General features: G+C 34.6%; 2 protein-coding genes across 3 annotated transcripts in view; one reads left to right on the top strand and one right to left on the bottom strand.

Annotated features, from left to right (window-relative positions):
* Positions 1-619: 619 nt before the first annotated feature.
* LOC127945928 (potassium voltage-gated channel subfamily C member 1-like) lies at positions 620-52,942 on the top strand. Of its 2 annotated transcripts, none has more exons than XM_052542124.1 (5): positions 620-754; positions 12,957-13,625; positions 30,367-31,348; positions 32,977-33,165; positions 49,710-52,942. In XM_052542124.1, the coding sequence occupies exons 2-5, from the start codon at positions 13,008-13,010 to the stop codon at positions 49,721-49,723; spliced, it is 1,803 nt and encodes a 600-aa protein (XP_052398084.1). In that variant the 5' UTR covers positions 620-754; positions 12,957-13,007; the 3' UTR covers positions 49,724-52,942. The 2 variants fall into 2 exon arrangements, with proteins under 2 accessions (XP_052398084.1, XP_052398086.1); XM_052542126.1 differs by lacking the exons at positions 620-754; positions 49,710-52,942 and adding exons at positions 35,568-35,588; positions 45,392-46,130 and having other exon boundaries at positions 12,960-13,625.
* A 1,678-nt stretch (positions 52,943-54,620) lies between these two features.
* LOC127945925 (conserved oligomeric Golgi complex subunit 7) overlaps positions 54,621-61,271 on the bottom strand; it is a 10,495-nt gene continuing 3,844 nt past the window's right edge. The window contains exons 6-18 of the mRNA XM_052542118.1: positions 61,049-61,131; positions 60,513-60,635; positions 60,227-60,425; positions 59,008-59,135; positions 58,441-58,595; positions 58,214-58,330; positions 58,048-58,113; positions 57,160-57,340; positions 56,941-57,081; positions 56,775-56,858; positions 56,486-56,600; positions 56,239-56,382; positions 54,621-55,281 (exon numbers count right to left, since the gene is read on the bottom strand). Of these exons, the coding sequence (XP_052398078.1) occupies positions 55,115-55,281; positions 56,239-56,382; positions 56,486-56,600; positions 56,775-56,858; positions 56,941-57,081; positions 57,160-57,340; positions 58,048-58,113; positions 58,214-58,330; positions 58,441-58,595; positions 59,008-59,135; positions 60,227-60,425; positions 60,513-60,635; positions 61,049-61,131 (1,703 nt within the window). The 3' untranslated portion in view covers positions 54,621-55,114. The remainder of the gene's footprint in view (positions 55,282-56,238; positions 56,383-56,485; positions 56,601-56,774; positions 56,859-56,940; positions 57,082-57,159; positions 57,341-58,047; positions 58,114-58,213; positions 58,331-58,440; positions 58,596-59,007; positions 59,136-60,226; positions 60,426-60,512; positions 60,636-61,048; positions 61,132-61,271) is intronic.

The raw sequence follows: 61,271 nt of genomic DNA, 5'->3' as shown, positions 1-61,271 counted from the left end.
TTCATGATAACTTTAAAAACATGGTTGCTTCAAAATTCAGACCTGACTTAAGTTTGATGTAGATATTATTGTTAGGCTATTTTTAAGTAGGCCTTGATAAATTATTAATATGTATATAAACAAAATGCAGAAGAGTAAAAAAAAAAAAAAAAAAAAAAAAAAAAAACGATTTTTATACACCTGAAAATATTTTATATTATTACAGTCTGTTACCGTCAGTTGCTTTCTTTGCACCTTTTTGTTTGAAGCGCCGACCGCGCCACGTCACATTCACCTACCGCACTCGCGTGAGTCCTCCCACCGCCCACGCGTGACATCTGAAAGAAAAAAAATGAAATAATTATATAAATAAGCAAGGTGCAGTTCCGCCAGAAGCCGCGAGTGTATGTGTGTGTGGCGTCTGTCTGAAGCATGAACCGCTTGCGTTAGACATCAGGAGGGCGATTCAAAACGGGGGAAATATCAGCACCAATCACCATCCTCATCATCTTCATCATCCTTCTGAAAACCTGCGCGCGCGCCAGCCAAATTAAATCAGGGTGGTGAAATTATATGTGCGACCTGCCAATGAAGGGGAAGAAGCAGTGACACACACCACAGAGTGTGTGTTGTGGTTTGCATCAGTGTTAATGTTCTTATTTACTACTCTCTTAATTATCAGCCTCGGAAAACTGGAGCATACATGTCATGATCTGAGAAAAGCATCGGGTTATTCTTATGGATTAACATATGATCTGAATTCAACCCAGGTCAAGTGAGTACCCTGCTTAGTATAGATGTGTCTGTGGTGCACTGGATGTCTGTATATTGTGTGATGTTTGTTGCATGCAATTTTCTGTTATTGGAAATAAATAAACTCTATTTCTGTCTATGTATCATATGTTTCCCGTGTTTAATGGTTGAGTTCTGGTAAACTAGAACAAGCATTTATTTCACAACATTCAACAAGTATTGCTTTGTGCTGCTTTAATGCTGGTGCGTTCACGGTGACATGCATTGCTTCTTACACCAGCGGTCATGTGGAATAACACGAGCAGCGTTCGTGCAGGATGTCAGGTGTGACATGTGAGATGCAGAACACATTACACACGTGTCCACATGTTTTGCACGGTCTGTTTGAGTGTACATCCACACACTGCCAGATTTATGCGGATTCAAAGGTGGAATATGATTGCTCGGGATAATTTTCACCTATTGGCCCTAGTGTAAGGCAGTCACCATAACTAGTGTCATCTCTTTCCTGCAGGGATGAGTAATCAGGAAGAGATGGAGAGAAACAGACAACAGAGCAGAGCTTGTGTGAACTTGTGAAATAAAAGCATGAAAGAAGGCTGAAATGGGAGACAGGTTTTATTTATATACGGTGTAAATAATTAAGAAGCCGTCCATGGATGTTGAACTCGGTGAGCAGTGATCTGGTATGATTGCTGTAGAAACCGAAAAGCCGGTCAATAATTGAAAGATCTGACACTTGCTACTGATTTCAATTCATAGATATGCAAAATACATCCTTGTAACTCAAAGTTAGACCCAAGCAGCACTTACTCTCAAATAAAATTACACACTAGCTAATAGGAAGATGTTATTAGAATGTCTGCTATTTTTTATTAATACAATACAAAAGAATAATACAAGATGATGTGCTTGTTTAAGGATTGGTACGGTTACAGATGTTAGGAATACCCTTGACTGAATTAAATTGTGGTTGATGTAGCTTAAGTATTTTAATATTACTCCCTATTTTCTCTGACTTTTATATGTTCTTCTGTAAACAAACAGTCAAAAGGACACAAAATGATTAGGCTTTCAGGTGGTAGTCTGTTTTGAATGTCACAAGTGAGATTGAATTGCTATGATGGTTGGCTTAATTTAATCAATTATACAAAGAAATTGGGTAATATTATTACAATTTCAGATAACTGTTTTCTATTTGAATTTATAGAAAAAAATATTTAATTCAGTTATGCGTAGCTGAATTAATCTTCAGTGTCACATGATCCATCATAAATCATTCTAATATGCTGATTTGCTGCTCCATGTTTTTCAAGAATCTTTGATGAACAAAGAAAAAATTTAGCCAAAAAAGTCAGCATTTATTTGAAACACGAATGTCTTAACTGACCTTTTGATCAATTTAGTGCATCCTTGCTCATTTATTATGATGTTATTTTATTTTTTTATTTTTATCTTACTGACACCTAACTTTTATATTATGAGACACAGTTCAGTCCTTATCTTTTTTCTCCGTTTTTTCTTCTCATATTACCACAAGACTCTTTTTCTGTTTCGTTTCCCCTCAGTCTTTTTCTGTAGTTATATTTTGAATGTTTTTATATCAGATCTATATACCTTTTGAAGTATTAGCTCCATATTTCTCACTTGTATCTGTAAAATATTGCTGATATTATCCTGATTTTAAGGCAGATTGATCCCTAGACAGTGTGAAGTTTATGTACTGTAGATGGCAGTGAAATACTTGTTGTAATGCTTAAATTAACTAGTAAGGGTATTTTTTTTAGCTTTTATTATTATTATTATTATTATTTAGAAGCATTTAATCCACATTAAAACTTTATTGAATGTTTTTTATTATCTCCTCAGTTTCTATTATAGCATGTTTCCAGTAGTTAAAGAGTTAAACAGCTGTAGCTGCAATATTTCAGTCAGGACCGTCCGTGTGAAGTTGTTAAGGGTCTGTTGACAGTCACGTGATGATGTCATTGTGCTCATCTCTGTGCTCTAACCGCTAATAGTTTCTCTGTCTCTCTCTTCGCTGTAATTGCTGTTAAACTTGAGAAAGAGCTGAGCTCTCAGATGCAGAGGTGAGGAAAGGGTTACGCTCGCTGTAAGATGAAACACTTCCCTCATTTAGCAGCTTTGACCTCTCACTCGATTCATATTTCTCGTCATTTCTCAGTCTCTGGTTATGCAGGCTTAGATTTCTGTTTTGTACAGAGCATCAGTTTGACAGAGGTATGACACTTCAAATACTCCAGTTGAAGTTGCACCAACTTTTGTAAATTATTTTTCAACTAGGATTTAGTTTTTTAATTTAAAACATTTTACATTTAAATTTGGTTGCAGAAATTTTAACTCTAAATTATTTTTGTTATTATTTATTTATTATTTTCCTAATCACATAAAAGATTTAATTACATGTTTGTAATTATAATAGCATAAAAAAATTAGCATAATTAGATCTTTTTTATTATTTTCTATTTTATTTTTTGTTACTTTGTATTCTTATGATTATTTATATATATATATATATATATATATATATATATATATATATATATATATATATATACAAAATTTTTGCTACTATGTGTTTATTTAGGATTATTATTTCTCTTTTATAAATACCAAAGCATTTTTTTCCTTTTTTAAATTATTTTAAATAATTTGTATTATTATTTATTTATTTGTTTGTTTTTTTGTTTTTTTAAGGATTTCTATTCTTTCAACCACACAAAAATTAAATTAAGTTTTTATGCTTATTATATTTAGATTTTCCCCTTTTTTATTATTTTAAAATGTATTATTTTATAATTTTATAAAGTTTGAATCTTTCAAATAATTCTGTCATTTCAGAATAGAATTGTTTTGGTTTGCTTTTAATTAAACATGTAATACAGTTCCTTCTTTTATTTTCCATTATTATTCCATTTTATATTTTTCCCTGCATTCTTTTGTTGTTTTCCATTTGACCCTTTTCTGACCAGAGGCTTTCTAATTTGTTAGTCCTGTATTGTGAAAGCATTACTACTAGTCCAGTCTCTCTAATATCTCATACACCGGTTAGTGTGCAGCACACGTTTCCAAAAAAGAAGGAAGGCTCTCAGCTGGCAGCCAATGGCAGAGTAGCGCACTCTTTTGTTTGGAGTATAATGGGCTGCTATTTGTGCTCACAGGTAACTCAGAATGATAGTTTGCCCTTAAGGAAGGAAACACTTTTCTACACAGCTGCTGAAGCAGACAATGTGGAGTCTTTCCACTGCAGTCTGTAGTGCTGAATGAAAATGTGAGACACACACACACACACACACACACACACACAATCAGAGTCTGAGATGTGTTCACAGCTGCAGAAATAGACACAGCACCAGTGCATCACGTGACTGACGCTTCTGTCTATCTGAGAGGATTTCTGTGATGTGTGAATGTGTTTCTTTTTTGGTTTTATCTCTGAAGTAAGATGAAGTTTCAATAAATACCCCATGCATGTAAGAGATAAGACCTCTAGCTGGGAGGAAAAAAACCCTTTTATTTCTCTCTCTCTTTCTCTAGCTGCCCATTCATGCTATATTTCTTTCTGCATCAGTGGATCTGATGTTTTGACCTTTGAAGGAGGGAGAGAGCGAGAGGGAGATGTGGGAGGGTGTGTGTTTTTGATGAATGTCTCGAAAGAATGGTTGAAATTGTTGGCATACAGATCAGATGTGTTTGGAGAGGGACGCGTGCAGTGTGAGGTGCTGGACAGTGTGTGTGTGTGTGTGTGTGGCTGCAAATGGGAGGCGACTGCAGCACTCTGCATCTCTGCGCTTCCCATTATGTCCTGATGGGGCTCCACTGCACCAAACAGAGATATGACAAGTGCTGCCAGGCCTTTTTAGAGATGGGAAAGAGATCAGGAACTACTGTGGTGATGGGATACATATCATGCAATATATATATATATATATATATATATATATATATATATATATATATATATATATATATATATATATAATATATATATATATATATATATATATACTGTATATATATAGTCTTAAGTTATTGGGGTATATTTTAGCAACAGCTAAAAAAGACATTGTGTGGGTCAATATTACCGATTTTTCTTGTTTACTCAGCAATTTCGAAAAATTGACCCTTATGACTGGTTTTGTGGTCCATGTATGATATATATATTATACATACCAAAACTGTTAAGTTACAAAAATATGTTCTATCATGTCCCACATATGAAAGAAAGTCATAAAGTTTTTTTTTTTTTTTTTACAAAATTAATGTTCATTTTTGGGTGTACTATCCATTCATGCAATTCATTTTTCAGCCCGGGTGATTTTAAATCTTTGCCCTCTGAATTTTGCCTTTTTTGTGTTTCTAAAGGCTGGTTTTAATTTCACTTCACTTTCACATTTTCATTTTCTGTTTTAAATTGAATAACTCTGACGTTATATTTTGATTGGATGACCTGTGATTAAAACAATACAGACCCTACACATATCATGTATATATCCCTGGATGTGCAGAGATTTTCCATGTAGCAAAATCCATGGTCGCCCACCACGCAAGACCACGTTCAGTAGCATGCTGAAAAATGCAAAACACTAAAACGCAACAGGAAGATGCACCAAGCCCTGTACTTTGCAAAATATAGTACCAAGTACCAAGTACAAAATATAGTACCAAGGTAGATGCATCCCGAGTAATCAAACCCTTCCATTTTATAGTATCAATCCCAACACCGATAGGTTCATAGGATTTAAACCATGTTAACCAATCACTATACCTTACCCTGCTACATTCACTTTTTTTTTTTTTTTTACTAAAAATATTGTAGACAGGGTGTTTTGATGTGGACTAGTTATGGCTGTCCAAACTCGGTCCTGGAGGGCAGGGGTCCTGCAGAGTTTAGCTCCGACCCTAATCAAACACACTTGAACCAGCTAATCAAGGTCTTTTTGGGCATACTGGACACTTCCAAGCAGGTGTGTTGAGGAGAAGTTGGAGTTTAACTCGGCAGGACACAGACCCCCAGGACCGAGTTTGGATACCCATAACTAGTCCAAACTAAAACACCCTTTCTGAAATATTTTTAAGTGATGCTAATTCACATAATATTTTCTAAAAAAAAAAAAAAAATTCAATTTCAAACAACATCTGACACGCCCTCTCTCTGCCATTGGTCAGAATCCAGTAACTCCGCCCTCAAATAAACACAGCACTAATTCACAATGTTTTTAATTTTTTTTGATTAAGGAAAATTAACCTAAATATGACTCCTTAGTTGTTTTTGCATATTAGGCTGGAGAGAAAGATGTTTTAACATTAACATTACCTGTAAGAACACCTATTTCTTATGATGAAATCACTGTAACGCATGACTTCTGGCTTGATCTCCTCCTTTACTCATTTCATTTGCTTGTGTTCCTCTTTTCCAGCATTCTTTACCATCTCTCGCGCTCTTTAATGAATAGGCTTTTCTTTTCTTTTTTTGACAAGTACAGGAACGTAAGTCACTCATTCTCACCTGTCTTTTAAATTCTCTCTTTCTCCTTCTCTCTCTCTCTCTCTCTCTGTTTCTCTCTCTCTCTCTCCCTCTCTCTCTCTCTCTCATCCCTCCCCCCTCTCTTCTGCTGGTCTCTTCTGATCGGTTATGCTCTCCCTCCTCCTCTTGCTGCAGTGTTACTGCTAATGTATATTAGCATCACTGCAGTCCTCCATTGCTCATCTCTCTCGTTCTCTCCTTCAGTTTCCACTTCCTGTTCAGTGCTAATAGCATTTTGACTTCTCAGTGTGTTGTCTTATGTTGTGCAGGTTTTGTGTGACATGCCTTCACACACACACACACACACACACACATATACGCACATGCACGGGTAATTATACCTTGTCTCCCTCATGCTGTGAGTCAGGATTTCTCATGCTGTTCACATGATCTCTGAACCCTGTTTTTTCTTGCCTTTCTGCTCTTTTACTGGTTGTCTTTCTCACCTTCTCTTTGTGAGCCCCCTTACTAAAATAGAAATAAATAAATGCAGTAAAACGTCACCACTGCTGCAGAGAAATTCTGGTGCCTGCTCCACACACACGCACACATACACACACACACACACACACACACACAGCGTCTTTCTTCAGCGCCTTATCTTTTAACTTGTGCATTTTTATTTTAAATATAGTCATGTACATTTATATTCCTTATCATTTAATCAATATTTTCTTTATTTTTAATATTTTCCTCACATTATTCTTTAAAACGTCAAAATGCAAAGTTGATGTAGAAACAATTTTCGCTCTAAATTACACAACAAATTACAAACAATCAGCAAGTACCACATTGAATTAAACATGGGATGTTTAAGTAGAAAGACTTAAATAGTGTAAAACATACTTCAATGATCTTTTGTTGCATTTACAACTTTGAAAAATATATTTTTTGCTGTGCATAATTCTGTAAAATCAGATTCAGATCAAAGCCAGATTTTTTTATGCATAGTTTGAAAATACTTTACTGTGCCCAATTGTTGTTTTCTCTACCCTTAATTTAACATCATATTTTCTTTTTGTTTGCCAAGTTTCAGTAACCCTTTCTCCTCTGAGCGCTGCAGTACTGCTGCTGATATCAGCTCACTTCAAACTTCTGAGTCTGCACTTATTTTTTCTTCAAAATTTTGCATGAATATCTTTCCCCTCGACCTCTGTGGCATCTTTTCTCACATTTCCTCCATCATGCACATTCGCTATTATCTAGTTATCTCACTATTTTAATTGTTTTATTTCATAATCCCTCCTCTGGGATTAGTGAAGTATCAAATTATTTCATTAACATGCACTCATATTTATGCACCTGGAGAGCCTTAAACTCATTATTTTTATAGTGCATTACATGCATTAATCTGAAAGCTCTATGCAACAAAATCACTTTTATTCTGTTTCATTCTCCCTAGTTTTTATATGGACAAGTACAATATTTTAACTTCAGACTCTCTGAAGCATTTTGGAGCACAGAAAGTTTTAAGCATGAAAACAATATAACTAGTCAGAGGTTCAAACAGATCTTCTGTCTAAAAGTTTAAAAACAAGTTAACCACGCAAAGTTGTACATAAAACAAAGATTATATATTTTTCTTCTGATACTTTAAAGTTGTTTGTAATTGTGAAAGTTACTATCAAATTCTAAGTTTCTATACCAATTTATTTTCAGTGTAGTGTGCATAACTTCATTCTTATACTACTTTACTATATTGAGCATGCTATTCCAAAAAAGTGTATTGAAAATATCAACACCACAGCTAGACTGAGAGAGTTTTTCCATTGCATTAATTGTATACATTTGCTATAAGTGAATAAAGTCTTACCTTTAAAATGTCCATCCTCTTTCTTGACTTTCTTTCTATCTCCCTCTTGCTCAAGCCGTCTAAATGCAGTTTTGTGAGAGTTGACTAACTCATTCTCCAGACTGCCTAGAAAAAAATAGAATAGAATAGAAATTAAAGTGGCAGAAAATGGAGGAAATTAGCTTCTAGCTGGCAAAAATAATAAAACAGGAAAAAAAGACTGATGGAAGAGGAATAAAGTGCTTGTGAAATGAAATGAAGAGGGAATAGGCTTAAAGGAGGTGATGTACAGTAGTGGAAAAGAGAAAAGTAAGTGATACTGGTGCTGGACTCTAGAGTCGTTCTCAGTGAGTTGCGATTCCTTAATGCGGAATTGGAGAGCAAGGGATGGGGGGGTTGTTGCTGGAAGAGAGACGGAGAAAAGGTAAGGGAGGGGGGCAAACAGAGATGGGATAGGATCAGAAAGAGAGAAAAATGGAATGAAATAGCCTAATACTTTAAAAGCAACTAAATCAGAAGCATTTCAAACATGTCTCTTTTCTACAGTAACACAGAGGAAAGGGAGAGAAGAAGTGAGCGGATGCACAAAATCAGGTTTTTACTGCAGCAAACTGCACTGTTCTCTCCAAACCTCTCTCGCCCTCTCTTTCTCTCTCTCTCTCTCTCTCTTCCTTCACCCCTCCTGCTCAGTGACGCCGGGCTACAGTGCTGTACTGCTGTGTGTGCATAATGAGCACCTTTCTATCTCTCTCTGTCTCTCTTTCTCTCGCCTCTGTCCACCATGCTACGAAGCTGCAGTGAAGCTCTTGACTTATTAGCTGCTTCATTTAAAGAGATAGAGAGATGGAGGGAAAGAGACACGGATAGAATTTTAATCACTTGCAATAGTCTCTCACATTTAGTTGCATCTTGCAGTGGCATTGCTTCATGATTTGCGACTCAAAGGACTGAGATTGATAGATAGTATCTGTAGTTAACTTGCACGGGCTAGTGATGCTGTAACATCCAAATATATATTAAATACATTTAATTTTCATGCATTGACTTTCAAAATGTTAAAATCATTTTTTTGTGGTTTAAATGATGCTTTGTGATTTTTGACGTGCTGAGACGAAATAATGCATAATTGTTTGATTGCCCATTATAAAATGCTCAAATGCTTGCATTCTTTTTTTTTGTAGTAGCTCTACTTTTGCTCACATCCTTGAATTATTGTCGTTTACAAGCTGCATTAGATAAAAGCATCGTCTAGACGAATAAATGTAAATCTCATTTCGGAGAACTTGTGTTAAGGGACTATTGATCTTATGATCCTGTTGTTTGCTTTATCTTGTGAGTTCAAAATTATTTCAAAACCCTATTTTAACAACCAAACGGTTCCATAACAGTGATTTGTGATACACTTTGATCATAGAGATGACTAGCTGACAAAAAATACTCTTGGGAGGTCCTGCAGTTTTAGATGCCACCTCTAAAACTATTTTAAGCAGTTGTATTTTATAAGTATTATTCATATGCAGTCGGTATATCCTCATATTAATTCAGGGACTGCATGAAATAGTCATATTTAAAGGGAAAAAGTGATTAAATACTGTAAAAATTAAGCTTCTTTACTGGCATTGATGGTTCAGTGAAGAACCTTCATCTAAGATTCTTTATAGTGAAAGAAGGTTCTTTAAATGTTTAAAATGTTCTCCACATTAGGAAAAAAAAAATAGTTTTAAGAACTGTTCACTGAAAGATTATTTCTGGGAACCTAAAATGATTCTTCTCTAGCATAACTGCAAAAAAATTAATAATAATAATAATAAATAAATAAATCTCCTTTTGGAAGATTTGTCTTGAAGAGTGTATGACACATGCATGCACTGAAATCTTTAATGCTGATGTCAAACTGATGTTTAACCTGCGTCAATCACCCTCACACATGAAGAAACTTTTAACTACACTGTTAAAAATCGCTGTAAAAAAACGGCCAAATTTCGACAGTAAAACACTGTTTTTCATTAAAACAGTGCATTCTGGGTAATATTCATCGTTTTCGAGAAGTAGCCTGCTGCTATATATCGTAAATTAACAACGTTCAAAGTCGACACTCAGCGGCTGTGTTTCAAATCACACCCTACTCCCTCATTCACTATTCCTTACATGAGTTTACTAATATAGTCCACCTGACAGAGAGAATGAAAATTAATGAGTGAATTCAGACACTGATCAACAGCTGCTGTTAATGAGTAGAATCACTGAAGAAAAAAAAAACATAACAAGACAAACACATGAAATACAACTGACTTCAGCCACAGCCTTAGATGAAATCAACTGAAGATTTAAACAATCAACAAACAGCTTCACCAACTTCACTCATTACTAACCAGACTGACTTTATTTCTGTCAGATCAGAGAACAGAGATCAAAAGATCTTATTGAGAATTAAAGAGATTTAGATGATAATGTTACTGTTTTGTTTAGCGTCACCATTGTGGAGATCAGTGTTTGCTTTAGTTGGGCTCCTGACCCTTGACTTTTGCACTTTAAATTTTGTTTTATTGCTGTATTTGTATCTTTATGATGCATCTGTTACAGCAGTATTAATTTTGATAGTCAAGAGATTATGGTTGTTTCTAACAGACATGATCTACTAGACTGACTTAAAGTGTTGCTATAATAATCAAATATTAATTTGGTGTTGAAATATTTGAGTGAATGACACTTAAATTTTGTAAGATTGAAAAGTAGTGTGAGAACCAGTATTTATGGATTTAACGACTAGTTTTAGTTAAAAAGTATTTCGGGCAGCCGTCCCCACAACACTCAAAGAGAGAAATCAACAATCAGCATATGAATCTCAACAATGGTGACAATCAAAAGGTTCATGATGCAATGCATGCTGGGTACCAGCACAGGATAAAACTCATCCATGATTCCCAGCATGCATTGCGGCATGAATAAATTATGCCCCTGAATTGTTCACTTATTTTCTTGAATTCTTATGTGCTTATAATTTTGCATTTGTTTTAAGTTTTAGTAGCATGTGTTGTGATGTTCATAACTGATCTGTTCATTTATTTTGTGGATTGTCACCATTGTTGTGATTCATACGCTGATTCTTGATATTTCTGTCTAAATTTCAGCAAAGGTTTTTTTTTTTTTATTATGAGTGAAATTTTCTTAACAGTCTTTCATAACTTATGGCTCAGCAGTGTTCCTTCTCATGCTGTAGTATCAATATTCAATAAGAGAAGAGACACGAGATTAGATCAGAAATAATAGTATTTGTTCTTGTCAATCTATAAACAACAATATCAGATTTTTTTCTTCTGTGTACTTTTGTTTTGCTATAACAAGTTCCAAAGACGCATTGTTACAGCATGAAAAAAAAAAAAAACCTTAGTTGTTGAAAAGTCACGTTCAAGAGCCCAACTAAAGTAAACACTGATCTCCATCATGGTAGTGAAAAAAAAACCCACCTAAACCTATTTAACTCTCCATAAATTCTTCTGTAAACATTTGACAGAAATAAAGTCAGTCTGGTTAGTAATGTGAATCTGGTGAAGCTGTTTTAATAGTTGTTTAATCAGATCTTGAGAGATTTGATGTATTCTTTTATTCAGTTGATTTCATCTAAGGCTGTGGCTGAAGTCATTTGTAGATCTTGTATTTCTCTTTCCTTCAGTGATTCCGCAGGTGTTTATCACTAATGCTCAATCATCAATTAATCACCGAATTATCTCATTAACTTCACTGATTCAGTGTTACTCTAACACTCTGTAGTGTGCACACATTATAAGTGTTCATTTAAAACTGAGGATTTTCTTGTGGGGTTTAAAGGGTTAAAGATTTAAGATGAAGAAAAAACAGCATGAAACATAATTTAACAGTAATAAACTGTAATTAATTTACAGGAAACAAACTGTAGAAAAACAGTTATTTACTGGCACCCCTGCTGCCAGTAAATAACTGTTTTTCTACTGTTTCTTGCCGTAAATTAATGGTTGCCAGCAAAAAAAAGTGTTTTTCTACAGTTTTTTGCCGTCAAGTCAAGGAAAAACAGTAATATACTGTAAAATGTAAACGTCAGATTTACCAAATGAAAAAAAAAGTTAATTTAACTAAAATATTTGTGAACATTCATAGAAAAAAAATTAGGCAAAGTCATACACTGATAATGAGAGTAAATACTGAACTTGACTGTATTAATTTGTGTTTGCACATGAGAGATCGTTTAGTTTAATGTAGTTTTGTTGTTCACCATTGTGCTGTAGAGTAGAGCTGGTGCTTCAGTCAATGATGAGCTACAAATTCTGATCTTCTACTGTTTTATATAAAGGCAGTGAATGTGGAGTCGCTGATACAGTGATGATCTCTGTGTTAATTACTTCAGCACATACATGTGTGCTATAGCTGACAATGAGCTGCAGTGATTTGAGTAAAAGTCATGTATTTAGTTACTTTATTACTGCACATTAAGTGTAAGAAATATTCCTTCTCAGTGGACTCAAATGAAATAAGTTCCTAGTACTAACATCGTAGGAATGCTAGTTTTAAAAACTCGAACTGTTTGAAGCAGTGGGAGTGGAGTTAATTTCCATGGTAGAATTTACGGTAAAATACTGTTAAAAAATAAGAGTGGTAAATTAATGGTTAAGAGCTGTAAATTAACAGTACTTTACTGGCACCCCTGCTGCCAGAAAATTACTGTTATTTAACGGCAAATTTTTTTACAGTGTAAAAACACACAAGGTCACATGGCAAGCTTCATGTCATTTGAAGTATTTTTGGCATACCAGTAGTGGGACCCCTGTATGATGTGCAAGATCCCCTCCATTTTTACCTTTACTAAACATCTCCCCTCTTTCTCTCCCCCCTCCCTCCTACCTCCTGCAGACTGCTCCTCTCTCCTCCCCTCTCCGTTTTTTCTCCTCCCCTCCCTCCCCTATGCTCAGTTCGGTGTGTGTCTCCTCATACAAAGGGCGCAAGGGTGGGAACCAGTCGTCCAACAAAGCATGTTACAGCGCCGACATGACTTGTCCGTCGGAAAGCGAGAAAATCGTCATCAACTGCGGCGGCGTGAGGCACGAGACGTACCGGAGCACCCTGAAGACGCTGCCCGGGACGCGTCTGTCGTGGCTCACTGAGCCGGACGCCTTCAACAACTTCGACTACGACCCGAAGTCCGACGAGTTCTTCTTTGACAGGCACCCGTCCGTCTTCTCGTTCATCCTCAACTACTACCGGACGGGCAAGTTGCACTGCCCCAACGACGTGTGCGGCCCGCTGTTCGAGGAAGAGCTCGCCTTCTGGGGCATCGACGAGTCCGACGTGGAGGCGTGCTGCTGGATGAACTACCGGCAGCACCGGGACGCGGAGGAGGCGCTGGACAGCTTCGAGACGCCCGAGCCGGAGGTTCCGGACGACGACCCGGCGCTCGCGGGGGACGGAGACCTGAAGCGGCTCTGTCTGCAGGAGGAGGGCAGGAAAGTGGGCTGGTGGCGCGTGTGGCAACCCCGGATCTGGGCGCTCTTAGAGGACCCCTATTCGTCCAAATACGCGCGGGTGAGTGTTCAGCACCTCTTTACGCATGGACAGCTCCTCAGTCTAGAGCTTCGGTAACTTACTTGAACCTGTGGTGGTGGGCTGTTATGTCGCTGAAACCATTAACTTAGAACCTTATTCTTTAAAGTACTGTATGCATTGACTAGTTTGGCTGAAAGGTTTTAGGTTCAAACCCCACATGCCCTTGAGTTTGAGCTTATGTGGCACTTTTTCGAATGGACAATCCATAGTCTATATATATATATATATATATATATATATATATATTTTTTTTTTTTTTTTTTTTGTTACGCACTTTACTAACGGAACGTTCTCATCAAGGTTCTCTCAAATTATGAACGTTCGATATACGATTAAAGGTTCAGTATAATTCTCAAAACATCAAAATATCACTCAACTTTTTTTCTTAAAAGTACTTGGATGTTCATAATTTACGTTACTACTTACGACTTGTTTCAAAACATACAAAGAATAATCAAAAGTAGCATTCTTTGCAAAACGATTATGAAACTTACGTTTGCATAAAAAAAGAGAAAAAAAGTTTTAAAAAGCGTTTTAAAACCTGGACATTTTGAATGTCCAAAAATCTTAAAAACAACAACAACAACAACAACAAAAAAGCTAATGTGAACGTTATAAAAACAGAAAATACTTTTATCGGGGTGAACATGAGGTGATGTAGCCTCCTAGTAAAATATCTTGGAATCTGAAAGGTTTGGGGTTTAAATCCCAGATTGTGCTCTTGAGTTTGAAAGTACTGATTTAGAAAACCTAGACTTTTTCAAATGTACAAATCTGTAGTATGTACTACTGTTAACCCACTGAACTAACTTACATTTCCCAGTTTCCCAGCTAACAGCGAACGTTCCTATAACGTTCTTTTAAAGTTATGAATGACCATTCTTTCAGTAATGTTAACATACAATGTTCATTCAAAGTAATCTGTTTTTTATGACTTTCTCAAAACATTAGCACAAAAATGTATGCATCATTCAAAGAAAAAAAAAATTCTGAAATTGCTTTTTTTTTTTTTTTGGATGTTCATCTAACATTCTTTTTAAACATTACTTGTTTCAGAACATTCAGAGAACATTCAAAAGTAACTTTCCCATAATGTTTGCACTATGATACAAAGTATCATTTGCTTAATGTTTTTGCTTAAGAAAAAAACTTAAAAGGGAACTTTTGAATGTTCAAAGGACATTCATAAATGTCTTATTTGGAAAAGCTGAAACTGAAATATCAGTTGCAAACTTTACAAACATTGATCAAAAATAATTTTGTCCTTAAAACATCTGACCTCAGGCAATTAGTGTACTGCAAGTAACTTTGGATGGGAGCATCAACTAAATGAGTAATAAGTAAATCTGTACAGTCTTGTTCCTTTACAAGGTGTGGTGAAAATATTCCTGATTGGTTTATACCTCAGTTATCTCAAATTGCTCCTAGTTAATATTATAGACAATGAAAGTTAGTTGGTTGAAACCTTAGAAGGGTTGTTCTGTTATGCATTTTTTACTTAATTAGTAAATCCAGATGCTCTATTCATCAGAATATGCATTGGTGAGTGTGTAACTTCGTAGTTTAACCCACTGTAACGTGATTCATCCTAATGGTTAAAACCTGGGTTGGTAATTGAAAGTGTGTAGGTTCAAATGCCATGAGCGTCGAACCATTATTGCCTCCCTTGAGAAAAGATGTTTCATTTAACAGATGCACAGTAAATGGCTTTGGATGAAAGTGTCAGATAAATGACTAATGAGTAAGTAATTGTGTTTGGGAGTACTTAAAAATCTGAGCTAATAATTGAAAAGTGAGATTGTGAACTGTCCTTGATCAAGACATTTAACCTGAGGTTACAGGTCACATTAGATGAGTAATTAGTGGAGTAACGGATGTTTGCTTGTCATGTTCATCCTTCATCCTCAGACTGTTGCAATGAGAAGATAAAGTTGCACGATTGCAGTTATCAGCCTGTCAAAGTGAACTCAACACTGCCAGTGGATATTCCCCCAGAATCACACATTGCACCACCATCAAACAAACACCTGCCTCATATTTATGCATGTGATCCCCCTCTTAGATCCATTTGCACACTCTTTGTTTCAGCTGTTTTAAAGTGTTGCACCTCACAGTAGCAACCACAAAACCATTACTGCATTTATAGCCCATAAACCCGCTGCTCTTATGAATCTTTAATGCTTCTGATGCCCGGCACAGCAAACACAGACGCTTGTTTCTTAATCATGTCCTTGGTAATTTTCATTTAAATGCAGGCTTGTGTTTTTTTGAGCTAATAACGGATGCTTGCGTTCAGTGTGATGTGATTATAACCACTAATATCGGAGCTGCTGCAGAGACAGCGTGCATTTGATTGATACTGCACGAATATGATAGACTATCACTCATATTTTTGCCTTGAGACATAGTCAAATATTTGAAAACAAATGCCCTGGTGTGTTCATACACTGTGCGGATGTATCAGATTCTGCTGAGGGAGTGACTTGAGGTTGTTACAGGAATTTTCTTTTATGCGTATATAGAAAATCTATGTCCATTTGTCCACGTTGACTCACATACAAGTCAGTGTATCAGCATATTTGCTGATTATTGCATGCTGTAGATTTTGTCTTTCATGTATTTTAGATGAAATTGAGATGCATGGCTGTCAAATTTAACATCTTATGTCATAGAGGAGGAGTTCTCATCTTCCTAGTTAAAACCAGATATAATGTCCTTACTTTGTGAATTTATTTGGACAGAGCTTTAAAGCAACATCTGTATATACATATACATAGACGAGACATATGCACATATGTTGTCTGCTGTGTGCTAGTGCACTTGCAGCTGGATTTAGACATGGCTTATACCTGAGGAATGGCATTCACTGGCAGGTCAATATTTGCCACAGTTCATTCACTGTGTTGTCTGTCGATGTTTACTGTATAGTTGTTGGTGTGTGCATGCAAGCATTAACATGCATGTAGTCACATAAAGTAAACACAATCAATTAGTGGTTGAATGATGGTTTTTTTAATGGCCAGTGCTGAGAGAGCAGGGCGGCCGATGCAGATATACTGTATGCAATGCAGTTGAATTATAAAATATATTGGGCTTTATAAAAAAAAAATAAGGACAACAAATTTCTTAGTAAATTATTTCTTTTAAAAGTTTAAAAGTTGTTTTCTTTCATTTTTTTCTGAAATAGATTTATACTTATACTACATAAGTATAAATGCATTAAATTTATCTAAAAATTGAGTAAAGACGTATAATGTTACAAAAGATTTTAATTTAAAATAAATGCTGTTCTTTGTAAAGTTCAGTTCATCAAGTAATACTGAAAAAGTGTATCACAGTTTCCACACAAAAATTAAGCAGCATGACAAATGATCAAAACTGAAAAAAATCTGAATTGTTTAAATCATCAAAATAAAAATGATTTCTGAAGATCATGTGACACTGAAGACTGGAGGAATGATGATGAAAATACAGCTGTGCATCACAGTTATTTTCAATATTTCTATCTTTAGACTTCTTTCGAGAACATAAAAAATCTTGAAAGTGTTAAAATTAAAAATTAAAAATGTTTTACACAGTAATTTAAATTGAATCAGAATTTTCAGTGCAACAATTTCGGTTTAACAGTTTTTTGGACAACTGACACATTACTTTTGCTCATGTTTCAGGAATATTTTACCAAATTTATTTGATTCAAAATTCATTTATATAACTTTTTTTGTAATTTTATTTATTAAACTTAACTTTTTGTTATTAATGGCCCATGCTTATGAAAACAATGTAACAAATTTCTGAGTAAATCTTTCTTCAATTTATTCATGCATAAATCGAATTCCATTGAATTTAACTGAATGCAACAATTTACTCAATATTTACTCAAAACTCAATTTCAGTTTCAGATAAGATGGTGAATTTAAACAAATGCTAGTTTACACTTTTTCAAACTCATTCATAAAAAAAAAAACTTTCTGTAAATTACTGATAAAACCATTTCTGCATAATCTATGCTGTTTACATTTAAATAAATGCACCAATTTACATAATGTAATGTGCACAGAAATTCATCCTGCTCATGTTTCACAAATAATGCTTATTTGTTTTACCATATTCATGCAAAACTCTCTCTAAAAAAAATGAAAATAAAGATAATGCTCTGCCAAGTGCAAACACGGTTTCTTATTTCAGCAGTGTGTATGTGCTCTGTCTCTCTCCGGGTTTTTCCCCTCTGTTTCTCTTTCTGTAACCTACACTCATACTAGACAAGACAAAGAGACATGCTTGTAGAAAAAAAAGCAGGCAAAGGTGAATGCAAGGATATTGTTGGCATGATTTACAGCCACTCTCTATAGATTCATGGCGTAGGTGAAGTGTGAAACATTTATGAGCCGAGCAATAATCTGCATGTTATTCACACCAACAGCAGTCCAACACACTTTGGGCTTGAACACACACACTTGCAAGCAACACTGCGGTAATATTGCTCTCCAGCAGCCCGAGCTGTGCACTAGAGCAGGAGATGAGCGAGAGAGGGTCAGCTGTAAGGAATATGAAGGGAAAAAAGTGAGCTGGAGGAAGCAGAGCCGTGAGAGATTGAAGGAGATGGACATTTGAGAGGGGGAGTGTTTGGAAATGAGAGGATGGGGGTTGAGGAATGCTTTATGGATTCATTTTAACATCTTCAGTTATGACTAAAGGCACCGGATGCATTCCTCCCTCACTTCTGTAGTCTACTGATTGATCGTTTATGGATCGCTTGGATCTTTGTCTCTCTGAAGGCATGCTATCTGCACACACACACACACACACACACACACACACACACACATTCAGCTGACTGCACTGTAATACTGTTCACGGGCACATGACTCTTCTGAAGGTTATTAAGAACGAATCCTCTAATGTATGCATCATAAATGACCACACAGAGATCAATACTTATCCCAGAAACATTTACGTTGATGCTTACGAGTAATTTCAGGCATTTTCTCTTTATCTGTATCCAGGGTTGTGAAGGATACACTGGAAATGTAATAGGTTACAGATTACAAGTTACCCTAAGTAGTATAACTATTTCAATTACTTTACTAATGTTACTTTTGATAACTTTTCTAAATTTGTACTATTACTGTCAGTCTTTCAAAATATGTCACTTCTTGACATAACATTATAATAATTTGATTTTAAAGCAGTCACCATCAGACTTTAGCACCTGTTTTTAATTTGAGATCATTCTGAGGTTAAATACAGATTTTAAATAATATTAAGAAATAGTAAATATTAATATCTTTTGTACTCTGTAATGTTCTGCAATTAACTGTAATTTAATTACAGTTTTTTTCTCAGTAACTATAACATTTTACGGTTTGATCACAGATTACACTTAATATATGTAATGCCATTATATGTACCTATAACTCCCCAACAAATTTTGGTAGGAGTCTTTTCTATTTTGTGACTAGTTCTGTGGTGATTTTTATTCCTTTTTGGAAGGAATTTGTTTTATTGAAAGCTATGAAAGCATGTTCCCGTCACAGTAATTAAAAAGTAATTGTGACTTTTTAATTCAGACTTTTTTTTCCCCGCACTTCTCAAGAAAAAGTCAGAATTGCGAAATACAAACACAATATTACACATCTGATATTTTTCTCACAACTGCAAGCTTATATCTCACAATTGAGACTTTTTTCTCCAATGTTTTAGTTTATATCTTGCAATTCTGAGTTTTTATCTCTTGAGTTTGTGAAACAAACTCAGAATTGCCAGAAAAAAACTGAATTGTGAGTTAAATTGTCACAATTACCTTTATATTTTTATTTAAAGGTGGTATTGGGCTTCCAGAAAGCACAGTGGATAGGTTAAATGTATTGATCACAATACATTTTTGGACACTTAATAAAGCTATAGTTCACAAAAAAAAAAAAAATAATAATAATAATAATCTCAGCCTCATGTTATTTCAAACCTAAATGACTTTCTACATTTTTTGATAATTGTTGGTAGAGCCTAGTGTTATTTCACTTGTATGGAAAAAAAATAATTATTTTGTATTGTACAGAAAATGAATTTTCACTTTTGGGTGAACTATCCCTTTAAGACACAATTATGTGAATGCATTTGCATTATATAAAACACCGATGGATAAAGGAAATTGGCTTTAGTAAAGAAAAAGAAAGCTTGTGCAGCAGATCCCATTTGCGCCGTTATTTTATTATCTCATGCAGTGACATTGTGACTTAAATGTCCAAATGCTTTTTTGTTTCAGCTGTAATTTAGTGAGGAAGAACTGGTTGTTTTTAGAGTAAAGTAACGAGGAACTTGCACACAGCACCGTGAATGCAGATCGCAGACAGCGTGTGAGAAAAATCACATGATGCTTGTGGCTTGATTTCAAGTGAGATATTGCTTGGGAAATAGCAGAGATTCGCAAAGTCTTACTGGGCACCTGTTTGTCATCTGTCCTCCATATATAGAAGACATTTCTGGCTCACTTATAAATGCAGTGTTTAATGATTGAACATATTATAAATATATAGATGATGTATAGATTGATATACAGTAAATAATATGTATATAGTATTTATTCGTATTTTGAATGGGCTTTTATTTGTGTTTTCAGTTTTCATTTTAACTTTAGTTTAAACTTATCATGTGCATTTATGTGCTTTTGTCATTTTGTCAGTGTTGTTGATTGTTTGCTTGTTTTTTGTTTTTTTTACACATACTGGACATTTGGTGCCTTAGTCCCATGCATAGCAGTCCTGTTAAACAAAGTGATTTGGGCAGCTTTTCATGACATTTGCACTTTAGTTCGGGACAGTGTGTTTTAGGCTAGAGAATGAAGGGACATCAGAGCTCTGCTGACACTTGTACACGTTTCACACAAACACTGCATTCTTGCATATTCTTGTGAATATTATTCAGCACATAGTTGACTTATGTAAGGATACTTGTTTCAGCATTGGAACATTTAATTGTTCATATTTATTTAGAATATAAAACGTAAAGTACTGTTAAGCCTGAAATGCATGAAAACAAAATAAATTAATAATATATATATTCCATGGGATATTTGGAAAGTTTCTGGAAGTTTACCAGATATGTTCCACTCTTTGCATCCCTAATCATAATTGAGATGAATAGAAATAAGCTCGGGTACGTGAACAGGGAAACGTTTTAATGGGAATTAATCATTTAAAATGATGCATGATTTTTTTTATTGTAAATAAAAATACAACCCTATAATTCCAAAATGAATATAAACCTTGCTTTTTTAACAAATATCCATGTCTAATGTAAATGTAAGTGTCCATTGTGCTTTCTTATCCTAATCTCAGGACTGCTCTAATTCTTTTACACCAGTTTTACAGACCATAAAACACTCAAATATTCATCAAATGTGCATGCATACACTCAAACACGTACATCAGCGCTGTTCACTCAATTTTGCCGTGTTACATCTGTCATGGTGACTCCACTGCTCCACAAAGGCCAAATGCCATAACAGAGAAACACTTTAACAGAGAAAAGTGCCTTCAAAGTTCATTTTGATTGATTTTCACACTCCATTTTCCCTGAATCTCCATATAGTTGAGCCACACTTAACTGTCACAGGACAGATCCTAGTTTAAAAGACCCATTTTCAGTCATAACTCAATTTTGACATAATGCATAGATTCACAGAGCAGTGCATTTCCCAGAAACAAAGAAATATCTTTCGAGCCAGTTACAGTACTGTAGGTTTAATGCATGTAATGAACACAAACACAGAGGACAGAAGTGTCCATATGTTTGTTGAGGTGTTCTGCTGATGCTGAAGGTGCCATGCATGAACAAACCAGGTAGCAAAGGGAGGCTGGTCGTCTATGGGAGGGAATGTGAGCTGAACAAAAAGACAGAATGCAGAATTGCAAGACAAACCACATTTAATGTAATTTCCACATTTTTTAATGCTGGCTTGACAACGCCTTGTATGAAAAGTTAGAAAAAATTAATTTGCTTGAAGTTTTAAAGTTTCAAGATTTAATTTAAAAATAATTTGTTCTTGTTTATTAAGCACAAGCAGAACTAATTTCTGAGTAAAAAAACGGTTGCATTCAATACTTAATGGCTGCTGAAAATAATTCAGCTTTGCATCACAGGAATAAATTACATTTCAATATATATTAAAATAGAAAACCGTTATTTTTGTTTTGATCCAATAAATGCAGACTTTTATGAATTAATAAATTCATGAAAAACAAAATAAGTATAAAATATTGTTTATTGCCTTGCATATATTTTATTTATTTTTTCTTCTTTTTTATTAAATTAATTTTGAGTCAAATAAATTTGGTAAAATAATTACATTTTTGTATCTGTGTAAATTGCAGATAAAACTTAAATAAATTCTTAAAAAATTCAAAAGGGCAATATTAAGTCTCTTTTGCTCACCAATACTGCATTTTTTTAATTAAAAGTAAAAACTGATTTTTTTTAAAAATATTCTTACAATTTAAAATAACTGTTTTCTATTTTAATATATATTTTAAAATATAAATTATTCCTGTGATCAAATCTTTATTTTCAGCATCATAACTCCAGGCTTCAGTGTCACATGTTCCTTTTAGATCATTCCAGTATATTCTGATTTGCTGCGTATAAAGCATTTCTTATTATTATTAACTTTAACTTTAACTTTACCTTACTGAACCCAAACTTTTGAACTGTAGTAGTACAGATAGGCTTGGTGTAGATTTCATCATATTTAACTTTTGTGCATTATAGTGGAAAAACATTTGATGCATTACCTGTTTTGATTTTGCTCCATTGCACTTCAGTAAATTCCTCTTCTCCTGTGAATGAGCTGATCTTATGGTGAATGTCCGCAGGGATCTCAGTGTTCTCCATTGAGCTTCACCTGTAGCAGCTCACAGCATCATGAGCTCAGAGACACTGGCGCCCTGATCCATCAATATTTTAGTTGCAGTCTTAACATGGCTCGAAAGGATGAGCTGATGAACAGCTCTTATGTGACTGACTTGGATCTGGCGTCTCCCAGGGGCCCTGCATTCTGGCTCCTGGTTGCTTAATTGACAAAGACAAGTATACTGTCATGTCCCTCAGCCGAATTACACAGCTGTCCCACCACATTCCTCTTGATGTCCTTGAAAGGCACCTCCGTGATGAGTCCTGGTCTGCGGGTTCATAACCTCTCATCTTATTTGTCTTCACATGAGTCATCATATACACTACTGATCAAAAAGTTTGGAGTAATCATAATAAAAAAAATCAAAGAAGATGCTCATTAAAGCTGCATTTTTTCATATATATTATTACAATTTAAAATATCTGTTTTCTATTTAAATATATTTTAAAATGGAATTTATTTCTGTGATGCACAGCTGAATTTTCAGCATCATTCCTCCAGTCTTCAGTGTCTTTTACAATGATTACAATGATCTTCAGAAATCATTGTAATATACTGCTCAAGTAGATTTAGAGGAATGATGAAGACTGGAGTAATGGTGCTGAAAATTCAGCTTTGCATCACAGGACTTAATACAATTTTTAATTCTATAATATATTGCAATATTACTGTTTTTACTGTATTTTCGAGGTCATAAATGCACCCTTGGTGAGCATGAGAGAATTCTTCCAAGAACATTAAAAAGCTTAATTATTCCAAACTTTTGACTGATGGTGTAGTGGAGATTGATTCGCTCAGATGCACGAGACTGTGATTGGCGCCAGGGCCTCGAAAGATTGGACAGAAGGCGTTTTGGTTTTCCCTGACATAGGTGTTTGTGTCGATGAGTCGATCGCTTCAGCTTCATGTCTGTTCCACAGGGAGCCTGAGCTCAGACCTGCTGGGTAATTTCATCTCAGTCTGATAATTGGAACTTCCTGTGGAGATGAGATCATATCCTGCTGAGCCACATCAGAGCAGCAGCATCACATCCTGGTGTCAGACTCAAACACTCAAATACAGATGCTTCGTCTCTATCTGTGAGGACGTTCGATCGGTGATGCCATGTGGAATACTGGGGAGGTCTAACAGGAAGCTTGTGTGGATTGGATGCAGAAAAAAAAAACTTACTACTGTACTTTTTGTTTTATGTTTCGTTTCATTTCATACTGTCCTTGACAGACCACAAAAGCTTTTGTGAGAGTCTCAGTGGTTGATAAAATACATTCTGTCTGTTTGATAATCGCTAGTTTAGTGACCCACATCTTCAGTTTTGACATAATCTGTCTTCTCTTTGCCCTCATTTTTGGATTTGCTTATTTATTTATTTTTCTATTTATTTTTGCTGACTCAGGAGAACTGTCCCAAAGTGTCTGTTCCTGTGAGACAGGACAAGGGCAAACACACACACACACACTTGTTCTCTTACTGAACCTCCAAATATAATTTAGGCCTGAACTTGAACAGGCAGTCAAGCAGATAGATAGATAGATAGATAGATAGATATGTTATACTGTATTTTTTTTAACAAAAGTACTGTTTTACTGTACTTCAGCTCAGTGCACACATGTAACGCACATTTTAATGGCAAGATTGAAAGATTTCTCGTGTTGTCATGCGCTTGTGCGTGCCGTGACTTTGCTATTTCTCTTACAAAGCAATGTTTGGTCACAAAAGCTCTCAGTTAGAATAAGGACAAAGATAGAGTGAGATGAGAGTGGAGAGGAGAGAAAGAGAGTGCAATCGAGAGACTGCAAGTAAAAGAGGAGAGTGAATGAGACGGGAGCAGTGAAAAAGGGGTGGGCGCTGTGTCGCAAGGACAAACGTACACGGCAACACTGCAGTGTTCTAGAGAGAATACTAAACAGGCAGAACACTTCAACGGCACCACACACAACACCTGTGAGCATGCAACGCTGCATGAGCTCTCTTGCTTGCATGCTTTTGTGCATCATGTTTTAGACAAGGCGGTAACTAATGAAATGCTCTCATAGCTGAAGCACTACACAAAAAAGTGAATTTGTTTGCGTACAGCTGTGCATATGAACGTGAAGTAACTTCTAATGCACCAATGCATGTGTAAACCAGTGTTGCATGTTGCATGTGTGTCACTACCAACATGCATGCCATCTCACACACACACACACACACTGTCCCCCTATCACCTTCTGTATCCCGCAGTGTTCTGTGTTACATCAAATGACCGATCACTCTCTCTCTCTCTCTCTCCATCTCTCTCAGGTGTCTCTTCTAATGTTTTGGGTTGTTACCATGTGACAGGCAGCTTGATATATTTCCTCCTATGCTGATGCATGAGTGTGTATATGTGTGCAATTCTACAGCATCTATTCAGTGTCTATATGCATCTGTAGATATATATATATATATATATATATATATATATATATATATATTTTTTTTTTTTTTTTTTTTTTTTTTTATTTAAATTACATTTAAATTTCAGATTGTCCTAATCATTATTCAGTCAGAGCAGTTAATTAAAAATGAAGATCTCACCCTAGACTTGTTTCAACAGTATAAGTTTGCATTTATGTATATATAAGTCTGTTGAACACAAAACAATATATTTTGGAAAACAAAATTCAATATATAATACGCTTTATCATTTATAATAATTGAATTTTTAAAAAAATCTTTATTATGTTCCAAAAAATGGATTTAAAAAATCTTAAAAAAAATATAAACAAAAAATAATATTTTATTTACATACAAAAATATGAATATTAATATTAAATGCTAGGTAACAGTTTAATTTACTTTAGCATCTCTTGAATGTGTGTCATCCAATCATAATTTAGAGTCTTATCTATACATTTGGTAATTAAAATTTTCCTATTGCCTATTTTTGGCTTTTATGAAACATTCAACAGCAATATGATAAAAGACACTGATGTTATTTAAAGTGTAAGCTTTGTCATGAATAATAATAATTCTGGAATATTAAAACATATAAGAATTAATTATTTTTAAGTGTTAATAAAAAGTGTTACAGCTGAAGAGCAAAGTAGCAACTATAGCTTTAATTTCGATTATTCGATTATCAGCATTTACCATCTTTTAATGTGGCTCATATTATCTTGAGAGTTCGAACTGTGCATTTTGTAACATAACTCTCCCTAATGTCAGCTGTGGTCCTCTCCTGACTTTATATTGCATGCATATAAGCATCCTGATGTTTACAGGCTCCCGCACCTCAATTAGTGGACAGATGTACAGAACTGAACCTGACGTCACACTTATACTTTGAACCGAAAAGGAAAAAGCCCTTTAAAATGTGTCAAATGTGATGGCAGGAATGATCTGCCCCAGAAGTCTTGAGGGAGCGTGTTTGGATAATAATAATAATCCCTGCAGGTTCTGTTACAGCGTGCTCATGTTCAGCGTGGAGTTTGTGCTGCGCACTGCACAGTGTAAACAATACTCAGTGCTGATTTATGTGCATATGTATTTCATTTAACAAGAAGCAAGCAGTTTCCAGTGCATTTTTAAAAATCACTTTCATTTGGCAGTGTGATGAAATAATGAGTCAAGAGATTTTAGAAATCATGACTGTTACGTTAACTAGAGTTCATGCAGAAATGTTTTATAAATATATATATATGATAATTATATAATTATTTTAAATCAAAATGAAATACTTACTAAAAAGGCACGTCATCATGTAACTTTTTAGCTTAAATGGGATCCCATTAGGTTTAATAATTTTTACTGTACTTTTGATCAAATAATTGCAGCCTTGGGAAGAGACTTTATTCAAAAACTTTCAAATATCTTGCTGACCCCAAACTTCTGTCTGTCTTTTGCTAAATAGTGTGCGTGTTGTATGTACTACTTTTATGTTCCTCTTGTGTCTTTTTCGGAGCTTGACACTGACTGATTGATTGACGGTGACTGAATGTTCATTTCATTTTCCTTTTACATCCGTTTGCTGCTTTATTGTGGAGATTAACACAGCTGGCCAGTGAAATAAAGAATGAAATAAATATTGGGGGGAAAGCAGGCCGGAAACAGTAAAGAACAGTGACGAGTGACTTTCACACATACTGTGAGTGTTTGTGTTTATTTGAACGTCTCGCTCACTCCTGTGTGTGTAAGTGTGTGTGCACACGAGTGTTATCGTGGCTCTAATGACGTGTGTTTACAGCGGCTCAGCTTCATCACTGTCTCCATGACAACCGCTGTGCTCGTCTCCTCTTCCTGCAGCAAAGACAGAACGAAAGCAAGCATCGCTCGAGTGCAGACGCCTGCAGCAAATACTCACACACTTACACAGAGGACCACCATAATGTGCTAAACCATGCTTTTGGCAGGGAAGCATGGTGATACCATGTTTTTCAATAAGGTGTCATGGAAATATCATATTTTTGGACATTGAACTATGCTAATATTGTGTTTTTGGACATACTTCAGTTGGTTAATCAATAATAACCGGCCCTTTTAACTAAGATTTAACACTTCAGTGATGTTGCAGAGAAGTTACAACATTTACACAAAATTGAATTTTGAAAAATGCTGAGTAATTATCTTTATTTCTGTGATAATGGCTGGGTTGTAAGTTGTTAGCATGCTTGCTTTAATCTTTGGATACTGCATACCTTTACACAATGCATTCATGAAAGACGCGCTAAGTTTAAAAAATGGATGCATGAATATTCACAAAAATGTGTGCCTGTGTATAATAAAGTGGGCTTGTTATTTAAAATAATAGGGAGTTTACAGTATGCAGTATGCTGGTGTATCTTGCATTTCATGCAAATGTGTATAAATGTTGCAAAGACTATAAACTACTAGAGATTGTGACTTAAACATGCAACTGGTTTGTTGACTAACTAGTTCTCTCATTTAAGCAGCGATATCCATATTGTGAGAGATGGAGAGAGATGGACCTGGGCAAAGGAAGCTGGTTACTGCAGCAGTCTGTAACTAGGTCAGGTTAAGACTGAAGAGAGAGAGAGAGAGAGAGAGAGAGAGAGAGAGAGAGAGAGAGAGATTAGGGGATGAGGCAGGTACTTTACATAAAAAAAGAGTTGAGCATTCATGTTCACCTGAGATCAGCAGCTGTCCACTTCAGATCTGTTGTTCACTGTGCTCTTACTCCTTTATCTTTTTTATGTTTTATTTGTTTGTGTCCCATATTCCTGTTCACATTTCCTTTTTAAAGTTGGTTCGGAGTGGTTTTATGTGTAGCAAATCAAGTCAAGTCGGCTTTTTTTATGTGAAAAAGAAATAAATGTGTGCTCACCTAGGCTAATTACAAAGACACTGTAGTTAACCTGTTGAATTAAATGTGAAATTGTAAGAAACATACTCCATACTCCAGTGATCTTTTACAACTTAAACATCTTTGTTTACAGTGACTCACTAAGTATCTTCATGAATGCTAAAGTTCACAAATGTCATTATAGAAATAGGTTGAAAAATATCTTTAGCACACGAAAAGTCTCCACCATGATAGAAAAACAAGTGTGTGTGTGTGTGTGTGTGTGTGTTATAGAGGGAGAGAGATGGCTCAGTACAAATCCTGGGCACACTGTGAAACAAAGCAGTCTTGGATGGAGGGATAAATGGAGCGAGCAGATAGAGGGGTGGAGTGGAGGAGAAGCTTTCAACCCTGTGTGTCCTCACTGCCTGGAACAGTTCATGCACATGAGTGGCTCTGAGTGTGTGTGTGTGTGTGTGTGTGTGTGTGATCTCTATATAAATACATGTTTGATCTTTCTCTATTATAATCAACAGACAAAGGCTGGTGAATTAGAGAGCGAAATTGCTTGCACAATCAGATGCTTTTATGAATGTGACATTTTTGGCAGGTTTCGACTTTTCACAAAATAAAAATGATCATAACAGGTTGATTTCCTGACAGGCGTCACACACCAGCCCTGAGCCTTCAGTGGGCTTTATTATGTGGGTTACAACTGAATGTAAATATATGTGTAAAAGAGAATTCAGGTGTGCATGTCAGGACCTAGTGTAGCTTCTGGTACACATTTGAGTGAACCAAATACAGAGGAATGAGTATCCAGGGACCAGGAGAGGGTTTTCCTGCTGGAATGAGGAAATTGATGATGATGACGATGATGATGATGATGATTATTATTATTATTATTATTATTACTTACTACTAGTCATTGTCATCTTTATTTGACCATTTTTACACAAATATGAATCATAAATGTATATTTATATTATCTATATTTTATTATTATCTAGATAATTATTATATTTTATAATTATATTATTACAACTGTAAATATTAGAATGTATACATGTTTTATTTTATTAGTATTATCGTTGTTGTTGTTGTTGTTGTTGTATTTATTTTAGTATTATTTAAATACTGCTATAGCATTCATTAATATTTTGAATTTACTTGAATTTTTACTTTTTCAGTGTTTTATTTTTATTATTTTTTTTGTTATTTATTTAATTTTAGTTTTGGTAATTTTGTTATGTGCTTTTGTCTATATATATGTGTGTGCGTGCGTGTGTGCATGTGTGCGTGTGTGTGTGTGTGTGTGTGTGTGTGCATGAATGCCAAAAGCACATAACAAAATTACTAATATATAAACTAAATTTAAAATCAAAACAATCAAAATATATAAATACAAGCTAATTCATAATTCAAAATGTAAAAAAAAAAAAAAATGAATTAATGCTAAAATACCACTGGTGTCTACCTAATGCATAAATGTAAACTTTATATAATAATATATAATGCATAATGTGGCTCCATTACAAATTGATATCTCTAAATGAAGCAAGGTTGTGGGTTTGCGTTCCGCCGGTTTGTTGTAGTGGTTAAAGCTTACGGCTGGAAACTACCGGATGCTGGTTTGGGTCATTAGCTATTAGTATAGTGTCCTTGAGCAGGGCACTTAACTTCAGGTTACTCCGCAGGGATTGTGTCGGTAATAAGTGTAAGCATAAGTTCATTGGATAAAAGCATCACTTACCGGAACAATGCATGTTTGTTAATTCAGTTCAAGTTTGTTTGCGTAGCACTTTCACAAGACATATTCGTTTCAAATCAGCTTTACAGAAAACTAGTGAATATGCAACAGAAGGCATCATGTAATTAAATATACACTTGTTTGAATACATTTCCAGGAAATAAATCTGAACATCGGACAAAGCCAGGTTCAAAAGTCTTGTTTCATTTTGTTCACATATAGTTATTATTTCTCCATGGATCAGAAAATACTGTCAACAGCCAGAAAAAAGATGCATTTTCACTGTTTTTAGAAGTTTTATAAAGTGTTGCATTGAAAAAGGCGAATTATTAATGAACAAAACCCTAAAAAAAACATGCAGAAAATATAAACAGGAACAAAACTGTAAAAAGTGGTGTATTAAAGTGCTACAGAAATGGGGATAATAACTTTTTTACAGAAAACAACCTTTAAAGATTTAATTTAATTTTAAATTAATTTAATTATTATTGTTTTTTTTTTAAAGATAAGTATTGTTTTTTAAATCTACAGGCGCAAATAGAAACAGTATATAAAATAAAATAAAGATTTAAAGCATATTTTTACGTTTTCTGTCTACTTGTCTGAAACAACATACAGTATTGTGAAAAGCCAAATAGCCCAAAATCTCCAAACTGACCAGTGCATGAAAAAGAAAGAAAGAAAGAAAGAAAATCTTTGTACTTGACTTAAGCAGACCCAAAAAATACTGAGATACAGCTTGTGCTTGTTTTGTATGTTGATCCATCATCTCTGCCAAACTCTCTCTTTCTTTCTCGTTCTTCAGTATGTGGCATGCGGATCCCTTCTGTTCATCCTCATCTCCATTTCCACCTTCTGCATGGAGACACATGAAGCGTTCAATACCATCAATAAGAAAATAGAGAATGTTACGAAGGGGAACGTGACGAGAGAGGAGATCGTGTACGAGGTGGTGACGGACACATGGCTGACGTACGTGGAGGGAGTGTGTGTCGTCTGGTTCACCATCGAGGTGCTCACACGCGTCGTCTTCTGTCCCGACAAGGCCGAGTTCTTCAAGAGCATGCTGAACATCATCGACTTCGTGGCGATCCTGCCTTTCTACCTAGAGGTCAGTCTGAGCGGACTCCCCTCCCAAGCGGCGAAAGATGTGCTGGGCTTCCTGCGAGTGGTGCGTTTCGTCCGGATCCTGCGTATCTTCAAGCTGACTCGTCACTTCGTGGGTCTCCGGGTTCTCGGACACACACTGCGCGCAAGTATCAATGAGTTCCTCTTGCTTATAATCTTCCTCGCTCTCGGCGTCCTCATCTTCGCCACCATGATCTACTACGCCGAGAGGATAGGAGCCAGTCCGGACGACCCTACGGCGAGCAACCACACCAACTTCAAGAACATCCCTATAGGTTTCTGGTGGGCCGTGGTGACCATGACCACTTTAGGCTATGGAGATATGTATCCGAAGACGTGGTCGGGGATGCTGGTGGGGGCGCTGTGTGCCCTCGCAGGGGTGCTGACTATCGCCATGCCTGTCCCCGTCATTGTGAACAACTTCGGCATGTATTACTCTCTGGCCATGGCCAAGCAGAAGCTGCCCAAAAAGAAGAACAAACACATCCCGAGAGCCCCGCAACCCGGCTCGCCCAATTACTGCAAGCCGGACGCCCTGGCCATGGCCACGGCCTCGCCCCAGAGGATCCTGGGTAACATGCTGGGCGGCGTGCTGGGCTCGAGTGGGATGACGGTGGACTGTCCTTTAGCTCAGGAGGAGATCACAGAGATTAACAGAGGTGAGAGACTTAAGGTATACACACAGATCTTCATAAGCACCACCAAAAACTCTTTCACTGACTGGTTTTATACATATATATATATATATATAATTATTTCTGTTGATTTCCAAGCTTGTTTTTATATGTTTATGACCAACTAAAATTTATATTTTATATATTATACTTTATATATCTTAAATTGTAATTTTTTTTATTATTTTTATAATATTTTATATATACATTTTTAAAATATATATATATATATATATAATTTATTAAATATATTATTTACTAAATATATTATTTATATATATATATATATATATATATATATATATATAATGGGTGACAAATCCATGAATTTAATAATTAAACATGAAACATCAAATCAAGGAAAATTATATATATTTTTTTAAATTATGTAAATAAACATGTGAAAAGCCATAGGCTGAAGATAACCAAGAGATGTTTTGGAGCTGTGTGGAAAAAAAACATTTTGGGTGTGTTGTTCAAACTTTGTTAAAAATGCTGTACAGCAGTATATGTGTGTGTGTGAGTGTGTGTGTGTGTGTGTGTGTGTGTGTGTGTGTGTGTGTGTGTGTGTGTGTGTGTGTGTGTGTGTGTGTGTGTGTGTGTGTGTGTGTGTGTGTGTGAGTGAGTGAGTGTGTGAGTGAGTGAGTGTGTGAGTGAGTGAGTGAGTGCATTTCAGCAGGTGCACTGCTCTTCCTGTTAATGTTATGCCTATAATCAATTATTCATCATTTTATAAAGTCTCTAATAGTTCTACAGGGTCATGTTGCAAATAAGTCCTACATACATTCTATAAGGTACAGGACAGAAAAAGTGCAATGCACAAACCTTGACTTGTGTTTTATTTTTCTCAACAAGTCTATCTGCAACTTATCAATAACTTATCTTTTTACTATCACATTATTTCCAGAAATATAAGGTGTGTTGTAATTTATTTGTTTAGGACATTATAGGTGTTTTTTTTTTTTCTTTTAGAAAGAGTAGCTTAGGCAGACTTAGATTTTACAAGCAAATGTATTATTTGTATATTTCTTTAAATATTATAAAATGATTTATGTATTATTATAGTTTTTACTAATGTTTTAAATTAGCTTTTAGTTTTCAATTTAATTCAATTTTATGTAATGTTGTTATATGCTTTTGTCATTTTTTTTTTTTATATGACTTGTTAGGTTTAATTTATTTTTAGTTTCTGTTAGTTGCCAAGGCAACATTCCTAGGCTTTTAATCTAATGTAATTTTTTTATTATTATTTCAATTTTATTTTAATTAACAAAAATGTTTACATTTTACATTTTTCTTAATTTTTTTATTTTATGTTGATTTATGAACAAATCATTGTTTTGAGTAAGATCATTTCAGTGAATTTTCAGTTTGAATCAGTTGAATCAGAACTGGTGTAAAATTCAAATTCAACTCACCGACTCAAAGAAGGAAGTTCCTACAGGTTTAGAATGACATGATTAAATGATTCCACAACTTTCATTTTGGGTTGCTCTATTGCTTTAAACTTTTACTATTTCATATAATTCTGTTGGAACATTTGACCTGATTACAGCTGTTTCCTGCCGAGTATCACGTGTCTTCCTCCTCTGTTCATTCCTGTCTCTCCTCAGACTCGAAGCAGAACGGTGACGCAGCCAGCGCCGCTCTAGCAAACGAGGACTGCCCAACGATCGATCAGGTTCTCAGTCCAGATGAGCGCAGCCCAGTGGGTCTAACACAAGAACGCTACCAGCAGGACAGAGCCTGCTTCCTCCTCAACACACGAGAGTTTCGACCCACTGATGGGAATGTGCGGAAAGGTACGTTTCAGTGATTCTGCACGCGGGTTACACACACACATTCACAGAGTCATGTAGTGAAGGGAACATCAGTCTCTGCCCAGTCCCAGTGTCTGTGAAAGATGTATTAGATCTTAAAAATCTATTTAACTAACATAGTTCACACACACAAGCATCCTGAGTTCAACATGTCGATCTTACGCCATCTCTCCAAAAACACAGATGACATAAGCATTAAACATCTCAGGGTGTTTTCACACTTCGGGGGCTGAGAGCATTTACACCTGAATATCTACATGCTTCGTAGTTAAAATGTGTGATAATATACTTGACATTTTGCCACAAAGAATGATTTATAAAAATGTATTTTCGTGCTTAAAACTAGTAAAAAGATATCTAAATAAATTAAAAGAGAAAACAAGAATATGAAAGATTGACGTATATTTGTTCTTGTTTTAAGCATAAACTCACTTAAGTTTGATACTTTTTCTATTATAAGTAATAAACATTTTTCGACATCTGCAATAAGTTCGACAAATTTTTTTAGACCTCTGTAACTGAACTAAAACTATTTTTCAGTTATGAAGCTATGAATTGAAATTAAATACTTTTTTGTGAATATGAATAAGCTTAACCTTAAATACATACATTTTGAGACTATTTTAGCTCCATACTTTCAGGACACGGATATGATATGAGCAGCTAATGCTATTTAAATGTCGATTTTAATTGAATTATTTAATTATATAAAATATAAAAAATATTTAATAATCTAAAATTGCACACATAATCTCAGATCTTCATTTACTTTCATGCAAATTAAAAAACAGTTTAATTGTGAAGTGTGTAACTTCTGAACCAACAGCAGCACCAAAAATATATACCAGCAAACAGATAGTCAATGAGCACTTAAATGGGTCAAAATGAGATCCAAACCCACTTTTTAGGCCAGAAACAATGTGAATACAAAGTGAACAGGATCATTTATTAGTCCTCCTCAAGGAATCAACAATACATTTCGTGAGTTTAGGGTTCAAGTGTGAAAACATCCTTAAAAACACACTGATATGTGTCAAATCTTTCTTTTAACCCTTTTTATTTTCATCTCTTTATGTTTAATGGTTCTTTGCATGTCAATTTTTCCCTTTGTTTCTTTTCTGACATGCACAATCTTCTTTTTACCCTCTACATCCTTCCATTTTTTTGCAATGCATTTTCCTTGATCCTGTTCATTTTCGTTTTCAGTGAAAAACACACAACAAATGACTCAAACAATGTCTGATCCATGCACATGCAATTCTCTGAACACAATTTATCCCCGGCTGCACATTGCACAACTCAACCCGACTCCATTAAGCTCTGTTAGAGTCAGAAGTTCAGTCAGCGATACTCCGCTTACAGATGAATGGACTTTAATGCAAACTTCACTTCTGCATGGATCAAACCATAGTAATCAGAGGTAATAACTAACCACAGAAAGAGAAACATACTAAACATACATTCACATAAAGTCACATTTTCCAAGCCATTTAGGACAGAAACCATGCACAATTATGCATGCATGGGTGTTTCGTTGTTAATGGGTGTAATATTTTGTGTTGATGTTGTGTTGTTGTTGTTTTAACAAACCGTCATTAGTTTCATTGGTTAAAGGAAATGAATCTAATGTTGTATAATTCTGCTGAATATGAGTTTAAGGTTGGGTTTCACACGCTCTCTGATAGATGCATTTGCTTTTGTATGTTTTTGCACTTCTTAAACTGCTGACCGTCCCGCTCTGGACAGTCAATGACAAAAATGTCTGTGCACTGGGGAGAATTTATCACCCTAGACATGTAGAAACTCAGCACAAATACAGTGAAACGGCACAAATCTCACTCTGAAAGTCCACTGTCTGATCATGCAACTTATAATGTATAATATGAAAAATAGATATTATTCAAATTAGCTAAAGATCACAGTTAACTTTACAGGTAAAAATAAAATAAGGCAAAGGTCATCTAAATGTACAAATATTGAAAATGAGCACTGGTAACAATCAGTTAAAATATTTCTAATATTGGTTGATAGTTATGATAGGTTAGGTTGCTAGGTTAGGGTTAGCTGCTAGGCTTCTAATGTAATTGTATGACTGTAAAAAAGACAAAATTATTAGTTTGAAAGATCCTTTGAAGTAATGGATATACGTACTGTCTTATGAAGAAAGCAGAAACCCAATCTTTACTCTGTTACACTAACCTCACACATAATGAGAAAAACATGCATATGGGAGAAAGTTGAGTTTGTGTAACAACAGTTGTTTTTAATGTCATATGAGATCCACTGCAATAACAAATGGAACTGCAGCTGCTGCGGTGTGTGTATGTGTGTGTGTGTGTGTTTTCAGTGGGATCTCACATGCTCTGTATTGTCTCTTTCTTCAGGTTGTGTCATATCCCGCGTTTGTATGTTGGCTTCTTCGTATATTCTCTCACTGTTCTACTGTCTCTCCCCGTCCTCCTCCTCCTCGCTGTGTGTGTGTGTGCGTGCGTGCGTTGTGTTTGTCGTGACGTGACGTTGCTTATTGTGTTTTCAGTGTGTTTCCCTCACTCCACCGGTGACCTTTAACCCTTGCACGATGGAGGACGCACACACATGCGCACCGAGGAAACGCATAAAACTGCACACACATAGAAAAACAGACTCGGAGGTTGTTTAGGTGTTCACTGTGCTGAATCAAGTGACCCCAGGGTTAAAGGTCAGGGGTCGATAGAGGTCAAGGAGAATTCAAATTAGCATGAGTTCTTGGTTCTGTGCCATGCTGTGTGTGTATATATATATATATATATATAGGCCTAAGTTTAAGGTTTATGTATTTGTATTGCACATCAAATGTTTATCCATTTAAATTACACAGTTTAGATATTAACAAAATAATAGCTCTAATGTGATGCATGAAACAGGTAAGATTTCTGCACTCAAAAAAATCACAACTTAGCTTATTATTTTCTATTTTGCATCTATTTGATTTAAGGTTATTATCGTTATCTGTTATTGTTAATTAAAACTATACAAATTTTTAAAAAAGAGTGTGGCACAGTTCATATGAACCAGCTCATACGATCTCAACCTGCTTCAGCTCCTAGCGTAGCCGGAAACTTCCACATGTGTGCGACGGTCTGTGTGTGTTAGCTCTTGTTTTTGTGTCTGTGTCTGTTGCAGATATGTGTATGTGTGAGTCCTGCTATACGGCTAAAGCAGCTTCTTATCTGTCTCTTGCTAAACTACCATCTGGACTCTGTTACAAAACCTAGCGAGCAAGTATCTGGATATTCTGTAGTATAGAGCATATAAAACAGCTAGAGTAGTTTGACAGTTTCACATTTTTATCTGGCATTAGAAATTAAAATGAAACGGATAATGTTCTCTAATTGTAAGGTTATTTATTGAGGAAATACATTTGCCTAATCATTTGAAATTGTTATTTTTATGATTTTCTTATTATTATATTTTTATTTACAAAGATAAAAACACTTTTTAAAACTTCAACTAACTTTCTAAATATCTATTTTTCTTTCATTTATTTTTTATTTCAGGTTTAAATTTTTTTATTTATACATTTGTTTATTAATTTTTTTCATGTTTTAATTTAAAAAAAGTTTAAAAAGTTCTATTGAACTTGAACCTTTGATTGCTCTATATTCATTTTAATATTGATTTGAATAAATGTCAATGTCAATGTCAATTTTATTTATATAGCACCATTTCCACAACACATGGTTGACCAAAGTGCTTTTCATATAACACACACCACATTTGCACAATAAAGATAAAAGTAAAAGTTAAAAATTAAATTTAAAGTTAAAAAGTACCACAACCATTTAAAATAATTTATAAGAAATAAAAAACTATAAATAAAATAATGGTAAAACACAGTGCTTCAGCCAGAAATGAAAGCTTTGTCAAACAGATAGGTTTTTAATCTTGACTTAAAAATGAACACAGAGGGAGCTAATCGAATAGAAGAGGGCAACTCATTCCAAAGTCTTGGGGCGATAGATGAAAACGCACGATCGCCCCTGGACTTCAGCCTTGTCTTTGGTGTAAACAATAGTCTCTGGTTTGATGACCGGAGAGATCTTGTTTCACTGCGTTCAATTAAAAGTTCAGATATATACGAAGGGGCCATACCATGTAGTGACTTAAACACGATTAACAAAATTTTAAAATCAACTCTATAGCGTACAGGCAACCAGTGTAAAGACTGTAAAACTGGAGTGATATGATCCCGCTTACGAGCCCTGGTCAGAAATCTTGCTGCTGCGTTCTGAACCAGCTGTAAACGAGAAAGAGCTGTTTGACTAATCCCAGCGTACAGTGAGTTACAGTAATCTAATCTGGAGGTAATGAAAGCATGTATCACTTTTTCAAGGTTTTTAAAAGATAGGAAAGGTTTTACTTTAGCAAGAAGCCGCAGTTGGAAAAAGGAAGATTTAACCACAGTATTAATCTGTCTTTCAAAATTCATTAAAATAAATCAAGCAAAATGTCTATTCAACTTGATAATCAGCGCAGTAAATTTTTATATTACAATTATATGTATTGTAATGATTTGATTTTGATTTTAATGAAAATATTTATTTGTAAAAAATATATATATTTTTATTTCAGTTTTAACAGATTTAGTGCCTCAGCTTAAACTTATTTTAGTTGATATTTGAAGTTTTTCATTTAATATTTATCGTTTTCAATTAAGCTCTATTTTAATGAATGAAAACTAATTTTAATAGAGTGAATAGTTTTAGTTCACAATAACAGCACTGATTTGATCATTCATAAAAAGTAATAGTGAAGTTAAATATTTGGGGTTGCTGGTTTGTTAAAAGTCACTTATTCTTGGTATAAAATACTTAAGTAAGCACAGAAATGATTAAAAAGAAAATGACTATTAGCAAGCATCCTAATTATGCTGCTTTTATAAGAAGGTGGGACCATATGTAACCCTCATGAAAAATATAATCACATAATGCATTGTGATGTTTCTTCCAAGAAGATCAGAAAATGATTTCATCTATTCATGTGCTGAGTATTTGTGCAACTGCTGATGTCAGTCTTAATTGCAAGCATCCGCCGATCTTCTATTTGTGTGCCGTGTGAGGAACCATTAACAAAGTTAGTGGCCATGGAGAGCATTTCAGCTCAGTCACTAACAGTATGAGGTTCCATTTCAGCCAGGATGCTGCCTTAGAAGCTCGCAGCCTATGTAGACAGCGAGGCAGCGCACTAGGGTTTGGAACAGAGCCGTAGTGCCTCGTGGAACGGACATTAGACTGTTAATTGGGCACGATGCAGCGAGTGTACACTGTGTGTGATGCTCACTGTACCAACAGGAGTCGATTTAAGATCTAAATATACTTCTGTTTTCACTTGCCATCTGTGAAAACCTTCAGACACACACAAACACACACACACACACACGCACTCACACATACGCATATTGCTCTGGGTGTTAAAGCTATCTCTTCCTGTGCAATATAATCCCTAAAAGCTATTCACTGTTCTTGGAGGAGTGTGTGTGTGTGTGTGTGTGTGTGTGTGTGTGTGTGTGTGTGTGTGTGTGTGTGTGTGTGTGTGTGTGTGCGCACTGACCTGCCCTGCTCTAATGCTGTTTGCATGAGGCTATTTGCTCAGAGTCAAAGTCAGTATCAGACTTCTTAAGTCTCTGTGAAGGATCTCTGTAAGCCATTGTGAGTTCTCTTTCTCTTTCTATCTCCTGTTGTCCTCCTCCGTGTCCTCTTGGTTGTCCTGTGTGTTTACGGTCTTGTGTGTGTGTTCAGACAGGACAATTTTCATGCGTTCAACTAGTTGAGCTTCATCAGTACACATTTTTCTGGCCCACGCTCACAAGAAGACATCAGTAATTTCACCGAAAAGCAACTATACTCATTTCAGTTATTTTAATAATAATAATAAGTATTGATTATAAGGAGATTATATCAAATAAAAGAATCAAATAATCTTAAATCTTTTGTGATAAATCAAAAAGGGTTTGTTTGTTTTAGTTTAAGACAGTTTTTTTACTATTTCTTTATTATTCAATATTTAAGCATTTTTCAATGTTTTTAAATGTATTTATTATTATTATTATTATTATTATTATTATATTTATTAAGACTTAATTTTCTGTTTATTTATTTTGTATACTTCAGTATTATTTAAATATTTTAATTGTAATGAATCCAGCAAGAAAATGTTACAATCAACATTTTTATTGTTTAAAATTATTTTTTTAAATTGATTTAAATAATTTATGCATATAATATCATGAATTACATATTCCTTATTTTTTTATTTAAAACATTTCAATTTAATTGTAACCTTTTTTTTAACTCAAAGTATTCTTTTTTTTTTTTTTTTTTTACACTGATTTGAATAAATCTAGCAAATTGCTATTTAACTTTGATAGGGAGTGATCACCATGCATTTATATTCTATCTAAAAAAAAGAAACAAGAAAAAAAAACGTATACATAACACATGACCCTTTTATTGGTTTATTTATATTTTATTATTAATAGAGCACCTTAAAACTGTTGTCAGGTACAATACTCTCTCATTTGATTGATATTTCTATTTTATACACACAAATTTTAACCAAATTTAGCAGTACAAGGTCAAAGTGAGAGTGTGTGTGAGAGATGCCTTGAGAGCAGGACATTTTTTAAAACTAAACAGGTGTGTTCTAGTTCTGTCAAGACAACAGCATGAAGGTCTATATTTAGTCTATATATAGTGAACAGGTTATGCTTTTCAAATAGAGGTGTAAATATTTGCTCTGATGGTTTGATTCAGTTCCTTTCTAAATGATGCAATGCATCATGAACTTTGAATTTTAGTCTCAGTTTGATTCGATTCAATTGGCACAGTTCGTTTTTTAATTACAAAATTATTCTGGAGACACGAAGTAACTGGAAGGACAATTGTGCACGTTCATGTCAGAATGAGAATCGGTTAATAATTATATTTCACATAGCATTTAACAAGCCTAGTAATAAATAATTCATAAACTACAAAGACAGAGGCATTCTCACTATATCACTCATTTCATATCACACACACGCACTCCTTGTATGTATGTGTGTGTAGTTGTTAATGTTGCATGAGTTTGTTTCTACTGCAACTGTGCATTTCCTCTTGGCAAATATCACAACTCATCATTTAGAAACCCCTTTCGAGATATACAGCATTTCAGGCCATCTATTTAGTGTCTAAAAACCAGCGTCTCTATTCTGGAGCACAGTGCCGTCTTGTTCAAGGTTAACAAGTTGTGCTGTTTAAGTTCAAGGACTAGTTTGATAACACAGTCAAGTATCAGCGCAGTAGATCTGTTCTCCTGTTACAGCACATTCCAGCGGTGAGATGTGGTGTTCAGTTTTCTGGTCAAAAGCCGATCGATAAAGCTTAATTGTGGGTAATGTGAGCCCTCTCTATCTCTAACAGCCCAGCGGTCGATGTGCCGGCATACTGCTGGAACAGGCCACGCTGGAATAACTTCTCATTCTGTAACAACATATATGAACAATGCCTAAAACCTGGCATTACAAGCACTTCCTGTGTCTGTTTGCTTCTTTAAGAAGAATCGCTTTATGGATTCCTCAATTGTAAATCGCTTGGGATAAAAGCATCTGCAAAATCACTAAATGTAATGTGACATAAACTAGGGCTCCAGTTATACTTCAGGTTGGAGTTAGGATCGGACAATATTTGGCCGAGATGCAACTATTTAAAAATCTGGAATCTGAGGGTGCAAAAAAAAAAAAAATCTAAATATTAGCTTTAAAGTCGTCCAAATGAATTCTTAGCAATGCATATTACTAATCAAAAGTTAGGTTTTGATATTTTTGCATTAGGAAATGAACTAAATATCTTCACAGAACATGATCTTTACTAAATTTCCTAAAGAAAAATTTCCTAAAGAAAAATCGATCATTTTGACCCATGCAATGTATTTTTGGCTATTGCTACAAATATACCCCAGAGACTTAAGACTGCTTTTGTGCTCCAGGGACATGTATAATTATTTAAAAAAGTAAACTTTTTAACAATTTTATTAAAATCTAAAATAAATATTGAAGAATGGATAATGCATATTATTAGGACAAAGCTCGTTTTTCTAGCTAACAATCCACAGAATGGCTTTTCTGAGATAAACGTATCTTACGTTGTATTACTTTTATCGTGTACAAGCTGTATTTTAAGTTGCCTGTTTTTGACAAATTTATTGAAACATACATTAAGTGTTAAAGAACAGGCTAAGTAAAAAATATAATTAGCATTTAGCTAAATATTCCTATCTAGAGTAAAGTCAACTGTCAAGCAATGGTTTTTAAATGTCTTTTCTGAGGTAATGTAACGTATGTTATGTTTTTTTTTTTTTGTTTTTTTTTTTCGCATTTAAAAACTACATGAATAATGTAGAAATAATGTTTTTGTGCTAAAGATTTGGGCAGATTATTAAAGAGCAGATGACTTTGCACGAAAGTTCCATCGACTTTACTGGAAGAACGTTTGTTCATAACTTTGAGAGAACCTTGACAGAACATTCCGAGAACATTGAGCAGGGATATCCGAATACTGAGGCTGATGCTTAACATTACAGCTAGTTATCCGTCACATTAGGGCATCTAAATGTGGTTTTGATATTTGCACACCCCCTTTTTGTTCTTTCATGTCATTCACTCTCTTGAACTCTCTCCACTGTGTGACTAACACTCATCTTATCTCATCTCATCCTTCACTCGCCTCCAGGCCGCCAGTGCAGCGCCAGCGTTTCTAATGCCTGACTCTGGGTAGGTATATCTACTGTTTTAACTTGCTCTTCACGTGTTCAAACAGAAAACACTTCTTTATGAGGTTTTCCTGGTTCACAGTAGGGATGCAAATCTTGTAGCACTCATCCTACTGGACATTTTGAACATTATAATAATATTATTTTGAATATATATATACATATATATATATATATATATATATATATATATATATATATATATATATATATATATATATATGTATATATAATGAAGGACCAACTTAAAATAATTATGTAGCATCTCTGCTAAGACCCTGTAGCATTTATACAACACATATTTTAGCATGTGAGCTGGTTGCATTTTGTGCATTTAACACAGTGTTGAAATTGAAGCATTAATTCTATTATGTGTTTCGTATTGCATCATTTAGTGTAATATATAGGAACAAATATGCATTGTATTAACAGCAATATTTTAGTAGATATGCACACTTAAGGACAACATGAGATGTCATTCACTACACATTTACTTGGATAATGTGAGAGTGAAAAGGTGTTTATTTAATAATTTAACTCTAAAGTAATTATTAATATATGTTAAATATCTTTATAAATATTAAGAATACTGGCATCTGTTAAAGAATATTATTTTGAAATATATATAAAGATATATGCATGTTTGATTGGTTGGCCAGTTAGTTTTTTTCCACACTGTCATCCAAACGTCCCATTGTTTTAGTGTTTTGAGACGCTATACTCTCACACACCCTCCTACTTCCATCGAAGATCCATCAATCCCCTGAAATATATTCCCTCTTCCTCTTATTCCACCCTCACTAATGCTCTCTGTCTCCTGGGGAATGGTTTTAAAAGCTCTTACTAGACAAACATAATAAAAAGGGCGTGTGGCTGTCTGAACCGCGCTCTTGACCAGGCAGAGAGGTAAAGGAATCCACACGGGTTGTTTTTGTTGCTCTGTTGTCCAAAGCGGCAGATAAAGTACAGGTTGTGTGCTACAGAAGTACACCTGTAGTGTTTGGTTAGGATGTTAGAGTGAAGTACATTAATATGCATGCACAGGTTGTTGGTTTTACTGAACGGGAAGCTGCTGTTTTGTTTTTAATGTAATTAGATTCTTGTAAACAAATTCCACTTTTAGACCAGAAGCATTTTTTCTACAATTATGCAGATATGGATGTGAATGATTGGCGAGTGCATTATAAACATGCAATATTTTAAAATATGCTTCATACATTATGTACTAATGTCTGCAAAGATCAACCATAACACATGCATTAACATATATATATATATATATATATAATGCAAGTGGACTCTTTTAGGGCAGAAACATGTCTGTGCCACTAAACTGGATGTGTTATTAACAACTAGCTAGTTCGAAACTTGGGGTGAATGCTAGGAACATATTGTTGTGTAACTTACCACAGAATATTAATAGCTAGACGTGTTTGCATTCATGCAACATGAGCAGGATGAATTTCTGTGAAAATTACTTGTAAATGCATTCTTGCATAAAATGTTGAAATTAATCGTTTGTGAAATATTTCTTACGCAAACTGACATTAATTTAATTATTTTCGCAAAATTACATCTAATCATGTGTAAATGCATTCTCAGCATTGACTAATTTATAAAAAAAATGTAATTTGTTGCGTTGCATTGTTTCGTTACACAGAAATGAGTTGTGTATCATTGACTTTAAAGTTCTTGTGTGTGTATGTGTTGTGTTTGTGATTGTGTGCACAGAAATAGAGCAGTCAAAGTGTGTGTGTGTGTGTGTGTGTGTTGCATATTATATCAGACCTGACTCAGCAAATTTCTGTCTGAATGTATCTCCTTCTCTTTGTGTGTGCTGTTGTCCAACTTTCCGAGTCTTTTTTTCCCCTTCTTTTCTGTTTTTTCAGTTTTTTTTTTTTCTGTGGCCAACATGTGGCAAATCTTTCCCACACCTCTTCCTCTCCTAAATAAACACGCTTATAGGGAGAAATGGGAAGAGATAGAGAGATAAATGAATCTGATATGTGGGTTGAAGGTCACTTCACTTGAATGATTGGTCACATAAGCCTGACTACTAAACTCACAAAAGCTCAAAGTAACACTCATATAAGTCTGATTTTCTTTCTTTTTTCACATTTTTTATTTACATGTTATGTGTGTTATTTGTATCAGAATTACCATAATTTGGAGTTTCTGGGAAGCTACATATAGATATATATCCGGTTTTGCATATTTTATTAGGCTAATTTAATTTAGCTGACAAAATTTGGGTCATAATATTTTTTGGGGTGTTATATAAATAAACTAAGATAAATAAATTAAGAAATTGCTATGAGTTGTTTAACATTTTGCAAGATAATATGGAGGTGAATTAATGTAATATTGAAATATTTTACTATCAGCAGCAAAGCCATATATGTAGGCATTTTGGTGCAGTAAGTGTGGAAATGTAAATGTGTGATTTCTTGTAATTAGGGTATTTCTGACACAACATGAGTTCTGCAGATGTGGTATAAACCAGTTTTTGTCATGATTATGTTTTGCTAATGCAGGCTTTATGACCTCACAGTCAAGTGAAGTAGAATAGGATGTTCATCAGGTTATCAGAGAAACCAGTCAGCAGTCAATATGTACAAATCTGTTCACTAACTCAAATGCAAAGTATTAATCAGCATCATCGAGTGAAATCTGATAGTACAGAAATACTTGGATAAAAACCAATCCATAATTACAGCAACCATCGGTCTCTTCCAAAAACCTAGTGAGCCGCCTTTTATTTAGACTTCTGTTGTTTATGATTTCAAACTGTGAGTTTTAATTTAATTTAATTTAATTTAATTTAATTTAATTTAATTTAATTTAATTTAATTTAATTTAATTTAAAATTATTTTTTTCAAGTGATGAGCTTAGCAGTTCACTAGGTTTTGGAACAAAGGAAAAAATCATTTAAATTTCCACTAACGATCCTTATAATGTTTTTCGTGTTTATAAATCTGTTGAGATGCTTTACAAACTGCCGTGGTTTCCTGGACAATCTCCTTTAGTCTTCAGCTTGCGTCTGATTTGTTGTCTAGTCTTACTATGTCTTTGTCTCTGTGTTTTTATGCTGTGGATTTTATGATGAATCTCATAACTCTCATTTTCCTGTTTTGTCCTGTCTTGTCCTGTGTGTCTGTCTGTCTTTCACGGTTCTCTTCGCCTTTAATTTCACATTTGTGTGGCTTTATACCTACTTTTACATTTTTCATGTTTCTATTTGTTTTATTCCTGTACCCATAACTAATTTCCCGTGTGACACATCACTATATTAACCGAATATGTAACACCCAACCCATCGTCCATGCTGTTTAATCGAAAAAAAAACACGCATTTTGAAATTAATTTAACCTGTCACTAACATGAACCCAAACGATTAAACTTGCTAAAACGATCTGCCAGCCACGGGTTATGAGAAATCTCGCAGCCTGAACAACATATCAGGAATGGCGGGGTCTTCCCTGCGTTTGACCCCCATCACCAGCACGCCCTTTGACCCTTTCGAGGCCCCGGGACCCCTGCGACGCTGCCGCTCCCCCATTCCCTCAATTTTGTAGCAGAAAGGCAGAAAGAGTGACAGAACGACTCAGGAAAGGAGGACAGAAAGGCAGGACAGCCTCATACTCACATTTATAGTAATAAGATACACTTTGTCAGTGACAAGGGTCCCAACTGGTTAACCAGGTCAACGACTGTATATATGTTTATGAACAGAAGGAAGTGCTTTGTTTTTTCCACCCCATGCTTTCAGGAAACGCATATTTTCATTTCAAATATGCTTACTATCCTTATTTTGTGTTCAAAACCCTTCCTTTCCCTTTAAACTCTGAACTAAGATTAATAATACTGTGAATAAATGTTATTCAGGACTTTAGAAAACTCCAGAATTTGTAATGCATAAATATGCAATCATTACTCTAGAAATGAAGTCTATCACACATACCTCTGTGCTTTGTATTTATCATCGGACTGAAAAATGTTAGTTTAACTACAAACCTATTGAATCAAAACTGGATGGGTGAACCATAAATGGATAGTTTGAGCTTTGATAATGCAGACTTCATGAACATTTAAACATTTCATTTTATTTTGCACATTGTGTTTCTTTAAGCATTGCAGATTGTCTTTTGCTCATTATAATAATAACATGTTGCCAAATTTCGACCACCTCTAAGCAAAGACTTCCGATCTAAAAGCTGTACATGAGAAGTACATTTGATGGGATCATTTTCTTTTGTTTGCCACTGTGTTTGTGATGTGTTCATGATAGATTTTAAGATGATGCTCCAGAAAAAAAAAATCTAAATATATATATGCAAAATGTGCAATATTCCATCCTAATGCGCAAACATACGCACATGTGTATTAAATGTAATGAAAAGGTTGAAAGCATTTTCTGTTTGTCTTGTCAATGTTAGTGTCCTGCTGTGGTTTTTATTTTGAATGTTTTTCAAAGAATAATTGTTTTTGTTATCAAAAACATTACACAACAGTTTCATTTATATATCATATGTACGTAAGTGTCCCTGTGTTTCTTTTAGGATAAACAGAAATAGACAAAAATATATATGTATTCAGGTCGATGTGACCCAGTGCTTCCAGAATCATAAAAAAAAAGGTGATGCTAAGTAGAGAAGGTATTTCTGAGAAAATACTTTCCTGAATTAGCCAAAAAAAGAAAGAAAGAAAGAAAGAAAATAACATGTTGCAATAATTGCAAAGTTGTAGTTTATAGGGAACTGTATGTTATGTAGTTCTTAATCGTTAAATGTGATTTAGTTTCTCAATGGAGAACAATCCACTGATAAGACAGTAAATATATCAGTAAGGAGTCATTTTGTTTTAAACATGGCTCCTATATCATGCAAACCTGGATTCAACTATGTTCCCGGCATTGTGCAACATGCAATCCTCCAAAAAGTTATTCTACTTTATAATTCAGGATTGGTACAGTTTCTACGATAAAGAAAGTTTGGAATGACCCAGTTAAGAAAAAAACAATTAAATTAGATTTTTTAAAATTATATAAAGTTAATAAAACATACACTGCCATTTAAAAGTTTTTTTTTTTTATAAATTAATACTTTTGTTAAACAAGGATGCATTAAATTGATCAAAAGTAACAGTAAAGACATTTATAATGTTACCACATTTTTCTATTTCAAATAAATACTGTATTTTTGAACTTTCTATTCGTCAAAGAATCCTTAAAATCTATCACGGTTCCAAAAAACATGTATTTTCAACATTGCTAATAATGATAAAAAAATATCTTGAGCTCCAAAATAGCATATTAGAATGCTTTCTGAAGGATCATGTGACACTGAAGATGCTGAAAATTCAGCTGCGCATCACATAAATAAATTATATCTTATAATATATTACAATAGAAAATAGCTATTTTAAATTGCAATAATATTTGCTATTTTTACTGTATTTTTGATCAAATAAATGCAGTCTTGAGTGAGCATAAAAGACCTCGAAAACATTCAAAAATTTTACCCCTAACTTTTGAATGGTAGTGTTTATATCAGGAGTACAGTAAATCTTGATATTTAAAGTTTGAATATTCAGAACCGATAATTATGTAAAAAAAAAAAAAAGAGAGAGAGAGAGAAAAAAAATTGGTGCCAGAAAATCGATGCAAATTACACACAAACTACATAAAATATATTTTAATAAACTTCAATATTCACATTACTGTACTGTACATGCATCTGCGGTCGGTGGGATCAAGTCCCGTTAAAATGATTGTATTTTAACAAACGTGTAGCCAGAAGCCGGGTCTTGTTATACACTGTGAAACCAGAGACTTTCTTCCACTAAAACTGATTAGTCTCCATTAGTTATGGATCTCTAGTGATTAGTTAGTTGAGAAGATTAATTCTCTAGATAAAAAGTATTCTCTTTCCTCCACTGAGTCGATGTTAAAGTTAAAATTGTGCTGTTCTTATAGTATTCAGATGTTTAAAATGATTTAAAAAAAACTGATTTTATTTTTTTCTTGTGTATTTCACGTAGCTGTGCCCTACACAACACTGTCAGTTCACTGAAACATGCTTAAATTAAAAAAGCAAGAGCCCTCTATGAGGATAATTTAGGCTACAGTGTTGTTGTAGAGACTCGTACACCGCTAGCTAGATTTAACTAGCTTCATCTGTTAATGCAAAACTTCTTGACCGACATGATCTGTACAAATAATGAATGCCAATTAAACTCATCTCTGCCTTTCTCTTTGTGTATGCTGGTATGTGTTATGTTGACATTAACTGTATGTAAATGAGTGTTTGTGTATGATGTATGTGTGCGGGTGTGCATTTTTAATTTGTGTTTGCTCATTACCAACTGTAAACTGTAATTAAAATGCACTCGTTCTTATAACATCACAATGCTGTATATGTGTAACAGCATAATGCATTATGTAAAGAATAATTTTTGACGGATTAATTGCTTCTTACTAAAATGTACAAAAACATAGATATTGTTAATGGTTCAGCTGTTTCATTTACTCATATATTGACACCACCTGACAATAAATGATTACGCATATATTTTATAGTTTAATGAGTTATGTGTTAACTGAATTCTTACAGTACATGCTTAACTTTTACCAGCCATGCACAGGTAAACCTTCCCCAGCTTTCTACTGTTCTCAGTTTTAATCAATAAGTTTCCTTTATCAATAATAATGTGGTAGCTTATTATATTTGTAATTGATTGAGAATGTATCTGGGGTGGACTATTCCATTCCTGCTAGATCTAGAAAGTTAATTGGCCGTATTTAGCATTAATATGCAAGTGTGATCTCCAGTGTCCTCGGATTTCAGGTTATGCACCGTGTTTTCATTAACTGTAATCAGTGTGTTTTCTCCGGGACTGGACTTTTTCACCCCTGAGACGATACATTGCACAGCCGGTGTTCAGTGCATGCAACTTCATCTTGAGATCTGTGTGTGTAGAAGACTTTTAACTGTGTTCGTCTCAGATTCTTTCTTTCTCTTTTTTTTCAGTAGCTTTGTATTCGTCTGATTTTCTTAAAAGCATTTCTACATCTTAAAGGAATAGTTTACCCAAGAATGAAAAGTGTTTATACTCGCCCTCAGGTCAGTCAGGATGCAGATGTAGTTTGTTTCTTAATAGGAACAGATTTGGAGAAATGTAGCATTACATCACTTGCTCACCAATGGATCCCCTGCAGTGAATGGGTGCCGTCAGAATGAGAGTCCAAACAGCTGATAAAAACATCACAATAATCCACAAGCAAAAACATCCATCCCGTGTTGTCCTCTGAAATTTAAAATCCACCCACATTTTTTTAGGACTGTTTTGGCTTTTAAACATTACTTGATCTGTGCATATCTCTCACCTGATTCAGATGAGATTACTTTTTCACCGGAATAAGCAATATTATGTATAAAGTACTCATATTTTAGTTGGAAGCAACTGTCTAAAGTTAAAACATCTTGTTGGATTTGTTTCTTATAAAGCTGTTTGGACTGTCATTCTGACGGCACCCATTCACTGCTGAGGATCCATTGGTGGACAAGTTATGATGAATAAACAAACTTATCTACATCTTAGATGGCCTACGGGTTGGTAAATTTTTTGTACGTTTTAGGAGCACTATTCCTTTTAAATGTGTCTGTGATTTTTCTTTTAAACGCATTGCTTAATTAATGTTAATTTCTAACAAAACCATTATCTCTGTTTTTGTCCACAGTGTTAAGTTTCTAGCATTTGGCAATTCTATTAAGGAGACACGGTTAGTCGCTCAATCCTGAAAATTTTGCCGATGGGGCTGTACCATCCACACGGGACATGTGAGGAATTTCGGAGTGGCAAGAGGGTGTGACTGGAAACAAAACAAAAAACTAAGGAAACCAAAGCAACCTCATCGAAATTCCGGACCACTCCTCTTTCTACAGACTGACTGACTTACAGCAACAAAACTGAACATTGCACTGTCTCACCTGAAAGAGAAAAAAGACTCCTGAAGGAACGAACGGAAAACATTCCAACGTTTTAAGATCAAAACACCAGGCGCTTCGACTGCCGCACTCACCTGGGCCTTGAGTTTCTGTATATTAATCTGTATGTAAGAATGAAGGACCAACTTAGAATAATTATGTAGCATCTCTGCTAAGACCCTGTAGCATTTCTTGGCTAGGAGAACTCTCCGACAGACTTTACAGTTTGCACAGTATGACTAAAAATGGCTTAGTCATGCAAAATTTTTCTTATTTTCTTCCCTGTCTCAGCATATTAGCAGCAAAATATGTTGTTTGTGCATTGCCGTGTGGTAGTTCCCACTCCCTGTCTCGAGTCTTATTAGTAGAGTAGCTTTTCTTTGTGAATGAATACTGAAAAGTGAAACGCAGCACTCTGCTTTTGGTAACAGATGCTATTCCTAAACAGTCTTCCAGTTTTTTTCCCCCGAGCGTTCGGGGGAGGCAACACTGAAAACAGTCCAGACAGACCAAAGCCCAACTGTGACCAAATAATGTCTGAAAGCCAAAATGGCACAAAATAACTTAAGACGTTCCCTGTCAGATCTGAACTTTTCGTCCCTTTAAATATGAACGGATTGGCTGTTCTGCCAGGGGTGCTGTTTGTAATTCCCTAAAATATCCTTATATTGAGGACTTTCCCCAGGGATGGTCTCTCTCGTTCCTGAATATAGAAGTTTATTTTATTTATTTAGTAGAGCTGATGCTGCCATTGATTATATATACATGCACATGCTAGTGCTTGGACCAATAACAAGTAGAAGCTTGTTTTCTTTATAAAGGACAGGGAAATGCAGTGACATTCTTAAATCTCCCTTTCTAAAAATCATCTGTATCTAAAACTGCCTTTTCAGATTTTTTTTCCCTATGTCCCTGTCTTGTATTCTCTCCTATTGGCTTGACAGCATGGTTTCTTCTTAACTAATCAGAGGGAACGCAGGATGTCACACCAAATGAATCAAGAAGAATAAATGTACAAAAAAAAGAACAAATTTATATTTTATAAGTAGTTGCAAAAACATCTCTAAACACCACGCTACGAACAGCCGCTGACTTATTCAAAAAAGAGCAAAAAAGGAGGAAAGAAAATATATTATCACTCTCTTTTGGAGATTGTTTCCTCATAGACTGAACTGTGAGAAAATGGATGTCAAACTATGTGAAAAAATATATAATACTTGGAGAGAAAAAAAATGCATTTTTGTAACTTTGTTTACCAGCATGAGAACTGCATGACTGTATTTTCTGCTAGCCCTTAGTTGAAGTGGGGAGGGCTAAAATAATATTTAAAAAAGATATTAATACAGATAAATGAATAAAAAAACATGATATGCAACGGATATTTAAGAAAAATATATTTAAAAGAGCTATATTTTATTTTGAAATGGGAAAAAAGTGAGTAAATTCTGACTGCGAGTTACACACTGAACTGTTTTATTAGTTTAAGATTAAAAAAAAAAAATCTCAATGCCACCTAAAGCTTTTCTGCTGCATACTGCCTTGTGTTACATTCTCGTTCGCTTTCATTTCTTCAATCGAAACGCCGCCTGGACTGTAACTCTGGACTGTTTGCTGAAGGAGTCGTCTATCCCGTCTTTTATTGTAGACCTGAAGTGTTCAGCTAATGCTTGTTTGTGTACCACAACAGTTTCCTCTGTAGCCATAATAACAACTGTGTTGATGCTAGAATCCTATGACATCTTTTCCCAACATCCATCGGGGCTGATAGCGTTTCATTCTCACTTTGAGTTCACCTGCTCTCGTTGGCAATAATATGAATGATAATCCAGAGATCTGCTCGATGGAGATTGTAGCAAGGCAAAGTGGAGACTCGTATCAGTCTCAGTGTCTTCCTTATGAACGGATGCAGTGTGGAAAACTGTGTTTTTGTAGAGGCCTCGTGTCTCTAATCTCAGGTGAAAAATGTGAATGCTCAGTTCCACACCAGACCTCTGGCTGCTCGAACTGTTGAAGTATTTCCTGTTAAAACTGGAAGTTAGGACACTAAGGACACAGGGCTCGTCCCTTGCCAATAGTCTTTAGCCCTTAGCTTAAGACTAAATCTCTCATTCTGTAAAATAAGCTATATAATTAAAATTGCTAACTGTAATCATACTAATTTGGTGTCCGAAAATGTGCAGTTTTACATAATTTGTTTATCATAGAAGTTGTTTTAGTATCTCAGTATCTCAGTTAAACCTTTAGCAGTTAGCTTCAGGCTAATGCAAATCATCACAGTTTAATAAAATTTGTATCTGTTATTCTATAATACTGGATACAGAATTGAAATTATTAACTCCAATCAATTTAGTGTCCTTAAATCTTAGGTTTTACACAATTTGTTTATCATAAAACTCTGAAGCTAAACCTTTAGCAATTAGCATTAGGCTAATGGGAAACATCCCAGGTAGCAGAATTAAAATTAATTAGAATTAAAATGTCCGGCTCTGATCGTGTTAATTTGGTGTCCTGAAATGTTTATTATTATACAACATTTATCAAAGAATTAGTTTTCGGTTCTCAGAACACCAGGCTAAAGCTAATCCTTTAGCATTTAGCTTTATGTTAATATGAAAATTACAGATGAGTTAAATGGCTAAAGAAATAAAATCACTAATTTATGGTAATCTGGTGTTATAAATGTTCAGTTTTACTCAATATGTCTATAATAGAAGTTGTTTTTTGCTTATTAGTACACCAGTTTAAAGCCAACCCTTAGCATCACGTTGTGATTATCTGTTGTTTTACACAGCATATTTATCATAAAAGCTTTTTTAGTTCTCAAGACACCAGACTAAAGATAAACCTTTAGCTATAATCCTCACTCAAGTAGCATCTTTAGCACTGCAGCTAATCTCTTAGCATTGAACACAAGGGCATGCTTTAGCTAAATGCTACATGACAGGCGAATTTAATTTAATCAGATTCAGTTTTTTTTTTTTTTTTTTTTGTGACAGGGCAGATAATACCAGCATATAATGGTTAGGTATGTTTTGAAGAATTTGCTGCTGGTTTAAGGTGGTCTTTAGCTGGTTTGAGCTGGTTTAAGCTGGTCATGTGCTGGTCCTAAGCAATTAGCTCTTGGTCAGGACCAGCTAAGGACCATCTTAAACCAGCAGCCATGCTTCAAAACATACCTAACCAACATATGCTGGTATTATCTGCCCTGTCACAAAAAAAAAAAAAAAGGGATAGAAGATAAAATATAGATGCTTGCAGCCAATTACCCTTGTTAAAAGTAGACTGCCTTGTCACAGATATTGTAGATGAAAAGCATCTGCTAATTAGCAAGTCAACAGAAATTACGGAAAGGACAGAATGAAGTGAGGTTGAGAGATGGCAACGGTTCGAGCAGGCAGCGGTCCGGTGTCTGGTGTGAGGGACAGTTTGTGATATTTCGGGTGTGCTGATATCATCAGCTTGTGATGTATGGTGGAAGCGGATATGCGACCTTTAGGAGAAAGACAATATGACACAGCTTATATTTTCGATAACTTGCCAAGCGAAAACAAGATGTCTCGACCGGTGCTGGGTCACTGGGTCCGTCCCCAGCCCAGAATGAAACCTTTTAGCCCAAATAAGTCTTTGTTTTTGTTTTTTCAAAGTCGTGCATATTTATAGTTTTATAAATGCTTTTGTTTATAATTATCAAATTATTTAATAATTTATATTTTATACAGAGTTTTTTTTTAATGTTCTGAATTCATCACTTTTTTCCATTTTGAAGGTATTCATATTTTTATGTCCATTTTGTTGTTAGCTTTGAATATGAAAAAGAGCCCGTGTTTGGTTTTATTTTAGGAGGTATTAATGACACTCTGGTCCGAGGGTCACAAAGTAACACTGAATAGATATTTTAGAGCATGCTTCAAGCTGTAACATGACGACGCATATCCAAACAAGCAAACGCCAGTCTGATTTTGTGTTATTCTCCAATATTGGTTATGTTTTCTGGACAAGTTGAGCTTGTCTCTCCATCTTTCACACACATTGATGCACACTGCCCTCTTAAGATGATTTGGAATGGTAGATCTGTCTGCGTCTAATTCTTCTTGTTCGATTTACTGTGCCTGCTCTTGTATACAATGTCAGTTCGATCACCTGTTTCTTGTGTATTACGTTTTATTTGATGTACTTGAATTACAGATATGCAATCACCAACTCTCTGACCACTGCCAATCATCCCGATCAATCAACATGATGAATAATCAATATGATTAAAGTGATTAACAACCTTAATGTGTTTTTCTTCTTGAGTCCTCATATTTTTATTAATGCACATTGCACTTGCATCCATTCTGGAAGATATTTTCCTTATTATTTTTTTTTTTTTGGGTAATATGAAACGTCAGTAAGAAAAAGTTTGGGGTCATTAAAAGTTATTTTATTTTTGTTTTATTATTCAGAAAGTTATGATGCTGAAAATACAGCTGTGCATCACAGAAATAAATTGTTTTAAAATGTATATAGAAAACAGTTCTATTAAATTATATTACAGTTTTTACTGTATTTTTGACCAAATAAATGCAGTCTTGGTGAGCAGATGTTTTCCCAAATTTTTGCACTGCAAACTTATCAAATCTGTCTTGTGTTATTCTGATGTACTTTAAAACAAGGCACTTAAATCTGGTCAGATGTTTTATTTATCAAATGAACAGAATTAATCAGAAAGTTTTGTATGAAACTCTCCATCTGAGCAAAGAAAACAGAAATACACGGAAAACCAAACGTGAAAAGCATTAGTTACATGAAGCCTGATAAACCAGAAACACAAGAGCACTCAAGTTTATTACTGATCGAGAGAAATAATGGCAAAACAAAGAGAATAAATATGCATAAACCATCTGGCATTGTGCCATTTTAACTAAATTTAACTAAAGTCCAGAAAGACCAAAACTGAATCACTGTAACATTTTCTTTTCTGCACAATTTAGTCCCAGACTATTTTTTTCCCCAAACCATCACCTTCTGTTAAAATTTGTTAAAAGCAATTAACAGAGTGCCATTTATAGATTTATTGTGTTTGCTGAGAAATATTAGATCTGTTTAGTGTCACATTTTGGTGTTTATTTCGGAAACACTGAAAACTCTTCTTATGCATCCATGTCCAATGGTGGTGTCAGTACTCCAGACCCCTCATGGAGGCCACGGCGGAGGCCTGTCTGCGTGGGAGGGGTTTGGCCGTCTGCCGGTATTCGTCCGGTTTGGCACGAAGAAGGGTGACGATATTCTGGAGGGTTCTAGAGGTCTGCAACCCCAACGCATCCATGACATTACTCAGGTAATCTGGAATGATAACGATAAAACACATACATAAGTGATTTTAAAGAATTAAATGGGCAAACCAGTTCTAAGAATTTAACAAAAAGGCCTGTTTTTCAATAGGCTTATTTGTAAAAATTATTTTAAAAAAAGTTTAGTCTTAAATAATCCTATATATACACACATTGATCAATTATACATAATTATTAAAATAATAATAATTAAGTATGAACAAATGAACAAATATGAAGAAATGTTGCTGACAAAATTTAATTAAATTTTTGTTAAGTATGGATTTTTTTTTAATTATTATTATTATTGTTTGAGTTAATAATAAACCATATAATTTGTTTTATATTAAGATACAACAAATTATACAAAATTGTTGGTTATTATTAACTCAATTAAAAAAAAATAATTCCATAGTTAACATTACCTAAAATAAAATTAACTTTGGTCAGCAACATTTCTTCATATTTGTTTAGTATACGTTGAAGTTCTAAAATAACTACAACAGAGTAAAAGGTTTTTAAAAAGTATATATAAAAAAAATAAAAATACAAAAACTGAACTAAATTTAAATGAAAACACAAAATATACAAATTGTTTTTAAATTATGAACAAAAACTATAATTAGATGAACACATACACAAATTTAAAATAATACAGAAAGAGAGAAAATTATATATTTGTGTGCATATATATATATATATATGTGTGTGTGTGTGTGTGTGTGTGTGTGTGTGTGTGTGTGTGTGTATTAAATTTGTTTCACACAGGAGGACTAATTAATGAACTAGTAAAGGCAAAAATTTAAAAACAACAATAAATCAAGGCTCAAAAAAACTTACCTCAATACATACATTTTAACAGAAATCTTGATGTTTTATAATAATAATAAAAACAAAGCACCTAGAGGTTTGTAGTTTTATTGTGAGTATTTATGATAATGGTGCTATGATGTAATGATGATGATGTCACCTATGTCAGTGGCCAGCTGTTTGGCTGCATGCGGGCTGAGCTCAGGAAGCTGCAGGATGAAGTCACAATAGGTCTGCATGGTGGCCCTGGCGATAGAACCCAGCCAATAATCTGCTGTGTTCTCCAGCTCGGGGACGTCATCTCCTACAGAGAGAGCAGACATCAGACGTGTGTGTGTGTGTGTGTGTATGTGTGTGTGTGAAGCAGCGTTCTCTCACATAACCCTGGCTCGTGTGCTTGGGATCACCTTGTTCTGGAGGGTACGGCAGTTTGCCAGTGTGTAGCGCAAGCTCCAGCGCTGGATCCTCCTGAGTCACAAACGGCTCCAAATGAAGAGGCAAAGACATGATATACTGACCGATCTATGGACAAAACACACTTAAATGAGTGCACTACTATATGACCAGAATGTATAAAGATCAGGGTTAACATGGGGCTTGTGTTTGTCCTCGTCTTTTTAAGTGTCTTGTGATCATTTGACATCATCAGGACGCGGACTAAGACTCAGGTGATGTGTTTGTATTATATTATCTTACATTAGTGATGTATTCCTGCGGTGACAAACTGAAGGCTGGTAGATCATCAGTCAGCGTTTCACTTAGATTAGCAGAGCCACGGCCCTTTAAAAGTCAAAAACACAACGAATCAAACATGAAACACTATTTTTGACACTTCATAGTGACCTAAAAAAGCTGTGCTTACCTCTGGTTTGTTGAGAAGGAAAAGCTGCTGCTTGATTTGCATGAAGACCGAGTCAAACGCCAGCTGATTGGCCTGCTGGTTCAGACGCGTCAGAGCGGCGCGAGTCTCGGCCAATAAGCTTGAGTTTCCAGTTCCTTTCTCCTGCATTAAAAAAACTTTAGTTGTACACTTCTAGAACATGACAGCAGCACAAACAAAGCACACATATATGAACTAAACCTTGAGGGAGTGCAGCGTCTCCAGGAGAGTATTATACTCAGCCGTGTTAGTCTGCTGAAGATAGTTGTATTCCTGCCAAGGGTTCTTTTGGCTCCGCCTCTCAGCCCCGCCCTCTTGTAAGCCAGTCAGACTTCTGGGGTTAAACCCCTCCCACAGGAAACGCCCCGCCCTCCCCAATATCCTGCCAATCACAATGCAGACCATGATATATGGGAGGAAAATCTTCATAATTACACATTATTTAAATGGTTATTTAATCTGTATAATTATTTACTTACACACGCAAACTCACACACACACATACACACACACATATATAAACAATTGTTATTTTGTTATTATTCACATACTTTTATTATAGTTTTTATATATATATATATATATATATATATATAAAATAATTAGAATGATAATATAAATTCATGTTTTCATACATACACACACACATATATATATATATATATATATATATATATATATATATACATATATATATATAAAATAATTAGAATGATAATATAAATTCATGTTTTCATACATACACACACATATATATATATATATATATATATATATATATATATATATATATATATATATATATATATATATAATATATAATATATATATATATATATATATATATAATATATAATATATATATATATATATATATATATATATATATATATATATATATATATATATATATATATATATAAAATAATATATAAATATTATATATATATTTTTTTTATTTTATTTTTTTACATTTTATATTATATTATTTTTGGAATTATAGTATAACAGCCATAATAAAAGGTACATTTAATTATTTAAATAAAGACAGTTTAATAAATAAAGCATATTTGTACTAACACATCTTACTTATTTGAAAGCTGCTGTTCAAATGCTCCACACTGTCTGAGGAGCTCTCCACAAGTTGCAATGATTCTAGAAGAAAGAACAAACTGATGATTTATATACTTTTATTTAACTGTACATACTTCCTTTAACAAAAAACTTCACAGCAACAAAACAAGCACACACCCACCTGATAGAGTTCTGGAAAGCCGTCCAATCCTCAGTGAACACCTCAGATGTGGGCGTGTCCTCGAGCTTATACTTCTTCCTGATTGATTGAAGCGTGACAGAAAAGTCTGACACGTACCTGAGAGAGAGAACAAGAGAGAATCCGCTAGAGAGCGCAGCTGACCTGTGGGCTGTGTTTGTCTGTGTGTGTGTGTGTGTGCGCGTAGTAAATGTGTGTATGATTCATACTTGCTGAAAAGCGCTCGCAGGGCTTTGATGAGCCCACACACGCCGAGTCCATCCGTGAACTTCACACAGCGATCAACAGCAGCAGCCGCCAAACCAAACACCTTCTGAACCGAGTGTGTGAGCTCTAACACACAGTCCAGAACCTCTCCGTGCTCCTAACACACACACACAATAATGCAGTAGGGGGAAAACATACATTTATACAATAAAACTCTTTTGTATCTTTAATAACACACTCTTACCAGCATCTATTAAAGTAGTTTATTCAGTAACTGCACAGACAGATTCAGTGTGCAATAGGTCCAACTGATTCACTAAAATGAGAATGATTCACTAAAAAGAATCGCTCATCTGATTCACTAAAATGAGAATGATTCACTAAAAAGAATCGCTCATCAGAGTCAAATCAGACAACATGCAGCCAATAATTGCAATAACACATTTCTCAGTATCCTACCTTTTTATGCCTCATCTCATTTAGTTTAGACCAAAAAATTATTTCACAAACTAAAACCAAGATGTATTTGGAGAACGAAGGTTATATTTAGTGTACTGGTGTTTACTCACCAGAGGAACAGCACTGAGCTGGATCAGTAAGTTCGTCTCCTCTAGTTCTCCGTACTGCATCTGATAAGTCTTATAAGGTGAATACACACTTGATACCAGCTCTGCCACCTTCAAGAGGTTACACTCGCCTGAAACACACACATTAAGACAAGAATATGAGAAAAATCTCACTTACATACAAGCACATACAAAAACTAACATGTTTTTCACGGTTTCAACTTTTTTATTATTATTTAAATCATGTGTATTTATTTGTTATAAATTATTCTATATTGTATTTCTTTATAAATACACAAGTTACTTTTAAATAGTTTTAAGAAAAATTTATTAATTTTTTTTTTATAAAATAAATGACCATCAATAAAAATTCACATAATGATTAAGCAAATGTATCCCAAAAATCTCTTCAGTATGTGAATAAAATAACTCTGATTACTGTAAATATGTACTTTCACAATTATTTTCTACAAATGAAATCTTATAAATGTTTGGCTTTTTTTTTTTTTTTTCTTAGAGTAATGAGATTTTTATTTTATTTTTTTTTGCATTGCAGTAAGCTACTGACAATAGAAGGAATGTGCTTAATTATCCTAAAAGTAAAGTCATATTGCATATTTATAATTGTATATGTATTTATATTTGTGTATGCATTTTAATTAAAATTTAATTAAATTAATGCATTTAGCAGATGCTTTTATCCAAAGCGACTTACAGTGCATTTAGGCTATACATTTTTACCTAGCATATATATATATATATATATATATATATATATATATATATATATATATATATATATATTTATATACCCATTATTAATAATGAGTCACAGACAAGATGTCCTATTTTAGTATTTGCATCAAATTACATTTACAAAAGTGATTTTGTATACATAAAAAGCACATTAAATGCAAATAAGGGGTCTACTTTAATATTCCCAACACCTTTTTTGGAAATAAAATGTGAAATGAAAAAAAAAAATTCATTCTGCCCTGTACTTAACAAAATATATGTGTGTACAAGTGATCATACTAAATATTTTAATACATTTTACATGTTAAAACATATTGCTGAGAAGGTTGGTAAAGATTTGAATGGACAGTTAGTTTGTGGATGCTGCACTGTCTTTTAATGCCATCTAATGATTCTTGTTATAAATATGCCTGACAGGATTTTTTGGTGCATACACACACACACACACACACACACACACACACACCGAGCTGCGGCTGCATTGCTGCCTCCAGGCTGCGACTGAAGTTCGCCGCCGTCTGATGAAGCTCCAACAGCAAGTCCAGACGACTGTCGCCTGAGCAATGCTTCAGCGCCACAGCAATGCAGTCTGGGATAGACGGCACCATCGCCCCCAACGTCTGGATCATCAGCACTGTGAGCACCTCACAGGGGTTTTTAAAGACCTGCACACACATGTACACACGTCTCAGTGTGTGTGTGACAGTAAAAGCATGAACGCTACACTGAGGTGTGTGTGAGAGTGTGTGTACCTGACTGCTCCACTGGAGCTGTGTGTGCCACGTGGACAGAAGTGTGTCGTAAAACTCAGACAGCTGCTGCTTCAGAGAAGCGTCTGACTGACAGATGCTTTCCCAAACGCTCAACAGTTGTACCTAATCACACACAAGTTTATTCATTCATTTATTACATCGATTTTTATAATGCGATATCAGCAGCAAGGCTCTTTTCAGAATGAAAAAGTGAGTAACAAAAGTCAGAAAACTGATTAATTTTTTTTTTTAGCACTTTATTTGACAATCCTGTTCTGGATGTACAAAATATGTACTTAGAATTGTAATTACAATTACTGACAATAAAGATACTTTCTTAGGTACTTAAAGATCAATTAGATTTTAAATACATTCAATTGATACTATTTCAAAAACATCACATAAATGTATTTCTAATATAAATATTTCTAACACCATAAAACCTGTGCAGCACAGTAATATAGTTTAAATACAGGTAATTCCATGATAACTTTAAAGTAATATTTTTTTTTAAGTCTCAAATTAAAATACTGTACCTTGTGGCATTTAAAGTAGTAAGCCAGTAACTGTGGCATTCTGTCCATTTCTGTAAAAACTCGTACAAAAAGCTTTGCTTGATCTGAAACAGAACATATAAAGATAACATTAACATCTTTACGTTAAAACATAATACTCTGTAGGATGTTTTCATATAAAAATTTTTTTACGTTTTTCATGCTCACAGAGGCTACATTTACTTGATCAAAAATGCAGAAACAA

The sequence above is a fragment of the Carassius gibelio genome, chromosome A24, assembly GCF_023724105.1.
Source record: "Carassius gibelio isolate Cgi1373 ecotype wild population from Czech Republic chromosome A24, carGib1.2-hapl.c, whole genome shotgun sequence".
Lineage (NCBI taxonomy): Eukaryota > Metazoa > Chordata > Actinopteri > Cypriniformes > Cyprinidae > Carassius > Carassius gibelio.
This window is presented reverse-complemented; position numbering and strand designations above follow the sequence as displayed.

Excerpts from the sequence above, each read along its gene's own strand:
- LOC127945928 (XM_052542126.1), top strand. The coding sequence starts at position 13,008 with ATGCTCAGTTCGGTGTGTGTCTCCTCATACAAAGGGCGCAAGGGTGGG. Across the intron at positions 31,349-32,976 it reads GATCACAGAGATTAACAGAG|ACTCGAAGCAGAACGGTGAC; the intron begins GTGAGAGACTTA and ends GTCTCTCCTCAG. Across the intron at positions 35,589-45,391 it reads TTGTGTCATATCCCGCGTTT|CCACGGGTTATGAGAAATCT; the intron begins GTATGTTGGCTT and ends ACGATCTGCCAG.